General features: G+C 34.6%; 5 protein-coding genes across 6 annotated transcripts; 2 read left to right on the forward strand and 3 right to left on the reverse strand.

Annotated features, from left to right (window-relative positions):
- Nucleotides 1-635: 635 nt before the first annotated feature.
- LOC132108360 (sialoadhesin-like) lies at nucleotides 636-3,783 on the reverse strand. Its single transcript, XM_059515063.1, has 8 exons — nucleotides 3,654-3,783; nucleotides 2,843-3,223; nucleotides 2,464-2,751; nucleotides 2,232-2,364; nucleotides 2,077-2,124; nucleotides 1,998-2,024; nucleotides 1,861-1,923; nucleotides 636-1,449 (listed from the first exon to the last, which is right to left on the reverse strand). The coding sequence occupies exons 1-8, from the start codon at nucleotides 3,703-3,705 to the stop codon at nucleotides 1,335-1,337; spliced, it is 1,107 nt and encodes a 368-aa protein (XP_059371046.1). The 5' UTR covers nucleotides 3,706-3,783; the 3' UTR covers nucleotides 636-1,334.
- Nucleotides 3,784-9,813: 6,030 nt separating this feature from the next.
- LOC132107765 (B-cell receptor CD22-like) lies at nucleotides 9,814-14,677 on the forward strand. Its single transcript, XM_059513960.1, has 7 exons — nucleotides 9,814-10,042; nucleotides 10,146-10,559; nucleotides 11,215-11,538; nucleotides 11,650-11,907; nucleotides 12,046-12,309; nucleotides 12,849-13,118; nucleotides 13,382-14,677. Exons 1-7 carry the CDS (start codon nucleotides 10,006-10,008, stop codon nucleotides 13,684-13,686), a joined length of 1,872 nt encoding a protein of 623 aa, XP_059369943.1. The 5' UTR covers nucleotides 9,814-10,005; the 3' UTR covers nucleotides 13,687-14,677.
- Nucleotides 14,678-15,072: 395 nt separating this feature from the next.
- Nucleotides 15,073-33,307, reverse strand: LOC132107770 (sialoadhesin-like). Its single transcript, XM_059513966.1, has 9 exons — nucleotides 32,814-33,307; nucleotides 19,128-19,168; nucleotides 17,596-17,976; nucleotides 17,223-17,510; nucleotides 16,829-17,122; nucleotides 16,468-16,576; nucleotides 15,857-15,925; nucleotides 15,706-15,724; nucleotides 15,073-15,580 (listed from the first exon to the last, which is right to left on the reverse strand). The coding sequence occupies exons 2-9, from the start codon at nucleotides 19,162-19,164 to the stop codon at nucleotides 15,518-15,520; spliced, it is 1,260 nt and encodes a 419-aa protein (XP_059369949.1). The 5' UTR covers nucleotides 19,165-19,168; nucleotides 32,814-33,307; the 3' UTR covers nucleotides 15,073-15,517.
- A 4,315-nt stretch (nucleotides 33,308-37,622) lies between these two features.
- On the forward strand, nucleotides 37,623-44,588 carry LOC132108361 (uncharacterized). Its single transcript, XM_059515065.1, has 8 exons — nucleotides 37,623-37,940; nucleotides 38,779-38,903; nucleotides 39,832-40,215; nucleotides 40,314-40,530; nucleotides 40,692-40,918; nucleotides 41,025-41,172; nucleotides 43,718-43,827; nucleotides 44,215-44,588. The coding sequence occupies exons 1-8, from the start codon at nucleotides 37,835-37,837 to the stop codon at nucleotides 44,521-44,523; spliced, it is 1,626 nt and encodes a 541-aa protein (XP_059371048.1). The 5' UTR covers nucleotides 37,623-37,834; the 3' UTR covers nucleotides 44,524-44,588.
- Nucleotides 44,589-48,943: 4,355 nt separating this feature from the next.
- On the reverse strand, nucleotides 48,944-58,335 carry LOC132107763 (uncharacterized). Of its 2 annotated transcripts, XM_059513957.1 has the most exons (20): nucleotides 58,051-58,335; nucleotides 57,349-57,726; nucleotides 56,724-57,011; nucleotides 56,349-56,642; nucleotides 55,647-56,024; nucleotides 55,022-55,309; nucleotides 54,646-54,939; nucleotides 54,341-54,376; nucleotides 53,883-54,224; nucleotides 53,493-53,786; nucleotides 53,266-53,377; nucleotides 52,478-52,525; nucleotides 52,356-52,382; nucleotides 51,469-51,531; nucleotides 51,348-51,396; nucleotides 50,703-50,725; nucleotides 50,570-50,614; nucleotides 50,251-50,319; nucleotides 49,640-49,658; nucleotides 48,944-49,542 (listed from the first exon to the last, which is right to left on the reverse strand). In XM_059513957.1, the coding sequence occupies exons 1-20, from the start codon at nucleotides 58,322-58,324 to the stop codon at nucleotides 49,501-49,503; spliced, it is 3,363 nt and encodes a 1,120-aa protein (XP_059369940.1). In that variant the 5' UTR covers nucleotides 58,325-58,335; the 3' UTR covers nucleotides 48,944-49,500. The 2 variants fall into 2 exon arrangements, with proteins under 2 accessions (XP_059369940.1, XP_059369941.1); XM_059513958.1 differs by lacking the exons at nucleotides 52,356-52,382; nucleotides 52,478-52,525.
- Nucleotides 58,336-72,089: the final 13,754 nt, after the last annotated feature.

The raw sequence follows: 72,089 nt of genomic DNA on the forward strand, positions 1-72,089 counted from the left end.
GTAGTACTTCACCCTGGGTCACCATATCAGTATCTCCACGTCACTTCCCTACGGGTAGTTCCCTAGAACTAGAAACTAGAGGATGCATTCCGATGTTCCCTTGAAAGGGAGCCACTTAATATTTGTCCCAAATTATTGTTAAAGTACATAATCACTTCATCCTGGGCTGGAAGACTGAGTAGTAATGTGCATCTTTCAGCACAACATTTGTCTTTCTGTCTGTGTGCTTTATATAGAGAGCTAATAATTGCCATATATTACGCTTTCTTTAAAAAAGAAGGCATTAACTTGTTCCCCTCCTTAGCACTCAGTCTTTCAATATATTTACAAACTGCAAATGCTCATAAACACAGAATCATAGTCAATAAAAAATAACATGAATTTTTGGGGAAGAAAACATTATTTTTACGATCTGTCTGGAATAGCAGTGAATACAATTGATATATGTGGTGTCTCTTTTCTTTAAGTCAATTCTTGTGCATGCATGCAGAATTGGTCTGTCTCTGACTGCAACAGAAAGTTACTGACATTATTGACACCTACCACACACTTTGGTCTGTTAATGTCTGGGATTAATGCAAATTAGTTAAGGTTGCTAAACAGCAAGTATAACAATATAACATAGATGACTCATCCTGCAGTACAGATTTTTTTTTTCGTCAAATGCTGTAGTCTAGAATGGGAATGTCCCTCCAATTCGTGCAAATAAATCAACAAGGTGCTAAAATGGAAAACACATACTGATCTGTTTTAATGCTTTATTTATGTTTATATTCTCACACAGGTATGCTGGAAAACATTGGCAATGGCAGAGTAGAGCAGAGATAACAATATTGATGTGAAATAAATGCAAGTCAACAACAAACTCAGTACAAGCATAATGACTAAGAAAAACAGACTGATTATTTCTGAAAGTGTTCAATCTGATGTATGTATTTATATTGACAATTTAAAAACACTGTATTGAACTATGTGTTGTTCATTATCATCAGATGTTTCCATACATGTTAAGTTCATCCATGTTGGTGTATTCAGCATCAGAATCATCTACCTTAATATATTTTAATAAAATACAAGGATGCAAAGGTCAGCCAATAACATACTTCATGATAGCATTTGAAATCATAAAATCAGAATATGTTTTTGACTGTTTAATAATTGTATACTCACTGAGTAGGACTTTGGCTCACTGCAGTGCATGGTGAAATATAATAAAAAAACATTTTTCTTTTTTAAATCAAATAAATATCTGCCTTAATTATGTCAACTGTTATGTTATATCATTTTTGAAGTGGTAGAAAAACATAAACGATGAAATTAATGATTGAATATAATCATATTTTCCTGCGTAACAAATGTGGTTCAAATGCACTTGTACTGTACCTCTTTGGTGACGGCATACGAGGTTTGGAGAAAGGCTTGTTTTCGGTCATCGTACATGTATTGGTTCTGTGAAGAGAAAAGTTTTATTTTTTCAAATACGCCTTTAATAGGCCTTATTAAGACTCAAAAATCAAATCTGTGTTGTCATAGTAGAATGTGTTAGTGAAATTTTTGATAGTAAATATCTTAATGTGTAAAGTCAACTATTAGTAAACTATTTGTTGTTTGATTATCATGATTGTAGTGTTACTGCTTTGATGCCAACATTCAACATTATTATTATATTTTTTTTTTTTTTTTTTTGCACCGCCAAGAATCAGCCACTCTTGAATTAATCATCATTTTTAACAAATCAGTAAAAGGACTGATTCTATGTAACAAGATACCACTTGTTAGTGCATTAGGGTAATTTGACAACTAACAGAGTAAACTAACAGTAAAGCCGTCTTATATTTTACCTTACTATGTTGTTCTTACCTAATTTTACTCCTGTTTTCCCTGTTACTCCAACCTGCTCTTCCCTCAGACCTACTGAAGTGCCTGGTGGAAAAATAAAAAAAATTAGATTTGAGACTGAATATAATCAGACAAATGAGAGATAAGAAAATTCCAACCTTGAAAATCTATTCCAACGTGATCTCCTACATCATCATAAAGAGAATTAATGAATGAAGAGGTTAATGTCATACATACCTCTCCTCAAACGGTGTTAATGACCCTTGCATATCATTAACAGGCTGTCTACAATTAGTAATGACAATGTGAGAAGCTAAAATAACTCATTACATAGAAATATTTAATTCTAAACTTTCAATTTATGAAGTTAGCCTAAAGTAACAAACAGTTACCGTTGTCGTTTCCTGTAAACGATGAATGCAGTAATTGCGCAAGTGAGGAGAAACACAAGTGATGGAGCTAGAATGTAAAACCCAATAGTCTTCAGTCCAATGCTTGCAGAGTCTGCATCTTTATGGACACGGGCTAAAACATTTAGACAATATTATTAGCGCAAAATTGAAATGATAATAATGAACCAAAAGGCCCATGACTTAAAAAATCCACTATGCATAAATCACTTACACTGTGCATTTTTGTCTTTTGTAACTGTCACTGTTATGCCACCATGATATGTTACAGAACACTCAATGGTTGAGCCTTCTGTCTTTACAACACTTGTGCGTGTCAGAGTGATTTTCCACAAGCCATTTTTAAAAAGCTCATTGTCTATATGATCAGATCCTTCTATTCCATTCAGAGTGATGGTTGGTTTGCTGTATGGACACGTGTGGAAAGTTGAACATACTACTGTGATGGTTTCACCTGTTCTTTCACCTCCATAAATATTGATGCTGGGCTGCTGTGGACTTGCTACAAATAGCAGAAATGTCACAATTAGGCAACACACTCTCATAACTAGATAGGGAGTCAAGCAAATTTGGAGAACAAAGTATTTATGTACCATCAACTAGAATTGTAGAAGTGACATCATAAAATGCGTAGGTGCTCTTTCCAACATTTTCAGGGTCAATCCATGTGTACAATTTCTCTCCGTGATGGGATGGTTTCAGGTTTTTGATCAGCAGACTGCAATCCCAACTTGAGTTTCCATATAAATCAGTATATCCTTTAAATTTCTCAATAACATCATTTGGATTCAGTGGATCGTAAACTAAAGGATAACCTCTAGAGACGTACTGATACCACACAATTCTGTTTGGGTTTTCAGGTGGGTATGATGTGTAGCTGAAAGAACATGGTATGACCAGACAGGAACCTTTGAGACCGTGAATTTCCTTTGGCATTCTCACTTCCCAACCCAAAGCATCATACAGCAGAACAACTGTTGGACGAATGTTGGAAAACATTAATGGCAGAGTATTTAAGCTGTCTTATTTATATTCAGCTTTATAGTTTTATTACTACTGCTATTATTATTAGAATAATATTACTGTATGAAAAATAGCAAATTAAAAAATTTCAGTACATTTGCTAGTATTAGTATTAGTAACTGTTGTCAACATTGTTTCAAGGGTGTAATTATTAACAATGAATTCTTAATTCTGGTCAACAGTCATTTAAATAGTTTATATTTCTTTCTGAAGTGTTATTCACTTGCATGCCCATATGTTTTTGGAAATATTGGAATTTTGCTGCACTTTTACGCATGTAGCATTTATCATTCATCATTTTTAAAGTAATGATTTAATTTGATTGGATGAATAAATGTATGGCAGCAGAGATGCAAATATTAAAGAAAACAGAGACTGTACCTTGAAAAATTAAACGAAGTAACAAATCTCCTGTCATATTCCCGATTGCCATTTTATAAGAAACAGATTGTTAATAGCAGCCAATATAGCTTTCTAACAAGCACGTCTTAAGAATGGAAATGTCCTTTAGGGAACTGGTATACCAGTTAAATTGCAAGGTTTTTTGTACTTTCTGTCTGTCTTTGGTTTTCGTCAGCTGTTCCCTGTAACCAACAGAAACTATACAGAGAAGTGAAAGTGGCTTCAACATAAACGAGATTAATCATGTCTATTCTTTAAATTTAACATAGCCTATAATTTCCTTGTTTTCTACCATTCTTGGTCCTCTGCTCAAACAAATGCTTTGGTTAAGAATCTAGTATCAAGCCAATTCCAAAACTTTTATATTTGGTCCATATCTTAAACTTTCAAAGGTTATGGATATCTGAAGATGGCTAATTCATGAGTACTTGAATAAGCTTGCTTCTATAGGTTTCTACATAAGGGAAAGTGAATATACATCCATATTTGTCTTGGGGGATCTGAATGCTGATATATCAGATATTAATTCACTTTTTGGTCAACACTTGACACAATTTTGCAAAGATAACAAGGATATTTTGTCCACTAAGGAATTACTGCCAGCTGATAGCTATACACATGTTAGTGAAGCATGGCATACTATATCCTGGTTGGACCACTGCATATCTACAGCTGATGCACATGATTGTACAACCCGAATAACGGAAAAGTTGGGACGTTTTTTTAATTTTAATAAAATGAAAACTAAAAGACTTTCAAATCACATGAGCCAATATTTTATTCACAATAGAACATAGATAACATAGCAAATGTTTAAACTGAGAAAGTTTACAATTTTATGCACAAAATGAGCTCATTTCAATTTTGATTTCTGCTACAGGTCTCAAAATAGTTGGGACGGGGCATGTTTACCATTGTGTAGCATCTCCTTTTCTTTTCAAAACAGTTTGAAGACGTCTGGGCATTGAGGCTATGAGTTGCTGGATGGAGTTTTGCTGTTGGAATTTGGTCCCATTCTTGCCTTATATAGATTTCCAGCTGCTGAAGAGTTCGTGGTCGTCTTTGACGTATTTTTCGTTTAATGATGCGCCAAATGTTCTCTATAGGTGAAAGATCTGGACTGCAGGCAGGCCAGGTTAGCACCCGGACTCTTCTACGACGAAGCCATGCTGTTGTTATAGCTGCAGTATGTGGTTTTGCATTGTCCTGCTGAAATAAACAAGGCCTTCCCTGAAATAGACGTTATTTGGAGGGAAGCATATGTTGCTCTAAAACCTTTATATACCTTTCAGCATTCACAGAGCCTTCCAAAACATGCAAGCTGCCCATACCGTATGCACTTATGCACCCCCATACCATCAGAGATGCTGGCTTTTGAACTGAACGCTGATAACATGCTGGAAGGTCTCCCTCCTCTTTAGCCCGGAGGACACGGCGTCCGTGATTTCCAACAAGAATGTCAAATTTGGACTCGTCTGACCATAAAACACTATTCCACTTTGAAATAGTCCATTTTAAATGAGCCTTGGCCCACAGGACACGACGGCGCTTCTGGACCATGTTCACATATGGCTTCCTTTTTGCATGATAGAGCTTTAGTTGGCATCTGCTGATGGCACGGCGGATTGTGTTTACCGACAGTGGTTTCTGAAAGTATTCCTGGGCCCATTTAGTAATGTCATTGACACAATCATGGCGATGAGTGATGCAGTGTCGTCTGAGAGCCCGAAGAGCACGGGCATCCAATAAAGGTCTCCGGCCTTGTCCCTTACGCACAGAGATTTCTCCAGTTTCTCTGAATCTTTTGATGATGTTATGCACTGTAGATGATGAGATTTGCAAAGCATTTGCAATTTGACGTTGAGGAACATTGTTTTTAAAGTTTTCCACAATTTTTTTACGCAGTCTTTCACAGATTGGAGAGCCTCTGCCCATCTTTACTTCTGAGAGACTCTGCTTCTCTAAGACAAAGCTTTTATAGCTAATCATGTTACAGACCTGATATCAATTAACTTAATTAATCACTAGATGTTCTCCCAGCTGAATCTTTTCAAACTGCTTGCTTTTTTAGCCATTTGTTGCCCCCGTGCCAACTTTTTTGAGACCTGTAGCAGGCATTAAATTTTAAATGAGCTAATTAAGTGGATAAAAGTGTAAAATCTCTCAGTTTAAACATTTGCTACGTTATCTATGTTCTATTGTGAATAAAATATTGGCTCATGTGATTTGAAATTCCTTTAGTTTTCATTTTATTAAAATTTAAAAAACGTCCCAACTTTTCCGGAATTCGGGTTGTATAAAGGAGGCTGAGATCCTATATGGTCTGGCCAGCAGACCATATTCCTGTCTCTATGTTCAAAAATGTTAAGGGTTCATCTTCAGTTCTCTCTTCACAGCAGTTCAGTTAGTGCACTGTTTGAGTACATGAATTACTCCGGGATATTGGTTTGTTTGAACTCAGAGGGAGTGTCAGCCACATTAAAAAAGTTAACAGCTTAAGTCATTTGTGGATTAATGTGTATTGGAGACGCGAACCGTTTAAAACGATTCAGTTTGATTTGGTGAACTCAAAAAGATCCGGTTACATCAAATGATTAGTTCGCGAACTGGATATCACAAACTGCTTTGATTTGAACTCTCTCAATGATAATGATAAATTAAGTCGTAGTTTTTGCTATTTTGCTATTATCGATGCTTCAAAATATTCTAACTGACCCTCTGATGTCACATGGACTACTTTGATGATGTTTTTCTTACCTTTCTGGACATGGACAGTATAACGTACACACAGCTTCAATGGAGGGACTGAGAGCTCTCGGACTAAATCTAAAATATCTTAAACTGTGTTCCGAAGATATCACGGGTTTGGAACGACATGAGGGTGAGTTATTAATGACATAATTTGGATTTTTGGGTGAACTATCCCTTTAAGCACTTTGGTAGGACACTGGCTACTTTAAATTTGCTATATAAATAAAGCTGACATTGACATAATATAATTCATACCAAGCTACTGCATGTGGCATTAATAATTTAAATGTTATTCTTATTGTTCTTAAAATGTAGAGCTATAATGTGCTGTATTTCTCATTATTTTACAGGTAAAAGTCTGACCTTTACCAAAAGGATGACCCAGATTGGGTGCCATCTGTTGGACTGACAGGTCACCACGGAGGTTCACCTCAGTCAACCAAAGAAACAGGAAACTCAAGCTACAAGCGCCGCATGAACCGAACCCAGCAGAGACTGAAGGATGAAGCTAGGGCTGCTGCTGCTGCTGAGACTGATGATGACCCCACCGCAAGTTATGTCAGCGATAATTTTTGATGCACAGGGACTCAAACTGAATTGACTGGTGATGCCATTGAGACTATGACCACTAAACTTCAAAGTCTTAGAACTGAAAACATTCAGTTGAGCTCTGATGTTGCACATGTGTCCACTTCCTATGACCATAGTGCCTGTGTTGATAAGGATGAAAAGGTTTTATTTTTCACATACCAGATACTGTTAATACTCTTCACATTCCTTAGTCCCTACCTCCCTGTGAGGAAGTCACTTGATAAGTTTAAGCAGTTGATGGTGACATTGAAGCGTATTATGCTTAATGTTACCACAACCTTCCTGTCATATGCATTCAACATGTCAATAGCCACTGCTTCAAGGATAGTCACTGATGTCATTGATGTCATGTTTATTCACATGAAGCCACTTATCATATGGCCAGATCAATTGCAAAAAAAAAAACATGCCAATGCAATTCAGGAAACATTTTGGGGGAAAAATGTGCTGTTATTATTGACTGTTTTGAGGTTTTCATAGAACGTCCATCTAACCTTATAGCCAGAGCAGAAATATGGTCTTCCTACAAGCACCATAACACTGTTAAATGCTTGATTGGTATTACAAACCAGGGCACTGTCTCCTACATTTCAAATGCATGGGGAGGGAGAGTAAGTGACAAATACATAACTGAAAACTCTTGCTTTTTCTGACAACATACTTCCTGGTGATCTAGTTCTTGCTGACTGTGGCTTTAATATTCAGGCCACTTTAGGTTGTAGAATGGCTCATGTACAAATTCCAGCCTTCACTCGTGGAAAGTCACAGTTAGCTCCTGTTGACTTAGAACCCACAAGGAAAATTGCCAACATCAGGATTCATGTTGAGTGTTTGATTTGTTGTGTGCGCCAGAAATACACCATTTTGGGCGGAATATTGCCAATAGATTTCGTGATGTGCAAAGATAGTGATGGGTATTGTACCATAGATAAGATTGCACTTGTCTGTTGTGCTCTGGTGAACTTTTGTCCATCAGTAGTTGATTTTGACTAAAGTATATTTTTATATGCACTTTGCCAATAAAAATATAAATTAACCCATGTCTGGACTTGTCTATATAGCCTATAAATGATTGTTTATTTACAGTCATTAGGTCATTGTTATTGTTTTGTTGTGGACGACAACACACAGCATATCACTATCATCAGAAAACAGATTTATTAAAGGAAAAACACACTTTTATCAGAACACTTATAATAAACTATACATTATAATATAGGGCAAGAAGAGGGAGCTAACTCGTAGGGATCTGCACCGCCAATAAATCATAATTTCTCGAAATATCGTGCCTTTTCTTGTGGTCCAAATCCTTCCCTATATGCATTTGCATCTTGGACAGGTTTTGATGAGGTTTTCGGTTGTTTAGACATGGGTACATTCACTTAAAGTATCCAATGTGCACTGTACTCCATTCAGTTTTTTACACGAAGTGCCTCCACAATGGCCATGCATCTGGGTTACCGCCCAGAACGAGAAGTCGGTGAAACTGTTATTTGTGTTTGCGCACGTGATATCAGGAAGTAATGTACGTTATATTAAGGTTGCTTTGTTCTTATTTTCAAGTGTATTTGAGTACTGTGTAAAGCGCTATATAAATATAAGTATTATTTTTATTATTATTATTATAAGGTGCTGAGAGCTGCAGAGAGGGTGATCCGCAGAGCTTAGGGTTAGGGTTAGGGTTAGGGTTAGGGTTAGGTTTTGGTTTCGGCTTCTTCAACTCTCTGTATAGTTTTAGACCCCACCTCTACACCTCAACCATCTCAACCATGCTACTTTGCAATTGAGCTTTAGCACCTGCCTGGCTATTAATTCACCTTTCCACTCCTGTAAGTCCACTATTTCTGCACGAAAAGGAGGGATGATTTCATCTCTTCACTGGTGTTTAAATATCTTTCGATCATTTTTTTCAATATCTCTCTTTTTGTGTATGATGATGATCTCTTGAAGCTTTTTAATGAGAAATCACTTGTAGATTTCCTTTATGCTGGACTATTTGTTGGTATCTGACCATTAATTAATTATTTTTAAACTACAGCATTCTTTCCATTTCCTTAGAAGTAGAAATCATCTTAGAAATGATTTGTAGGCCTAAATTCAATGTGGTTTGGTCATTCAGCAAATTGTTAGATTACAGTATATATACATTATACATGGTCATAAACACATCCTGAACATCTCTCATGTTTACTTTTCCTAGCTGCACCATTAGTCTGCTGATAGCAGCACATTAGACACCTCCATTAGAGGGGGTTTCATTTTCTGAACTAAACCACTGCCACAGGAAGTGAGCTTCAAACTTAGATGCCAGTATTGACATATCTCTTCATCTCTACCAGGAAAGTGCGCTTTTAGTTTCTTTTATGTCGTAAATGTTACTATGCAAATATGAAAAGTTAGAAATACACTTGGGTGAAGTTTTTCTTTTGTTTCTCGGTTTTAACATTTTTAGGACAACCACTGAGAACAAAAGATTCAAGTTCAAGGTAAAACATTTTTATATTTCTTTATTTTTATTTTACTATGGTAAAAAATACATTTGGTTGTTGTCAGATTACTAACCTAATCAGTTAAGCATAAAAAGCACTATGCTTCTTCAAACAATACTTTTTTGGCATGTGATTATGTCATCATAGCGTGAAAATGTTGTTTGAGAAACATTTATGGTGTCATCAGCAAATTCTAATTCACTCAAAGTCTGTAACTGTTTAAGGACAATATAGTAGTCATTTACTGCAGCAATAAATGAGTTGCATCATGGGGCAGTAGGCCTGATTTGTTTGCTACAATAAATGCAGATTGAATAAAATATGGTGACAAAATATATAATAATTAAAACACACAAAACACAGAAAAACAATTAGAAGTAATTACCAAATTGAAACTTTCGGCATGCAAGGATGAAAAAAATAAAATAAATAAAAATAAAAAAGGAAGGAGAAACAAACTGAACAGAATAACTGTATTTATTTCATTAGCAGCAGACAGAATGATGATTCCTGAAGGGATTCCTCTGCTTCTGCTTGGTATGAAATGTCTATATTATATACTGAATGCAGATTTTTATAAATTATTGTCCTAATTTATCGATATAAACTGAAAGTGTGACTGATGTTGTTTTTCCTGCAGTTCTTCTTATGGGCTCCTTCACCGGCTCAAACAATGAACTAATAAAAGTGCCTGAGGAAACAGAACAAATTGATGAAGGATCATGTGTGACCATCCACTGTTCTTACAAAAAATCAGAGGAGAAAACATATACTCTCTTATGGTTTAAAGATCCAAAATTTAATGGAATATCAAAAATGTTTGACGGGACTATTTTATACAGTAACACAGAAGAACGTCCCGAGTCGGCAGGTTACTCCAGCAGAGTGAAATACATCACTGATGAAACATCACAAGAAAACCAAAGAAACTGGATCAAATGTGATTTAAGAATCACCGATCTTCAAACAAAAGATAGTGGGAACTACAGTTTTAGATTTATTGTTTCCAGCAACATGAAATATATGAGTACAGCTATGAATCTCAAAGTTACAGGTGAGAAATGATTATTGAATGGGATTAATCTTACTGAAAAAATAAAATCTGTCTTCATTTATTCACCCTCAAGTCTAAACATATTGCTTCCTTTTTTCCATGGAACACAAAACAGATGTTTATTAGTTCTTGTTGCTGTTTTGCAAACAATGAAATTGAATGTGAAAAATGGCTCCAAAAACCCAGACTGTTTGAAGCCATCATGAAGATGCCACTGGTTCTTATGCATTTTATAAATAGCCAAATGTAATGCACTCCTCTGAGTTTTCTTTGTCTCCATGTCAAACATTGAATTTGTTTAATGCACAGCTATTTGTGGATTATCCTGCTTAGGGGCATTGGTCACAATTGCAGATGAAACAACAAAACTGCTGATTTTTATTTCCAATTCTGACTTTTTTCTTGCAAATACGACACACAATTTGGACTTTTCTTCGTAGTACTGTGAGTTTATATTTTGAAAAACTCTTCTCATAATTCCTTTTTTTTTCAGAACTCGTGCATGAAAAAAGTCATAATTGTGAGGTAAAAAGTCACAATTATCTATTTTTATTCTGTGACAGAAATAAGCTTTCATAGAGAATCTGTTTTTTTTTTTTTTTGAGCAAAGGTTCTGCCTTACTTTTTTCACTCCTTATTCTTCTCCTGATTCCAGGCAATCCTTGTAAGGTGCACATTGAATCATCAAAGCTGAAGAATCCAGTCAGTGAGTCAGACAAATTCACTGTTCGCTGTTCCACATTTGGTTCCTGTGATTTTCATCCTGAGTGGCTCGTCCATACATCAGGACAAAAGCAAGAATGGACGTCCTCCTCGTCGACTGATATGATTATAGAGACTGAAGAAGATAAAGAAGGCAGAAAGATCACCAAATTGAAGCTTAGTGTTAAATGGAAGGATGACAGAAGGATTCTGTCTTGTCGTCCAGCGAAGAGTGAGGACAGCTGCCAGATCAGGAATATCACACTGTTTGTGGAATGTGAGTGTGTATATCATGTGTTTATGAACAAATACTGTATATTTAGTGTATACAGTCACTGACTGAGCAGTATTCACTCCAGCTGCCCACTTCATCTCGTTTCTTCTCTAGATGCACCTAAAGAGGTAAAAGCAACAGTGAGCTCTGAGGATGTGAAGGAGGGAGATTCTGTCACTCTCTCCTGCACCAGCAGAGGTCAGCCTGATGTCAGCTTCTCATGGTTCAAAAAAGAGAGAATAGAGAAGTCTCAACAAATGTCTGACTTGAAACTAAATAATGTGAAACCAAAAGACAGTGGAGAATATTACTGTGAAGCTGAAAACAAGCATGGGGCAGAGGAATCAAATATCATTAAAATTGATGTGAAGTGTGAGTATAATGTTTTATATAAATAGATACCTTTGAAGAAACTCACAAAGGTTTTGAACTTCAGTACTCCATCTGTTATAATTTAATTTAAATTTTAAAATGTACTAAATATGCATTTCTTGTGCCTGCATTTTTCAGATGGTCCAAAAGGTGTCAAAGTGCAACCTGTTAACATTAAAGATCTCAAAGAGGGAGATGAACTGACACTCAAGTGTTTAGTCCAGAGAGGTAACCCAGCAGTCTATCAGTTCATGTGGTACAAAAATTCCCAAGACCAGAGTGAAACCAGCGAGACATTCATCATCAGTAAAGTTACTGAAGAGGACAGAGGATCTTACCATTGCCAGGCCGATAACGGGATCAGAACAGCAACATCAGATATCCTCGAAGTATCTGTAAAGTGTAAGTATTTCTGTATAATATTTGTAGTATGTCTTTATATATCTGCACCTCCAACAAACTAATAAAGGGATTTGGTTATTGTTTATAATGAAACATCTGCTAAATATTAAATCAAACTCTTAACAGTCAGCTAATAAATTTATGATAGTTAGTATTACTTCATGTCATTTAGAAAGCTTTTGCAAAATTAACTAATTTAAATTCTAATTATCAAAAGCATATTAGATTATAAATCTCTTCACATAAATGTTACAATTAGCCTACATATTTCTAAAATAAAAACATGAATATTTTATTATATTATACAAATGCAAAGCAGAAAGTTGAGGGAAAACAAGAAACTAAATAAAATAAATAAATACAATTGTATTTCATAAGTAATAATCTTTTATTATTATTACTATCATTATTTAAATAAAGTTTCAAGGACTTTTGAGAAACATGAGATGCTTTAATTTTACTTGAAAGTGACCAAACTGATATACTTTAAGCATTAATTTTCCTAAATAATTTGAGTTTCATTTTCTTATATATCATAGATGCACCGAAAAATGTGACTGTAAGTGTTAAAGGAGAACAAACATTTGGGAGTGAGCTGACCCTTACATGTGAGGCTCGCGCCGATCCTGCTCCATCCTCATATGAGTGGAAGAAAGACTTCAATGGACAGTTAAAGACAATTGAACAGAAACATGAACAGAGACTACACTTTCTTTCTCTGGAAATCTCTGACTCTGGTCAGTACGCCTGTATTGCTCAAAACTCTATTGGAAAAACAGAATCTCCATTAGCAGAGATCAAGGTGAAACGTGAGTATTACTTACTAGTTATTTGACACACCTTAGATTTTAGTGACAAAATAAATAAATGCTTTTTGTCTTTTCTGACAGATATAAGATTGTCCAATGTTGTGTGATTGGTTTAACTAGTCTAATGAATGACTTGTCATGATAGCTGGGTTAATATCACACTGTCCAAATTTGTCGTTGTATAAAAATAAATCAAATAGTCAATGCATTCCATTTACCAGATATTATGAATATATTCATGTCCTTTTGCCTGTTTTCTATAGATGTTCCAATCATAAAAATTGTCCATAACATGACAACATTAAGTCAGTGGAATTGGGAGTTTCCAGTCTCTCTGACCTGCAGTGCAGATGCATATCCTCCTGCCACGGACTACAACTGGTACAGAGAGGAGGACAACGTGACCGTACTGTCAGAACATCAGAACTTCACTGTTCAGCCTCAGAACCCAGGAATGTATTACTGTACAGCAGCCAATGATATCGGAGAATCACGATCCGAAAACATCATGTTATTTATTGGCAGTGAGTATGAAATAACACATTTTAAATATGTATGTTCCAAATGACTCAAACTGGAATCAATTATTAGCTGCATTAAGCTAGAATTTCTTCCACCAGACTTTAGACATTACCCTATTTCTACAACTGCCTCTTTGGCATAACCATGATAACCAAGCAATTTTTTTTGTCAACTAATATTTTAATGATATCTGTCAGGGTGTAGGATAGTTTTCTGCATATCACTCCATGAAACCTTTATGAAAGAATAAAAATGCCATGGTATGTTGAAAGATTTTTAGGAAACATGCTAAGTTCACATAGGCCTACTTGTTTCTCTGGAAAACAATGCTACAGCCAGTTATTCTACTTTGAAGCATGTGATCCTGCCTGTTTACATTTACAGTAAAGACTCCAGGTCGCCAGTTGGTGGAAAACACCTTTTTCTAATATTTTGAAATTGTACTGCAATACCTACATCAACCACTAGCTGTCAATATTTCATACTGCGCATAAAGGTACAATTATACATGAGCACATTGTAAATGCATGATTAAAGCCAAATGCTTCCACAATTTGTATTTTTTTAAGTGGTTAACTGGGTAAATTTATGAATTATGAAATAAAAACAATGTCTTGATCTATTGAACACATAGTCCATATAATATAAGTCTGTATAATGTTGTTTGAAAGGGAAAATATTATATAAATAATGATTCTATAAGTGTGCCTTCTACTCCTTCACTTTTTAGTTTTACAGTGAGTTAATGTTGCATTAATATATAGTACTATTGATTAAAAAATAATTAATATTGTAAAATACTATTTCGTTATGTATCAAAGAACCATATATTTGCGTGATCAATTCTTGAGTAGATAATTTAAAAAAAACATTGTCTGAAAATGTATTTTAACTACATTGTGTGAAATGCAACAACATTGCTATGCATTTTTTGTTTGTTTGTTTGTTTTTGTTTGTTTGTTTCATTAAACGTTTGTCTTTGGGACTGCTGAACTGCCAATCTGAGAACATTTAAATGCTTGCATAAAACTGTGAATAAAAATAAAAAATAAATAAAAAGTCTCCTGTGCTCAGTGATTTAAAGAAGGAATTGCACCACAAGTTTGTTATAATATGACAATAATTGTTCACATATAAAATAATTTAATATAAAACTTTAATTGGACACAAAAATATAATTGAATCATATAATCATGTACAAAAATAGCATAAAAGAAGAAAATAACAATCTGCATAGTTTACAGATGTGACACTGGACCACAAAACAAGGCATAAGGGTCTTTAATTGAAAGATTAAATAATTTTATTTTTATTTATTTTTTCATTATCTGAAAGTTTTCAGCTTAAGGACAATATTTAGCCATGATACAACTATTTGAAAATTTATAATCTGATGTTAAAAAAATAAATAAAACATTCCAAAATGTTGCGAAAATCGCCTTTGAAGTTGTCAATTTAAAAATAATAATAAAATATACATAATTGAAATGTAAAAAATATCTTCATGAAACATGATCTTTATTCAATATCCGAATTATTTTTTGCATGAAAGAAAAATCAATAATTTGGACTCATACAATGTATTGTTGGCTATTGCTACAATATAGCCGTGCAACTTAAGACTGCTTTTGTGGCCCAGGGTTACATACTGTATATAATTCAGAGTGATACTTCAGATACTTCAGAAGGATTTTATATTCCAAAGATAAATGCATGTATTATAAAAAGTATGTTACATATTGTGTTAGAAGGCATAATATCCTGATGCTACATAATATGCATGACAAATGTTTTATTATTAACAAACTCTGACATTTTTGGTCTTCTTATAAACACTATAGTGAAACGCATTTTGGTTTTGACGTGTAGCTTTTTCATCAGACATTTTCATAGATGTTGCCTACTTCCTCCTTGATGTAATCAGCTTCATAATCATAATCCTTATGGAATATTTATGAAATGAAAGTACAAAGCCAGACACCCGTAATTTTAGTAAGTAATATGTTATAAAGAATCTATTTTCAGAGTGTAACACAGTAATAGCAGAAATAAACAATATACTCACTGAGTGGGATTTTGGATCACTGAGGTGCATGAGGGAAAATACACATTTATGTGTTTATTTCGTTACCAGGTAAATTTTGTTAATTTTGAAAAATTTAAAATACTTAAAATCCACTTATTAGAGACTTATATGTGGTTCAAAGTTGCTGTACCTCTTTGGTGAGGGCATTTGAGGTTTGGAGAAAGTTTTCTTTCCTGACTCTGGACTTGCATCTTTTGACCTGGGGACATATGTTGTGTGTAAGAAAAAGAAGCTGATGCTGTAAGTTTTAATAATGCCTTTAACCTTTTGTTTAATATCTACTTTATTTCCTGTGTGATTTAACCTCAAGTTTAATGAGTTTAATTCCTGACATTTTCAATATCTTTTAAATAACTTTTACATTTAGTTACAGATAATTAAAGATCACATAATCAAATATCAAAGACAGCGAATGCATAAAAAATATAGTGTAATTAGATAAGCATTGCTTGCTTTATGTCATCCAGTTAACTTCTACACAGCCACATATGTTAAGTGGTATGGCAACTTGTATTAGACATCTCCTTTGTTCTCAGAATATACAACTAGCTTTTGTTGAAGTGTGAAGTTATAAATAGATAATTTATAACAACGAAAACAGATAGTAAGAGACAAGTCTTTGAATATCATCATCTCATTTCATTTACAACAAATTTATCAAAATCAGCAGTATTTTAGTTTATGAACAATGAAGTTAAATTGGGGAATACCTGTCTTAAAGAGACATAAACAAACAGTTACCTTTGTCTCTTCTTGAATATGACTACAACAAGGATACAAGCCAGAAGGAACACAAGTGACGGTGTTAAGATGTAAAGACCAGTAATCTTGAGTCCAATGAGCACTGGGTCTGCATCATGGTGAAAGAGGAATAACAGAATTTATATCATTATTTTTTAGGACACAACTGATATTAAAACTAATAAAATAACTGATCTAAAAGGCAAGGCAATAGTGTAAGTATGAGCTACAGGAAAAAAAAAAAACAAAGCACATTCTTCATTTTGGATTGGATTCACAAGATTTGGAGCACAAGAAAATCAGTATGATACCATATAAATTATGATATATTGGTGGGACAAAATGCTAATAAATTACTCACTTTGCACATTTAAGACAACAGATGCCGTAATGTCTCTTCCAGAAAATTTAGCTGTACATATCAATTTCTTGCCATGGTCTTCTCTTGCCCCCAGAAAGGTTATGCTAGAATAGCTGATCTGATCTAAAGCAGAAAGTGATTTGTTCCACTCCGTGACCTGCATGTTCTCATAGTTCCATGTGATGTTTGGATTCTCATTCTGGCAGGAATGGTAGACGCTACAAGTGAAGTTCTTTGCGATGCCCTCGGTGACATCTGCCAGTTCAGGCTCAATCGATATGTTATGATGGACACCTGAAATTGAATTGAAATCTTGAAATAGGTCCAGCTGTGGCATTTAAACTGAACTTACAGTTAATATCACACAAAGCAGTTCATGTTTGTTTTTACTCACATTTAGCACTTCTATCTATTGTAGCTGTCACAGTTATTCCACCATAATGTTTTACTGAACACTCAATAATCGAATGTACTGTCTTTACGACACCTGTGCGTGTCAGAGTGCTTTTCCACAGGCCATCTTTAATATGCTCATTGTCTATTTGATTAGATCCTTCTATACCGTTCAGAGTGATGGTTGGTTTACTGTATGGACACGTGTGGAAAGTTGAACATACTACTGTGATGGCGTCACCTGTCTTGTCACCTCCAAAAACTTTGATGCTGGGTTGCTGTGGAATTGCTACAAATACCAGAAATGTCAGAATTAAGCAACACACTCTCACAACTAGATCACGCGTTAAAGAAAGAAAAGAGTATTTACATACCATTGACAAGGATTGTAGAAGTGACATCATAAAATTTGTAGGTGCTATACCCAATGTTTTCAGGGTCGATCCATGCATATAATTTTTCTCCATGGTGGGACAGTTCCAGGTTTTTGATCAGCAGAGTGCAATCCCTACTTGAGTTACTATATAAATCAGTTTTTCCTCTGAACTTCTTAATGACGTTGTTTTCATGCCAAGGATCGTAAACTAAAGGATAACCTCTAGAGACCCACTGATACCACACAACTCTATGTGGGTTTTCAGGTGGGTTTGATGTGTAGCTGAAAGAACATGGTATGACCAAACAGGAACCTTGGAGACCATGAATATCTTTCGGCATACTCACTTCCCATCCCAAAGCATCATAGAGCAGAACAACTGTGGGACAAAATTTGGAGTCATTACATGTTCATTTAGGCTGAAAATTTTAGCATTTAATTTGTCCCATGTTTTTTCTGTTAATTCAGCACACTATAATACACTAAACTTTGTAGATTTAATAAATGTCAATAGTAGATTCAGGTAATGCGACTGCTGTAAACATTTAGTTGGAAGCTGTTTGGCTTTTTTATATGTTTGTTAAATCTTATCATTGCTGATTTGGTGTATAGTATGTGAAATTTATTAAATTATTCATAAAATGTAATGGGCATGAGTCAATCATAATTTTATTCTGTGATTAGAAATAACGTTCTTTCCATACTGTCCAAAAAAAAAAAAAAAAGAAAGAAACAGCATCTATATTGAAATAGAGTCTAGATATAATGAAATTCAATGATGTGGCAGTTGTTTTTTAGTCAAAGTACTTGTCAATTATACAGAATTTTTATTTAGTCTGTCTAGTCTTCATTGGTAGGTGATCTGGATGTTGTAGTTTTTAGAGAGCCTCCATCTTGATCTGTAGTCCTTTACCACCGGCAACTTGAGACGACATAAAATTCCTACCCTTAACTTAACTCACCCTCGAAATGCCACACAGACACACAATTTACACTGTAAAGGCTAATGTTTCTGCACAATAATGTGTTTCACTTTTTTATCTTGTGAGAGTAAGGCATATAGTAGGTATTTTTTGACTGCTGTGAATAAAGTGTGTATAAAATTGTAGCCTATTATTTTTTTATATATGATTTTGGTACTGTATTATCATTTACTGAGCAGCCTAATGTGGAAACTTTGGTAACACTTTAACCAAATTAACTATTAACTACGAAATTTCTCACAATAAATTCTTAATTTGCTGCTTATTAATAGTTAGTAAGGTAGTTGTTAGGTTTAGGTATTGGGTAGGATTAGGGATGTAGAATAAGGTTAAGTAGAATAAGGCATTAATATGTTCTTAATTATCACTAATACATGTCTAATAATCTAGTACCGGTAAAATGCATGCTAATAAGCAAATAATAGGTGTTACCTATTCTAAAGTGTTACCGAAACTTCTGTTAAATTATATTAATAAACACATAGAAACATTTACTGTGACAGAACATGCCCAAAACATACCTAAAAGAGGACAACAGATAATATACCTTGGAAAAGTAAATGAAGTAGAAGTGGTGCTTTCATGTTCCTGGGTCAATACAGAAACAAAAATCAAAGTTAAATGTCAGTAATGGGTGAACTTCCAGCCTAACAGTTTATCACTTCAATTGTAGTTTTGACAATAATTTATTTCATAATAATGATGTAATAATAACACATTATTTTTCATTCCTACCTTCTCAGTTTTCCTCTGCAGAGAAAAGGATAATAACCTTTTACCAAGAGCAGCAAAATATGAGAAGTGAGAGATAGGAGAAGCATATTTTTCAGATAGGATGAAAAAAATATTTCTTAATCTTGTCATAGGTCATCACATCAAGTCGCTTGTGCTGTGACACCACAGTCAAAAATTTTATTTCCTGACATGAACGCCACAATTCTTGACTCTGACAAATGATTTTAATATCTTTATAATACAGAAGTGGAACATTTAAAAACAATGTTTAAAAACACCAAACTGAACTTAAAGGGTTAGTTCACGCAAAAATCTAAATTATGTCATTAATAACTCACCCTCATGTCGTTCCAAACCCCTGAGACCTCCATTTATCTTCGGAACACAGTTTAAAGGCAGGGTAGGTAAAAAATGTATAAAAAAACTTTTTTCCAAATTTGTTTAAACTTTATTTATATATCAATACATAATTAAAATGTAAGTACTCTGAAAAAGAAAGTATAAAAATCGAGTGTCTGTAGACCTCTCACGACTGTTTTAAAGACAGCTCATTATTTCCATTCACTCCACCCCCTCCCTTCTGGGCTCCTTCCAAAGCCTCTACTACGGCTCGCTAAGTAATGTTATGTTAGCTATATTACGCAGCTACGTGTGCTAATGACACATGCTTCATGAAAAAATAAACAAAAAAAATATGTATGATCAAAATACAAAAAGAAAGATTTACCTGTCCAGCAGAAATAAAGCCATCAAGGAGTCACTTTTCAGCCCCTTGAGTTCCCTCAGTTCTCGCTATCGCTGGAAAGCCACGCCGATATTAACTCACGTTTTATTTCTTTGTTTATCCAAAGACTTTTTGTTCATTGCCTTTTCTTGTACTGTTACTGTCTTCCTTTTTTTGCCTGGTTTGCCTTCACTAACTGCATAGGCCGGTACTGTGAATTTTGCTTGCTGTTTCTCTGCCATTGTTTTGGTATTCCTAGGATCCGTGCCTCTTGAACTCCTCAAATCAAACGTGCGCGCGCAAGTGGGCAGGTCATGTGTGGCAAAAGGGTGGTTGCCATGGTTGCGAGAGAGTGACAGTCGCCTAAGCCAATCCTATGTTTCGTCCCGAAATGGAAATAATGAGCTGTGTTTAATACAGATTAAACGGTCTAGAGTCACTCGATTTTTATACTCTTTTTATCAGAGTACTTACATTTGAATTATGCATTGATATATATAGAAAGTTTAAACAAATTTGGAAGAAAGTTGTTTATAAATTTATTACCTACCCTGCCTTTAAGATATTTTAGATTTAGTCAAAGATTCAGATTCAGTTCAGATTCAGTCCCTCCATTGAAGCTGTGTGTACGGTATACTGTCCATGTCCAGAAAGGTAAGAAAAACATCATCAAAGTAGTCCATGTAACATCAGAGGGTCAGTTAGAATTTGTTGAAGCATCGAAAATACATTTTGGTCCAAAAATAGCAAAAACTACGACTTTTTTCATCATTGTCTTCTCTTCCGTGTCTGTTGTGAGACAGTTCAAAACAAAGCAGTTTGTGATATCTGGTTTGTGAACGAATCATTCGATGTAACCGGATCTTTTTGAACCAGTTCACCAAATCGAACTGAATCGTTTTAAATGGTTTGCGTCTCCAATACGCATTAATCCACAAATGGCTTAAGCTGTTAACGTTTTTAATGTGGCTGACACTCCCTCTGAGTTCAAACAAACCAATATCCCGGAGTAATTCATTTACTCAAACAGTACACTGACTGAACTGCTGTGAAGAGAGAACCGAAGATGAACACCGAGCCAGATAATGAACGATAGATTGACTCGTTCATTGAATGAGTATACCATACACACAGTTTCAATGGAGGGACTGAGAGCTCTCGGACTAAATCTAAAATATCTTAAACTGTGTTCCGAAGATAAACGGAGATCTCACAGGTTTGGAATGACATGAGGGTGAGTTATTAATGACATAATTTAGATTTTTGGGTCTTTCCCAGGGTCCTCCATGTAAATTACCCTTTATTCCCTTGGGGTTGTAAAACAATGCAAATTCCAATTGTTAGTTCCTGTCTCCATCTCAGGGGATGTTTGTCTTGGTCTGAGTTATTTAAACAATTGCAGCAAGAGGATCAGCGTGATTTCTGTAGCCAGAAAGCCCGTAGTGTGTTGTGTGTCTCTTCACTTCATACTATGTATTTTCTAAGGTCAGGTATGCATATTTTACTTTTAGATTAATCTTTAAGAATTTGATGTTTTGTATTGATATGATTTGAAGTGTTTCAATTGGATATGTAATTGGCAGAATACATATTTACCTGACTGATAATAAATTGTTACATTTGATTTTATTCTGTTTTACTCTGTAATTATTGACTGTAGTAGATTACGTTGAATCCTTGTTAGAGACATGAGCAACCAGAATGAACAAGTTAATATAGACTAAATATTTAACTTATGATTTTATTCATGCGCGTAATTTGCACGGGGGTTACAGGGGTCATGACCCCCCCAAAAATCAGATCCAGCTAATATAACCCCCCCAATATCATCACATAATTCAGATTAAAATAGATATGAAATATTCAGAATGAATACTTTTGTTCATTTTCTTTATTAATTTCATTTGCAAGCAAGAAAGATAGTATCATATTTTAAATAATCTGTAATGTACCCCCCGCCCACCGCACCGATTTGGTATTACCAAAGTCTCTGGTATTACCCAACCCGCTTTCTGTACCAAGTTTGTTCACTATTTTGCACAGTCGATGGGATGAATGGTTGGAGAAAGCTGACGGAAAGATGAAAAGGACACTGAAAGGCAGCCAGACAACGATTTTTCATTGTTTGTCGACACCAGCCAAAAAAAAAGAAAAAAGAAAAAAAAAAGAAAAACGAAAAATCCTGACCAAACGGAGGTACCCTTAAGTTAGCTGTTAAGTTAGCTCAGCGTTTCTCAAAGTGTGGGGAATAGAAACATGACAAACAGGTTTTGTGCCCATCTTTTTAATTCCTTTATTTATTGACCATACACTCAAAACAAAGACACATTTAAATGTAAGCCTTGACGTTACTTAACCTCTTCACACGTAAGTTTAAAAGTATTTCAAGGCTACCGTTATTGATCGTAGTATTGCTTTATGGTTCCCATGGAGACGCGCCATTCATTGCTTGTCACACCGTAGCCACAATAGTGCTGAATGACTGATGAACTGCTTTTATTTCCTTTTTTATTCAAAATTTCACAAATGTGTTAGCTATAGCAGGATATATCTGATATTCCGATTGTCAAATATGTGCAAGTGGATGTGTTTTGTTGTTCAAACACCTTTATAACGATCGCATTACTTGAGCTGTATGCGCAACGTATTTTAGGTATCTATCTTATTAAAATACCTAAAAAAATACGTACATTATTAGGAATTTACCACCTCTGGTTCAATTTGAGATTATTTTTATTTTTGTTTGTTTTTTTGTTGTTCTTTTTGCATGGATTTTGCAAAGTGTCAAAATGAATCAAAGCACAACTAGGTTAATGTTAGTCCACACTTGTATTGATGTTATCAGAGGCTAAATGCAAACACAATTATTATTATTTTTTAATCTAATTTTGAGTCTTATTTCATGCAAAGTGATAATATAATTGCACTTTCATTTTCTTTATTTGAAAATTTTTAATGCTGTTATTTGATGTTAAGTTTTTAAAATGTGATGTTAATAAAATACATTTTAACAGTTAAACTTAAAGCCTAGTTTATTAACATTTTGTTGGGGTGATTGGGGACAGGTGGGGCTCGAAACCCTTTCCTACCTCTGAAGTGGGGAATGGCAGAAAAGTTTGAGAAACACTGAGTTAGCTGATGATTTGTTTTGTTGACTGGAGTTGGCTGGCTAGATGTTCGTTTGCCAGTGTCCTATGAGGTAAAGCCAGAGGGTGCCAGGGACTGTGTAGAACCAATGTCACTGAATTGTAACTGCTGTTTGCTCCAATACAGTCACCCGTTTTGGGGGGGGATTGCATAATTAAATTATGCAAATTAGCATGTTACCTTTTACACAAGAAAATAATACAACAAATTAATAAATAAATAAATATGCCGCGAGTTTAACCCCCCCAATGGTAGACCCAAAGTTACGCTCTTGATTTTATTATTATATAGACTTATTATTATTATTATTATTAAAGTACAAGTTAAAAGTAGAAACCTACGGAGCCCCTAAGGGACCGTGGTGGTGGGAAAAATCAGAGTGAATGAAAAAATTTGGGGTGGGAGGAAAAAATATTTTTCAGATATTAGTGTTTCCTTGCAAAACTTTTGCGTTCTTTCACAAAACCATTGAGTTCGGACAAACACTTACATTTACATTTATTCATTTTGCATATGCTTTTATCCAAAGCAACTTACAATTAGGGAACACATGAGTTGATTCTTCAATCTTTATTTTGTAAAGTTAACAGGAAGTGTTTGTCCGAACTTAAGTGTTGTTGTTGTTTTTTTGTTTGTTTTTTTCACTTCATTTAGGAAGTGAAATAAGTGGAAGGTTTCAAGTTAGGGACATGGTAAATCTTCATATTATTCCAATAACTCAAGACTCATTGCGGTTTATTTATTTTTAGATTTATATTTATTTATTTTTTATATATATTTTTTAAATGTAATATATGGGGACGCCAGCACAACGTTAACAGTCAGTAATAAAAAATAAATAAATAATAATAATAAAAAAAAGACATGGTTTAAAACAGCGCGGGCAAGTTATTCCTGACAGAATGCAATTTTGTAACACAAACGTAGTGATCATCTTTAAGACAGATGCAAAGAAAGAGAAAATACTGTACCATACAGAACAAAATCATTGAAATACTGAAAGAAAACCATAATTATGTAATTAGGGCGGGGTGAATGTATTTCTGAGGAGAACTGACTGTCTTCAGAAAAGTTTCGATGGCATTTTATAGTGGGAAGTTGTGGCCTAATGTTTAGAGAGTTGGAATTGCAATTGAAAGGTTGTGAGTTCGAGTCTCGGGCCAGCAGGAATTGTAGGTTGGGGGAGTGCGTCTACAGTTCTCTCTCCACCTTCACGACTGAGGTGCCCTTGAGCAAGGCACCGAACCCCCAACACTTGTGTGTGTGTGTTCGGATGGGTTAAAAGCAGAGCATGAATTCTGAGTATGGGTCACCATACTTGGCTGTATGTCACGTCACTTTTATTTTTCCTCTTACCGTCGTTAAATACACATTAAAGGAGTGTTATTGAGTGCAGCTCTGGTTGCAGCAACAATTCAGGAAATGCTAACGTTAGTGTTTTTTTCAGCACCACCTGCTGTCAGTGGTTGAATCTGCATTTTCATCAGAATCAGAAAGAGCTTTATTTCCAAGTGTTTACACACAAAATAAATTTTGTCAGGAGATTCCTGTACAGGAAGTACAAACATAGTGCAGACACACATATAATTAAGGTATTAAAACTAATAAGAAGAAATAGTAATCATAAAATATTCTTTCACTCAACATCTGATGTTTTAGTTTTGTGCACTTGCTTTATGTTGCCTATATTTTCGTTTGTTTGTTCAAGGTTAGTTTGGCCAGTAAAGGAGCAAAATAAACATTTAATAAATGTAAAAAAAAGAAAAAAAAAAAGAAAAAAAAAAAAGAATAAAACTATATAAATTGCCAACGAGGATGGGAATCGTCTCATTTGAGTGTAAAATAAATAAAATCCTGTTCAGTGCATCCTTAACTGGAATAGTTAGACCTACCTGAAAGACCTGAAAAAGCATGGTTCATTTCAGTTTTATCTTTGAACTATTGTACCTATTTTTGCAAAATGGTTATTATTTATTATAATACAATGTTACAGTCAACAATGAAAACAATAAGTCTTATTTATTGATTGATTGATTGATTGATTGATTGATTGATTGATTGATTGATTGTGGCAAGTCCTGTGAAAATTTTGCCAGGCCAAGTAAAAAATAAAAAATAAACCACTGACAAATTTCCTTAGTGCTAAGGCCTGTTAATACGATCAAAATCAGTGTCTTAACACTTGTACACAGATCTGTAGAACACATAGGTTACATAATGATATGTTAAAAATAAAAACTTAAAATATGTACTTGAAAAGGGGTGACTTTGAATAGCATAACTGTAAAATTGTGAGGAAGAGCTGAGCAGGTCTTGCACATGTATTTCCTGGTCTGAATGTGACTTCCTGCTTAACCAGGAAGTAATGGATACCAAAAAAGGTAGAAATATATGTATGTAAAAGGAGAATGCATGTGTGTGAAAGCAAAACCAAAATGAATGTATGTGTACGGAGATTGTAAGTGTGTGAAAGCAAGAATATATGTATGTGAAAAGAGAATGTAAGTTAGGGTGACCAAACGTCCTGTTTTCCATGCACATTTACCTATGAGAAGAAATTCCGCACTTACTTTCCCGATCGGGATAAGTGGGAGGGTGCATGCACCATGTGCAGTACAACTTCAAAGACACTTCTTGCAAAGACTTTCATGCTTATTTGTTAAGCAACAAAAAACTGCTGAGAAAGATCAGCTCTACAGCAAAATATAGATGGGCAAACAAGGAGGATGAGGAAGAAAAACAGGATAAAGACGAAAATGAGGATGAGAAAGGAAAGTAAAGATATAGATATTTTTTGTTAGTTAGTTTTTGAGACCTTTTTTTTTTATTCCTAATATAGCAGAGGTATTTTTCAGTTATTTATAATTTATTTATTAATTTTTCTAATACAGAAGAGACATTACTTCTATAATTATTTCATTCGTTAATGAAAAACATGTTTAAATGAAAAACAAAAGGAGGCAGTGATATTTGATATTCTTTTTAATTTTATTGTAAATATACAGTGAGGAAAATAGCAGTAGTCATGGCGTGCTGGCTGATGTTATCAAGTACGCTGCTGTTTGCAGAATTACCGGATTTGCGTCGTCGCAGACATCACACTCCAGAGTCGAATGCGCAGAGTCTGAATTACCAAGGAAGCTAGTCCAAAATCAGCGTACTTTGTATTGAGAACAGTGTTGCCAGGCGTACGATAATTATCGTATTTGTACGATAATTTTTACCTCTGTACGATGTACGATCAATAATGGAAAAAATCCCGTAATGTACGATAATTTCAGAATTTTATGAAAATTTAAATAATAGTAGTTGCAGTCATAGGGCTTCTTTACTCACACAAGAAATCGGCTCATTACAGACAATCTAAATGCGTTCGTGTGCACCTGAGGGTGTGTTAAGAATGCAGGAAAGTGCCCTGCTTTAAAGCCAACGGGCACTATTTGCGGTCCATGACAGCAAGAACCCCTTCAACGTCTGGCAACACGCAGGATTCCGATGACAGCTGCTCAAATGTGGAGTTAACTGCCCCACGCAACAACAGCTAAATTCCTTCATCACTGAACGTGACAAAGCAAGTGTTAAAAATCATTTTAATATGTTTTAATATGCGGCGCGATGCAGACAGTCACTGAAAATAATGGGATAGTATTTTGTCTCTCTGCTTCCGTCCAACAATACGCCTTCTTATCTATTGTGGTAATTTGCAGGTTGTGTCAAAATGTTGTTGGTTTAAAATAGATAAATAACTCTTTTGACTCGTGTACGATAATTTTCTTCCAAATACGATAATTTTGAACTTCTGGTACGATACTTGGACATTTCCAATCTGGCAATACTGATTGAGAAACGCGCGCAGACCTACGTCACCAGTCTATTTGCCTAATCTTCCCAGTACTTTAGACCATGGTGGAAACACAGAAAGCAACAGGTCTGGGGGTTCCTGGGAAAAAAAGTTCGGTGGAAACGCGGCATTAGATTAGCAAAGACATCATTACTGATGATGCTGTTCGTCAAGGCCACAAACTCATTTAACCTGTCCAAAACCAAATGGCTTCTGAGTTAAAGGAAATCTGTACCGTACTTGCTGCGCAAGTGTCAAAATGTCCTCCACAATTTCACAGATTATTTCCATTTTTCATAACATTCCGCAAAATTGTCTATTAATAATTGTGTATTACCGTCGATTGTGGGTGACGTCACTTCCAAATACAAACACGCCCAATAAAATGGCCCCACCCCTGTCAATTGATTGACAGGTTTCAGTGTAGACGTGTAGACAATTTTTGTGATTTACACTCCTTGTGAAGGGTGTCAATGATTGTCTTCTGGACAACTGTCAGATTAGCAGTCTTCCTCATGATTGTGTAGCCTAGTGAACCAAACTGAGAGAGAATTTTTAAGGCTCAGGAAACCTTTGCAGGTGATTTGAGTTGGTTAGCTGATTGGCATGTCACCATATTCTAATTTGTTGAGATTTGGTGTTGTGAATTGGTGGGTTTTTCTTAAATGTGAACCAAAATCATCACAATCAAAAGAGCCAAAGACTTAAACTACTTCAGTCTGTGTGCATTGAATTTATTTAATTCACAATTCCACAATCACAATTTCAAAACGTTTCCACAACATTCTAATTTGAGATGCACCTGTATAACAATAAAACAATGTTTGTTACAATGTTTCAAGATAACAAAGAAAGAACATTCTTTCGGCCACATTAGGAGAACGTTATAGGAACATCACTGAGGCCTGAGATAGTGTATTATTGTTATTATTATTATTTTATCAAACTTTCTTGTAATGTGACATAATAACAAATCTAGAACATTTTACCTGGAAAATTTTAGGGATGTTTTGAGGATGTTGTTGAGGTACCCAGTTATACAATATTGTCAATAATACATTTTCATCGTCTTCATATTCTAATTTGTTGAGATCGTGAATTGGTGGGTTTTTGTTAAATGTGAACCAAAATCATCAAAATTAAAAGAACCAGACTTAAACTACTTCAGTCTGTGTACAACTAATTTATTTTAATACACGAGTTTCACAATTTGTGTTGAATTACTAAAATAAATGAACTTTTCCTCGACATTCTAATTTATTGAGAAGCACTTGTATATTGGTTGTTCATAGGGGTGGGCAATATGGAAAAAGAAATATTTTTTTTTAGAAATATCACAATTTTATCACAATTCTTTGTCATGTTGGTTTTACTATTTTGCAAGTTGTCTGAGAATTACATCCAAACAAATTTCCCTATTCTAAAGACAAAGCCTTTCAAGGTAACAGAAAAAAAAGAATGGCAGATATTTAGGCCAAAGAGGACGAGGATAACATTTTTTGTTATTTTTTAATAACAAGGATAAAAGAATGACAAAGATATAAATTACAACTACACATGACATACAAATAAAACAAACAGTGCTTTATTTTCAGGTGCAATATGTGCATTTAGCAGGACCATTCAAAAAGTTAAATGAACAAATATAAAAATAAAATACTATATGAACCGATTCCTAAAGCAACTGTATTAAATAGACTGTCAAGTAAATAACCGTGTCAAGGTCCATAAAAGTTATGAAAGGTGTCTTCAGAATACTCCATCTGCCATCAGACGTGCAATCTGAGTTATATGAAGTGACAAGAATACTTTTTGTAAGCAAAGAAAACAAAAATAATGACTTTATTCAACAGTCTCCTCTGTGTCACCCCATATCACCATATGCTCTTTTGTGTCCTCTGTGCCACAAGGATGCGCTGTTTCTACTTGTATTTAACTTCACCCAAAAATGAAAATTCAGTCATTAATTACTCATCCTAATTTCGTTCCAAACCCGTAACTTCATTCATCTTCAGAACACATGCGGAGGCAAAGAATTGTTGAAGAAAGTGGTTTATTTTATTTGTTTGTGCACAAAAAGTATTCTCTTAGCTTCGTAAATTTATGATTGAACCTCTGGACCATTTTAACGATGTCCTTACTATGGTTGTGCGCCTTGACTGTGGTGGTAGTACCGTTGCTGTCTATGGTCAGAGAGTTCTCGGCTTTCATTGGTGGCCTTGGGTTAAAAGGAATCTTTTTTTTTATTTATTTATTTATTTTTTTACATTCAGCGCAAACAGCTGCTTGTGCTGCCTGACAGTTTCATGAACTGTTTCATGAAGAGACTTTCATGGAAAAATTTAATGTGTAAAGCCACTCAAAGAAATTCACAGGTAAAAATTAAATATGTTTAGTTTATTTCTAACATGATGTATTTAAGTAACATACAATGACAAGGGAGTGATTTTGCTGAATATTTCTACGAGTGCAAATATTACCTTGATTTTAGTTCAACAAACAAGAAAATTTTAGACACAGTATTGACTGTTTTGTTCTTCTACTGGTGGTTTAGTGTATTTTAAAAAATTATTTTTCCTCTGCATATCTTTTTTTTCTTTTTTATAGGCCTATTAAAAATGTATTGCAGTTGTAATTTAGCACTGTACATTTAATTTGATTGGTAACAACCCTATAGTGCATTTTTATTTATTTTTTTGTTAACTAATAATTTAACTTTAAAGATGATGCATACATTTTAATAAGGTAAAAAAAAAATATTGGCCTTTATTAAAGTAAATAAAATCCTGGAGTAAATATATATTTTTAAAAAAAGTTAAAGTCTCGGCTCAAGGTTCGGGCTTTTCAAGCCAATGTCAAGTGGTTTATTAATGTATAATTGATAACGTAGATGTGTTTTAAATTTATTGAAGCAGTATATATATATACTCATAAGGTGTCATATGCATACTTTCAATAAATTAGTCTTTTCATAGTTTGTGAAGATTAATTAGGCTGGCTAGTTCAGAAAGTTTTCAATATTGTGATCTTAAGATGTAATATTTATTTGTATTCTTTCTGTTTACACTGTTGTATGCTCCTCTGTTATAGGCCATGAGGAAGAACTCTATCATGCACACAGTGAATAGAGCTCAGCGCTGCTAACTGGGAGAATAGCTGGAAAACTGGAGGAGGAGAACATTTGAACATACAGACAACTGTATTATTTTTCTGCAAGAACCACAACACGCAAAGATGATGAGCACTCTCAGCAAACAACAGTCAGACGCTTAATTATACACTGTACTTTACTAAGTTCTACAACATGTGATGCTGAGTTAGATTTTGATATAATTTTTTTTAGGTTAATAAAATGATATGTTTTAAGAATGCAATAGCTAAGAATTAAAAAAAAAATGTGTTTTTTTAAGAATGTTAGGGAATTATGTTATAACAATGTTATCACTAAACATTTTTAGAATGTTTTTATAGAATGTTAAACTATATTTAGAGAGAACATTCTAGGAACAAAAATAAAAACTACCCGGTAAAACATTGTAAGAATGTTGCAGCATACTGTTTTAACAATGTTGTCAAGAAACAATTTTAGAATGATTTTAGAGAATGTTATCATATCTTATAGGAAAATGTTCTGGGAACAAAAATAAAACTACCTGATAAAAACTATATAAGAATGTTACAGTATACTGTTTTAACAATGTTGTCACTAAATAATTTTAAAATGTTTTTAGAGAATGTTATTCTATCTTATAGGAAAATGTTCTGGCAACAAACCTTTTAAGAATGTTACGGAATACTGTTTTAACAATGTTATCACTAAACATTTTTAGAATGTTTTAAGAGAATGTTATCCTTACTTCTGAGAGAATGTTCTGGGAACAAAAACAAAACTACCCACAAAAACTTTGTAATAATGTTATGGATAGATGTTCTAACAATGTAATCACTAAACCTTTATAGAATGTTTTTAGAGAATGTTATCCTAATTAAGAGAACATTCTGGGAATTAAAATAAAACTTCCTGCTAAAAACTTTGTAAGAATGTTAGGGCATTGGTTCCCTAACATTGGTTCCCTAGAGTTCACAGGGGGGGGCGCAGGAGCGGATATGCTTTGAGGTGAATAAAGATGCATAAAATGTTCAACTAATAATTTTATCTAAAAATATTTTTTCAAAGTTTTAAAAAAATCATATACTAACAATGCCAATTTCAATTACAATTTCGTTATTTCAAATGTAGGCGCGTTGCGCGTGGTAAGCGTGCTCATAATGTAAGAGACGCCGACGCGACCACAACAGTGCCCAACATCAAATGGCAAACATAATGCAAGCGGAACGAAACTGCGCATTATTGTGTGGTTGACGGACCGTTTATCAGTTTGGACCAGTGCAGCGCGAGCCGATCGTGATCATGCGATGCTGTTACTACACAGCGCTAATAAGAGATCCAGTAAAGAAAGCATTTGAATTTGCCACAGAAGTAATAACATCGCTGCGAGATCTAGAGAGAAACATTCACATTTCTCCGTTATAAACGGATCAAACAGCGCGTGGAAACCAGGAAGAAACATTGTGCCGTGAATGAACTATCCAGTGTTCAGATCTGCAACATTCACCATGGATTTACTGTAGTAACACTAACCGAACCATGAAAGTTTGGCAGGAATAGTAGGCAATAATGCCTTCAAGTAACATTACGTAGGTTTTATTTTGACATTATTGACAATATGACAATACAATTGCTGCCCTCAAATGTTAATCTGAAATAAAATAAACCTTGGTTTATAACTACTACAATTTCATTTTTTCCAAGAAGCTGTTTTGTTTTATATGCTCATAAGAAGAATCAATTATAGCTCCAGAATTACTCAAAGTAAAAAATATCACACTTTATTATGTTAGTTTTAATATAAAAAAAAAGAAATCAATGAAATTTCTCTGGCATTTCTTTCTTTTTGCTGTATCAAAAATGTACCGAACCGTACCGTGACACAAGTGTATCGTATCGAACCGAACTGTGAATTTTGTGAACCGTTACACCCCTATATATATATATATATATATATATATATATATATATATATATATATATATATATATATATTAGTGCTGGGAAAAAAATTTATTGCATCCAAAATAAAAGTTTGTGTTTGCATAATATATGTGTGTGAACTGTGTATAATTATTTTGTATATAAATACACGCATATGCATGTATTAATAAAATAATTTTTTTGCATGTATATACATTTATACATAATTTATATTATATATAAATATAAATAATTTATATATAAATAAATAAAAATATTAAATATATACATGCATATGTGTGTATTTATATATACAAAATAATTATAAACAGTACACACATATATATTATGCAAAAACAAACTTTTATTTTGGATGCGATTCATTTTTTCCCAGCACTAATATATATATATATATATATATATATGGGGGGGGGTCACGGATTTTTAAATATGTACATGGGGGGGTGGGGGGGGGGGGGCCAAGGAAAAAGGTTGGGAACCACTGTCCTTAGGGAATGATGTTCTAACAATGTTATCACTAAACATTTTCAGAATGGTTTTAGAGAATGTTATCCTAATTTTTGAGAGAACGTTCTAGGAACTAAAATAAAACTACCCGCTAAAAACTTTGCTAGAACAATGAATGGTAATATTCTTATAACATTTTTAGAACAAAACAATTCTAGCTGGGTAGGCTACTAATGACCTGCTATGTTTTAATTGTTCCTAAAACTTATAAATGTAGCCTACTCACCTTGATTTGCAGTGACAGTCCTTCGTATTTCATAGATCTTGTTGCAATAGTAAACTGCGCTGAGATTACAATGCCTGAGATGCGCGCAGAAGTTGATGGAAATCTATCGCCAGATCCTCAGTCCTCATGTGCATTTACATTCACTTTTTTAACAAATGCGCGAATACATTCGGCTCTGTGTTGACATCTTCCTTGGTGTAACAATCAATTCTGAACGACGCGCTTGATACACCTCCTATTCCACGGGCTCCACACACAACTACTCCCCACGGACACGGACACAATGAATAGCTTTCATTCCTCCCTCACCGGCGGCTGGTATCCGTTACACCGGCGCCTCGGCAGGACACGTCTTTGAGTTCGGCTTTGTCGATTCCGTTGCGTCCCTCTTATTTGCACGTAATGTATTGGACAATGGAAAAAAGTTGACAAACATCGACAGTCAAATCAGTCTGAGCTGAATGCCTATGTATATCGACCTGGTTATATAAACATATCACTAAATAATATACATTTTGCGTGCGAACCTACTTCAGACTTGCGTCCGTCAAAAGAAAGTTTGTTTTTCAGGGCGATTTTCTAAATAAATAAACAAATAAAATCTGTTTTTAGTAGGCTATATGAGGTGTATGTATCCTTTTCAAACAGTTCAGTAACCAAAGAAATCTATCTAAAGATGTTGCTGGCATTACAAATTACATGTAACATATAAAAACAAAAAAGTAACAATTTGAATTAAACATGAAATTTTAGAAAGACTGAAATAGTTTTTGTTGTAAATACTCTTCTTACTTTCAACCATGACTATACTAAGTTAAAAAAATATATATGAATCATTATTATTCTAATATTATTATACTATATATATTTAACATTGATGAAATATCAAACTTTGGTCAAATAATTGCTCCTTACCTTCTCCATACAGACTGTGAGTTGTGAGGGCTGAGAAAAACAACTCAAGTCACTTTCTGGCACTTCATCACATTGGGCGTCTCCACACGTGGAAAATCTTTGCTTGGAACACAGGTTTCTGCCAGAGTTCAGTGAGTATTCAGCATTACATAAGACAGAGAAGAACAATATGCACATGTTGGCTTATAGTGTACTGCAAAAACAGAAATCTAAGAAAGTAAAACAATCTTATTTCTAGAAAATACATCTTGTTTTTTGCCATAAAAGACCAAGATTCTTATAAAATACAATGCATACTAGTTCATTAATCTTAATTTAAGAAAATTGGTCTTATTCTGTCTTGATAAGTAAATTTTAACTCATTTTGAGGTAGATTTTACCAGAAACAAGTGACAGCTATAAAGTGCGAGTTTTGGTGGATTTTCAATTAGATTGTTGTGCTAATTTTAAGAATAATACCACTCCTAAAAATTCTATTTTCAAGAAAATTAAGAAAGTTCAAATATATATATATTTTTTCTATCTGTTCATGTATTTGAAAATTCAATTAAGACAAATTGCTTGTGTGAACAAAAACACTTGGTCAAAAAGTGGTTTAAATCTGATTTACTATATTTCATTGTATGCAGAACAATCACATTTACAAAGTAACACAGATTTATTTAACCCTGGGGCTGTCAAAACAATGTCGATGAACTCAACTTGTATTGAACGCAGATTATTCCAAAATATCCCAATGGTAAATTAAAGAATTATTTTATTTGAAATTGTTAGACATCCAAAATAATTCAAAACGTATTCAATTTAGAACACACCCATAAATTCTCACACACTTGAGGCTTTATGTAATTCAATCACATCTCTGAGGTAATATTTCACAGGGACGTATGTAATGTCCCTGTGACTTAAAATGTAATACGGTGTGAAGTCTATAAGGTTGTCTGCATTTACTAGTTCAGTTGCCTCTGCCAGGTTGGGAACCTCAATTTTATAAGACATGTAGTCTCTGTCAAAACAGACTGTACTGTACATCTGACATTCAAAACAATACAAAGATGAATTAATGACAAATATGTTCCTCACAAGTCCAAATTCCGGTAGACTACTACCATTTGCCATACACACTACTAATGTTTTTTCACTAATGTATTTGTTTCCATTTAAAGTAATCCACTTAACAGACACTGCATGTTTTATCTGATCAACTCCAAAGTAGTCCCTTACTTTTCCTTTTAAATACGGCATGTTTTTTACTTCTGATACTGGTCCCAATACACATTCACTGAAAAAAATCGGGTGGTTGGAATGGTTTACATTCTGACAGCATTCAAACATTTGGTTGTGCTTAATTAAGGACTTACAGACATTTTTAAAATTTACTTTTGAAACCCATTTTTTAAAAAAACAATGTTTGGATTCGAACCTCATGCACATGTGACGGAGCATTGGTCCCAACAGTTTAATCTGGGATGGAGCATGAATCAAGTAATGCTGTTTAGGTGTAATGTTGTTCTCTGAGAAAAGGTCCTTAAAATGTTTAAGATGCTGTTCAATAAGTACTTTCAACTTATCAGTAGTCTCAAGGCTAATAACAGGTGAAAACAAAATTTGAACAATCTCCAGAAGCTCAAGAATGAAGGAAAAATATGCAGTACCTTTAATCACATCCAATAGAAAGGGCACTATTTTGAGCAAAACAAGCATTTGACCTGATGACTGCTTCAGTTTGTTGTCATTGGAAGCTAACGTACTGTACGCAATAGGGCTAGGCCTATCTCTAGTATCTTGTGGAGAGTATGGGAATCCAATTATATCAGCATTGAAAGCATCAAGGTCCAGTTGTCCCAAAAGAACCAATTGTTTCAGGATACACTTAATTTCCAAGGGAGCAATGCCCTCAAGAATTACATGCATTATATCTTGAGGAGTTTGATGGATTAAATTAAAGGCAGGAAAATCCATTACTTTGCTCCTTCGGTTTATTCCATATGTAGTTTTAAGGCTGTTTCTGAGATATTCAGTACTGGCTTTCTCAATGTCACTACACTGTCGAATATGTCTTTCCAGTGTTCTTTGCTCAAAGTTTTCATCATTAAAAAACATTTGCATGTCTTCAAAAGAACATTCACAATGTCGGCATTTACTGTATGCAAAGCCCACACCCTCTTTAAATCCACATAACTCATGTTGAGCTAAAGTATCTCCACATACAGACACCACTGCTCCATATATCTCACGTTCACCACATGGAAGATGAATCTTCACGCCATTATATAGCTTTACCAAGTCCTCATGCAATCTTGCCAATATGGCATCAACTCCACATTCTGAGAGTTCACTTTGCTTTGCAATAGCAAGAAGGCGGATTGAAGCTAATTTTGACCTGTACTTTGGATTAATGTTTCCCAAAGTGTAGTAAAACATGAGCAACTTATTCTTTGAAGCATGAGACCCAAGTGGATTGCAAATTTCGATTTCATCCGAATAAAGGATTATCTGTAAAGCAGAGGGTCTAGAAGAAAATAAAGGGTGTGAAAGCATTATTTCGCCATCTATGATGTCATAAAAATATCCACTGCTGCATTTCTGAGATCCACCATTTATCATGGCAAAGATTCTTGGATGAGACATTAATTGTTCTAAACTCTTTATCAGGGGTATATAATGGAAACATTTGTTTTTTATTGTGAGGTCTCTTTGTTTTTTTCTTTTCTGACGACATACTGCTAATCCGACTGAAACCTCTTCTGCTTCCACAAAATTGAATTTTTCTTTTATGACACTGTCCTGTCTATATGATGTTGAAACTGCAGCAAATGGATCTTTAAAGGAGTCAAAGAGTCCCAAAGCTTCTCGCTGAAGTTCACTTCCTGCATGTCTGCTGAATACTGTTTCTAGCTGACTCCTCAAGCTGTTCAGTAACTGAGCTTGATACTCCTGAACCTCAGCCACAACATCATGAAAGTGAAGTGACATTCAGCCAAGTATGGTGACCCATACTCAGAATTTGTGCTCTGCATTTAACCCATCCGAAGTGCACACACACAGAGCAGTGAACACACACACTGTGAGCACACACCCGGAGCAGTGGGCAGCCATTTATGCTGCGGCGCCCGGGGAGCAGTTGGGGGTTCGATGCCTTGCTCAAGGGCACCTAAGTCGTGGTATTGAAGGTGGAGAGAGAACTGTACATGCACTCCCCCCACCTACAATTCCTGCCGGCCCGGGACTCGAACTCACAACCCTTCGATTGGGAGTCCGACTCTCTAACCATTAGGCCACGACTTCCCACTGAAACCTGATGCTGAAATGCACCTGATGCACACCACTCTGAAAAAAATAAAAACAAAACATTAATTAGGAGGGAAATACATGTTACAGCGTTACAAACATCACTGAATGAGAACATTGATAGATCATTAATGTGACTTAGGAACAAAGTTTTTGCTAAGTTTTATAGGAGCAAATACTAATTTTAGAGGTGTACTTTTGAGGTTGTGAGGTAAAATTTGGAAATATTAAAAAAATATATGGTTTTGATAGACATCTCGTATGCTCAAAGCCAGCATTTATTTGATCAAAAATACAGAAAAAAATTTATATTGTGAAATATTACAATTTAAAACATCTGTTTTCTATGTGATTCTCTGTTAAAGTGTAATTTATTTCTGTGATGTGCAACTGTATTTTCAGCATCATTACTCCAGTCTTCAGTGTCACATGATCTTCAGAAATCATGAAAATATGCTGATTTTATACTCAGTTATTATCAATGTTGGAAACAGTTGTAATGCTTAATATCTTGTGATAATGTAAACCTTTAATAATATTTTCAATATTTTTCAAATCATTTTCTCCGGTAAAATCAAAGCAAGCTTTCGTAGCTAACGTACCTCAAATTAAACAGAAGAGACCTTGAGTTTAAAACTAATGTCAAATCTATCTTTCAACAGTAACCAATTAACTACATTAAAGCCGGAATAACTACTATAACGTTCTTAACGTGCCAAATTAAAAACGTACAACACAGGAAATAAGAAAAACGCGCGAGAGTGCATTTGCAACAGAGCGTCGATCCTGTGACGTATTAACGTTTTGTAATACGCATGCGCAATCATCGCGCCAAAGTGCAGCAAGGAAACGAAGGCACTTCCTCCCGCCAGTTTCTCACGATGGACGGACTCGATGAAGTTGCGATTTGTACTCTAAAAGGTTAGTAATTTATATTTTTTTTTTGGAAAGTCAGTTAATTCTATTGGTCATTCTGTGTATTTGAAGTTGAATTGTAATCTTAAATGATTCCTACCGGAACCAGCGCTCCTGTAACTGAATGAAATTAACTGATCATTCAGTCTTTTTCTCAGTCTTTTTGTCTGAAATTTCAGCCTGTCCCTTGTTGCTTTCCATCTCTTTAGTTGTACTAGTTAGTACAAATTAAGTTATACTTAATTTATTAAAAGCGGCCTATATCCAAATATGACCTCAATTTTTTTGTGACGTCACCCTGAGGCAAATTCAAGTAAACTATCACTTCTGTTGTTTTATCGTTAACACTTTATAATAAATTAGTATTCAGTGACAATAGTCAACTGTTTTACAACATTTGTTTTGCAGCACTTATTGATCCTCGTGTTACATGGACTATTATATATATTTTTTTAAATGTGCATACCACAACATTGGTTATTTCATAATGAACATACAATGAACATTTTTGCAACCATTTACCAATACTTTTAAATGCTCTAAAACTGTTTATTGCTTTTTCATGATACCTAATGCATTTACTGATGCTGACAAAAATAACCTTTTTGTCAAGTGTTGAATATTTTATCATTATTGCCTGTTTATTTAACTTAATTAATAAGCCATTTCATAGATTTATATTTCTGCCATGTTAGGACCATGTTATAAAACAGAAATGTCTCTATTTCTCTTATTAAATATCTATAATCAAGTGAATGCATTTTCACAATATCTGAAAAAGTTATGCATACAAAGTATAATGCACCTGACCTATGCTAACTAACGTATTTACATGTGTTCTAAGCTGCTAACATTGGGGAAGACATTTTACCAACTCTCTCACGGGATGATATCCGAGATCTCTTTCCTGGTCCTGAGCACTTCCTGCGACGCAGAGCCATTTGGCATATTGTTCATAAGGAAGAACAGGTAATTTTACTTAAACCCTTAACTGTCACCCCATTTTTGAGAATAAACATGATTCCAATCCAAACTTAAATGTTTATAATACAAGAATGCTTTGAAAAACAGACCTAAATTTGGTCTGCTTAATATTGCTGATGAAAAGTATGAAAAACTTATGAAAGTTTAAATTTACTGTAAATCAAGTGTACTGTACTTAGCATTTATTTTATATAAAATGTATATTTTATCAAATATATTTAACACTAAAATTGCTATCAAATTAAAGCAATATGTCTATCCAAGTTGCGTTTTCAAGTTGATGTAAAAAAAAAAAAAAAAAAGCCGCTGGGTGTCACCGACATTGTTAAATTTTTTAAATAGAAACAATTTCCAATTTTACTATTAATAAACTGTTCTATTATTTTTAAATTACTATTACAAATTTATAAAGGTCTGTCCAAATATCAAAACAGTTGGCAAATATTGAACCGTGAGACTCAGACTTTTGCAACATTATTTGTTTTTTCAAGATTTGACTATAAAGTAGCTAAACTAAATATTGTAATTTGTAACATGACATCACCCGCTAGGGTAGGAGCTCACTAAAAGAAATGAATGTACCATTTCCATGGTAACACCACATCGATTTCAAATGGTTTTCATAGGTCGAACCTAATTGTGGTGTTGATTAATAAAATATGTGATATGAAAAAAGGCAATATATAAGAAGAGTGCCAAGTGTCCCACCAGTGGGATGGTGACAGTTAAGGTTAAAATATTTGTTTTTTGGATATTTTTTACCTGTTATCGGTAATTACATTTTCAGCACAGAGGATTTATATGTAAGTTTGTGTGGTTAAAGATTAACACTTATACATTCAAGTGAGACCCTCTGGAATAAAATTATAAATTTCTTTTCTGAATTGATTAATGTATACATTTTGTATTTTAGGGGCACACCATTCCTGTTGAACCCCAAGGTTCATCAGCTGATGATGAACATAATGGAAGTCCAAAAAGAGATGACCCCAGCACTTCAAAGTTTTTGAAGTTACCCAGCCCAGAATACGTTCTCTTCACTGATAGTGAACTACAACATGTGAGACGTGCATACTTCGAGCAGCAACGTCTTGGAAAAGAGGGTGAAGTCACCTTATCAAAGGAGCTCTTCTGCCGACTCATCCGAAATACCATGACAAATATGATATCTATTGCAAGAGCCTCTTCAGATGACTACAAATATCCCACTAAACATGAAGTTATTGCCATGGCAAAGCGGTTAGTACAGTACTACCCTATGATAAAAGATAAGTCAACTGGATCGAGTCATGAGTGGGTGAGAGACTTCATTTGCTTGAATATTTATAGTCAAAACATGTTTTCCTGCTAACATTGTTTCAAAACTATTCATTGATGCTTTTTTCTTTTTTACAGGACACTGTTGCCAAAAAGCTCTTGAAGCGACTTTCAAATATCCGAAGTCCTGTGAAGGCCAAACACCCTCCCTCCAAGAGAGCACGTCTGAATGAAGTACCGTCTGCTGCAGTGGCAAGTGACTATGATGCTGATTCCAGTGCATCAACAGTTCATCTATCACCACCTTCAAGATCAAGCACCCCACAGCAAGAAAATGACAGCATTGATGAAGCATGTATGTACATTAACATTTACAAGAAAATTCACAAGTATAGTATTTGCAGTAAGTAATAACATAGTATTTGGTAATATATGTAAGCCTAATTCTGCTTTATTAATTTTTATGTGGCATGGCATACATTCTTGTTCTAATTATATTGAATGCCTGAATTATAGCCGACGGTCCAGACAACAGCCTTGACAGCCAGAAAACACAGGCACGACATTACAGGACTCTGCAAGAAATGTACAAAGCAAAGAAGCCAAACAAAGCTGCTGTAACTCATCTATTAGACCTGGAGTTCCAGTCCAGAAGAAATTTCATTGACTCAAATGCTTTGAAGGAGCAAGACCGACCCACAAAAATTTTACAGGCATACCCGTGCTTCAAAGAACTGGACCATGTGGGTATACACACTGCAACATACTTTAGACTGAGTGACAAATGTCCCATTTCATCTGCCTAACTGCAGACATACAGATTTTTATAACTTTCAATATTTCACTCAGGTATTGGATGAACTGCGGAGAGTCATTGAGCCAAACAATAGCCAATACACTTCTGAGGTGAAAGGCAGGTGGGAGAACTTCTACTCCAAAGTTCAGTTTTATGGCGTCATGAAGAAAGTCATGAAGCCTCCAAGGACATTAAATGGAGGTAAAGATGTATTTCATCGATTGACCTACCTGATTTCAGTAACAATTTATAATAAGTATACAGTAATAAATTACTTACCCTTATAGTACTTATTGGTTTATATTTAATTCATAGTTATTATATTGTAGTCTCTACATTGGTAATACATTAATAGGCTATTTGCAATTAGTGAGTTCTTCAGTGGAATTAACACAGTTATTGTTGTTTAATTAGCTCATAAGTAATAACTTAGTTAATATTTATTATGCTTTGTTTACAACTTAAAGGGCTAGTTCACCCAAAAACGAAAATAGTTTAATTTATTACTCCCCAACTCATGTTGTTGTACACCCATAAGACCTTCATCTTCAAAACACAAATTAAGATATGTTTGATGAAATATGATGGCTCAGAAAGGCCTCTATTGCCAGCTGCAATGACACTGCACCTATCAAGATTCAGAAACAGTTCATGTGACTACAGGGGTTAAACTTTTTGTACTTTTTATAAGCTCTCAAGATCCATAAAGGTAATAAAGACCTGAATCACCCTGAATCATTGATACGAATCGTAAGTCTCCAAAGCAGAGTTTTGAAATCCTCCATCACTAGATATTGTTGGAAAGTAAACCACTCAACTCACATGAACTGTTTTAAATATGTCTTTAGTACCTTTATGGATCTTGAAAGGTTCAGTGTTATTGCTGGCTATAGAGGCCTCACTGAGCTATTGGATTTAATAATAAATATCTTAATTCGTGTTCCAAAGATGAAAAAAGGTCTTACGACATGAGTGTGAGAAATAAATGAAATCATTTTCATTTTTGGGTAAACTAACCCTTTAACCGTAAGGAGATCTCACTTTAGATTAGGTCACAGAAAATTGGAAAATGTCATTAATTAAGCGCTTTACACCAACCTTTTATAAATTAATTGCATAAGTATTAAGTGCTCCTTTAAAAACTTAAATACCCATTTTCTGTGATGGGTGGGTTTATGGGTAGAGTTAGTGTAGGGGGAGAGAATATACAGTTTGTACAGTATAAACAACATTACGCCTATTTTAAGGAACACTTAATATGAATGCAGTTAATGTCTAATAAAGGTTGGTTTAAAGCACTTAATGACATTTTTCCATTTTCCATGGCCTTTTCATGAATTTTGCTATGTATCCTAATCGTAGTTAACATGTGTTCTTTACTTCCATGAGCTCATTGTTTTTACCTTAAATTAATACATTGCTTAAATTAATACATTATTAGCTAACTATGATTTGTATATGTACATTTCTGAAATTACTAAAATTGGACAGCCATTTGATAACCGATCACTCTAAATTGTAATGTTGACATGCATTCTCTGTAAATCTGCTTTAAAACTATGTATTGTGAAAAGTGCTATACAAATAAATGTGAGTTGAACTTAATTAATCTATTTACTCCTAGTTAAAGGCAGGGTAGGTAAAAAAATGTATAAAAAACTTTTTTTCCAAATTTGTTTAAACTTTATATATCAATACATAATTAAAATGTAAGTACTCTGAAAAAGAAAGTATAAAAATCGAGTGACTGTAGACCTCTCACGACTGTTTTAAAGACAGATCATTATTTCCATTCACTCCACCCCCTCCCTTCTGGGCTCCTATAGATTATTTATCGTCTCTACTACGGCTCACTAAGTAATGTTATGTTAGCTATATTACGCAGCTACGTGTGCTAATGACACATGCTTCATGAAAAAAATATGTATGATCAAAATACAAAAAGAAAGATTTACCTGTCCAGCAGAAATAAAGCCATCAAGGAGTCACTTTTCAGCCCCTTGAGTTCCCTCAGTTCTCGCCATCGCTGGAAAGCCACGCCGATATTAACTCACGTTTTATTTCTTTGTTTATCCAAAGACTTTTTGTTCATTGCCTTTTCTTGTACTGTTACTGTCTTCCTTTTTTTGCCTGGTTTGCCTTCACTAACTGCATAGGCTGGTACTGTGAATTTTGCTTGCTGTTTCTCTGCCATTGTTTTGGTAGTATTCCTAGGATCCTGCCTGTTGAATTCCTCAAATCAAACGTGCGCGTGCAAGTGGGCAGGTCATGTGTGGCAAAAGGGTGGTTGCCATGGTTGCGAGAGAGTGACAGTCGTCTAAGCCAATCCTATGTTTCGTCCCGAAATGGAAATAATGAGCTGTGTTTAATACAGATTAAACGGTCTAGAGTCACTCGATTTTTATACTCTTTTTATCAGAGTACTTACATTTTAATTATGCATTGATATATATAGAAAGTTTAAACAAATTTGCAAGAAAGTTGTTTATACATGTATTACCTTCCCTGCCTTTAATTAACAATCCCTTTACTATGAGCTAATTAAACAATAATAACTAATTTCTGTGACAGTCTACTCACTATTTGTATATTAATATATGTATATTAACTACAAATTAACTATAAACTAATAGTTTGTAAATGATTTTGATGTACTTTATTCCTGTATAATAAAGTGTTAACCTAATTCTTAAGTGCATATCAATATCGATTTCCTCTTGTTTGTTTTTTTTTCTTGTTTTTTTAGTTGAACATGCCATTGCAGTTTTTACTGCCCTGCCACTGCTCTTCCCATCTGGCTCTGCAGCACCCAAGAAACTGGTCCCAATCAGTGAGGCTCTTTTCCACGTCCTCACGGTAAGTTTAACTTCAGTAGTGATAACTTAGCAGGTGCCTAAGATGCCTACACTCTCAATAAGAAAATGTCCTAATTGGGCTACTCAAAAATTGGCCATGAAAAAAAACAAACAAAAAAAAAACTCTACCCCACCTTTGGTAGAAAAAATACCCATAATAACCAGTCATTTAGAAGGGTGTAAATGTTGTTACGTGTAATTGAGCTTTATTCATATGTTTTATATTGGATGCATTTTTACCCAGGAAGAGCCTCAAACTTGAAACAGATGTTTCCTTTTCCTCATTAACCATGTCCACCCAACAACATATGAAACACAAACATTACTTACTTTGCTTTTTTGCTGTGTTTGTAGTCTAAATTCTGTATTTATTTATTTGGTTTTCTAGCCCTCTGAGGATCCTGATACCTACATCCACCGGCGTGTGCTTTCTAGTCCTGTCTTGCTGATTGGTGAGCAGAACTGCATTGTGGTTGTAGGTACAACTCCAGTTGTAACATTTGAGAAAGATTTGCTCCACGAGGGACCTCTCTACCTCCTGGCCTATTACTACGCATTTCACCTGACGTATCCCAAGTGTATTGCCACACTCTTGTCTGTGTTACAAACACAAGTACTTGGAGATGTCATCCATGAGCAGGATGCAACCTCCTCGTACAAGAAGGCCATTCATGAATGGAAAATGTTTGTTGAGTAATTTCTTTCCTAAGATGTTGTATGGCTAAGTCAGTGAGGGCTGCAGGTTTTTTTGGTTTGTTGTTGTTTTTCCCCTATTTCTTTTGCACTTGAATTGTGATATTTTTTTAGTTTCTCACACTTTTCAGTACTGTTTATTGAATTTGCCATAAATGCAATACATTCATTGAGTAATTGCTGTTTGAGGTTATAGTGAATGCAGCTTATAGACTGATGCATATCTCTTTGTGCAGAACATTTGCTGTTGATATGCTTGTTATTTTGTGTGTGTGTGTGTGTGTGTGTGTGTGTGTCAGTTGAATAGCCTTGAAATCGGTTCATCCTGCTTATATGCTCCATTTGTTTAAGAGGAGGTTATTTAATAAATGTTCAGCAAAACGTAAGTTTGTTTATTCATTTAGTACATTTTATGTTTCTTTATTGGGGTGTTTCAAGAATTTTTATCTATTTTCAGGTTATTGAGCATCTTTAAAAAATCAAAATAAGATAAATTTAAGGGTAAATATTCTAGTTTTAATGCAATCTGCATTAATATTACTTATTCAGTTCTTATAAAAAGTGAAAGTTGCATAATTATAAGCATGTTTGTCTAGTTATAAGACCTTATAGTATTTTTAGTGACTAGATTTGAGATAACATTTTCTAGTTTTAATGAAATCTGCCCTTAATGTACTTCTTATTCAGTGCTTATAAAAAGTGAAAGTTACATAATTATAAGCATGTTTGTCTAGTTATAAGACCTAACAGTATTTTTAGTGACTAGATTTAAGTACAATATTCTAGTTTTAATGCAATTTTCACTAAATGTATTCATTATTAGATTCTTATAGAAAGAAAATACTGCATAGCTTTAAGCATTTTTGTCTAGTTTTAAGATCCAATTGCATTTATTAGTGACTAGAAATTTATGCTATTTTCAAGAATTCTTATCAAGTCAATTTTGCTTACCCCATTGGCAGATTTTTTTGCTTGATTTTAGTACACTTTAACTGGATTTAAGCACATCTTGCTTGTTTCAAGGGGGGCGTTTTTTGCATTGAAATAAACTACAGAGGAGTGCAAAACGTACACGCAAAGTAGATGCAACATTTGTTGACCTGAGATTTGGTCCTGGTAAACTTGAATGGCGACAGAGCGAAAGCAAAACATGGAATTGCAATAACCACCGGATGACCATCCCTGACTAATAGAGGTTAACGCCTTGTAAAATCCTTCATGGCAAGGATGTTTTGATGTTCTACTTCTTCCTGCTAAACATTAATTCTATTCCACATCTCTGAATTTACATTTACATTTCCTCACATCAGCATTTTTATATAACTGTTCTTAAAATTTGCACACATATTAAGTGCCCTGCTGTAAACAGCTGACACGAAAACAAAAATGAGGTTGTGACTAAGAAGGGTTTGGACAGGAAACACAATGAGATCCCTAAGGGGAAACTTTTTTTTTTTTTTGAAGAAATCTCAATTCATTCACATGCTTGGGACCCTCAGCGGATTGATCTTTGTAGTGCTGTCATGACTCGCCTCCAAATTCTCATAGCTTTTTAGTAATGAATTCTTCAGCAGTCATTTTTATCCTGAGCTCAAGGACACATTTGGGAAGTTTAAAGAGTCTGATATTATCCAATGGGTCCAGGCCGCAACACAATGGTTCTCTGCTAAAATATTTATACACTATTTAAATGAGAGTCCATTTACTAGTGAGGGTCTTTTTCTGTTTCATTTCATTTTGTGTCTAAGCTCTAATGCAAAATGCTAAATCCTAAAACGTATTTGTGCTTCCAAATTAAGGTGTTGAGCCTATCCTACAGAGTGTCAAGAGTAGTTCTATGTAGTATGGGTAAACAAGAGCTTTGTGGTTGTGTTATACACTGTTATACTTTTTATTGTATTTTTATGGTATTTTTGTATTTACTGGCAGCCCTATTGCCAGTAAGTTACTGTAACTACCCCTTTACAGTAGTTAACCCCAATTTTTTTTACAGTATAATGCCCTTACCACAATTTCATTTTACAGTAAGATGGCCTTACCGCAATTTCATTTTACAGTAAAATAACCTTAACGCATCTTAATTTTACTACAATATTATATCAAAATTATATTAGTTTTACAGTATAATAATATCACAGTATTTTTACTGTCATTTATTTTACACTATTTAATAAAACTTTTGAATATGTTACATGAATTTCATTGAATTTAATAAATTCCAAAAAAATGACTCGAGTCCATGTACCACTGTATATTTTTGAATCACTGTCATGATTAAATACATCAATTACTTATTTATTGTGCTTTATACTGGAACATTAAAAAAAATAGAGAACTGAATTCATAACAACAAAGCATAGATCACTACAACATTGCAACAACAAAAAAATATGACAACAATCATCCTTTTTAAAACTTGTGCAACAGCATTTATTCCCAGTATAGTACTGTTTAAACAGTATTGTTTTTTCCTTGTCAGGGAACTCCATTAATTGTCTGAACATACAATCACATTAAAGTGTAACATTGTGGTCCTTCAAACTTAAACTTATTATTATATTTGTTTTTTTGTCAGTGTTTTAAATTATATATTTTTATTGGTGACAGCTCTTGATCCAAGGAATATCAGTGTGTATCAGTTACTATAACATTTGTATTGTTTGTAAATATTAGAGTAAAACAGGCTTTTGAGTCAATCTAGAAGTACTTTTGATCAATACAGGAGTATAAGCGAAATCAAAGTACATAAATGGCTGTCATCAAATTCTCAGAAATATTTTAATCCAATTAAATTGTATGGAAACTGGAATTAGAATAAGAGAATAAGAATAATTATGAATCTAACTGAATTGAATCAAGAACATAACTGAATAAAGAGCTTGTGAATCAAATGGAATTATGAAATCTCTATCAATCCCCAGCCCAACGTATGAGTGATCATACAAGTTATATATAATTTTATTTTTATTTTTAAGTTATTTATATTTCTGTTTATAATTCATTTTAAACAGTATTAAGATATCTTTGCACCAGATGTAAACAGTAAATAATTATTTTGTGTAAATACCCTTATGAAAATTAACCATGTTTTTATTATTATTATTTATTTATTTATTTATTTGTAGTAAAAGTTCTGTCACACTTTGTCTAAAGTAAAGGAGCAAGGAAACCAGAAATGCACAGAACGATCTTCTTTTAATTCAACAATCCATGGGAATACATGGGGCAGACAGGAGCACAGGAAACACATAGGTTGACGTACAACCTCCGAAAACCATCCACTGAAAGGACTAGGGCTTATGAACCCAGGATGACTGGGGAAACACAGGTGCATGGAATATCTAATTAATGGGGTAAGGAACACATGTGGAGGGAAAATACAACATAATGAGTCCAGGGGCATGACAAGTGCATTAGCCAAGGTATTTTTTTTTTTTTTTTTGGCTTATTATTTTGGATTATCATTTGTATAACCACATTTTTAATACAAATACCATGGTTAAACTAAGGTTGGTGTAGCAAGAACATTGTTAATTTGTGGTTACCATAGTTTAATAAACCATATTTTATTTTTATTTATTTTGGTTTAATTTGTATTAAAACTATGGTTCATTTCGTAAAGGGTAGTAGCAGACACTATTTGCACCTCAGTTGATAGAAGACCATTTATGAAACATGTAGCCTGACAACACATTTAGGCTAGTGTACATACAGATCTATACACATTAAAATTGTATACAGGTGCAGTTTATTTGGGGTTTGGTTCCTAAAGTACATTCTTATACCTACTTCTGACCTGCTAATCCATGTGTAATGTCCACGAATTAGTTCCCTCGAAGGGAGCCACTATTTTGAACTGTTAGCTGATCAATATGCGCCACATCCAATTTTACATAGTTCTTATATATCATTAGGCCTATGTATACCTTAGGCACTATATTTTCCACTTTAATAATATGTTTTTATCTAAAATGCATATGGGAATTGAGAAGATATTGGAAACAGGAAAAGACAAAACTCTGGTCAGTCCACCGTTCAAAAAGCAACAGGGACATTATCCAGCAAGTGCAACATGTTCCTGGTTCAACATCCATGTTAATCCTGGAAAAACATTCAACTCAACCAATCAGATCTGAGGGATAGGTTTACAGGAAATTTAAATTTTAGCCTTATAACCAGAGTTAGGTGTTTTTATACCCTTGTTATTCAACCATAATTTCCCTCTGATTTTAGGGATAAATTATGGGTAGGGTTAGGTTTAGGGGTAGGGATAGGGTTAGGTAAATATTTTTGGACAATAATGTTTATCCCGGAACATGTCTTACTTGGACATGAAAATGCAATGAAGTGCAATACATTCAAAATACAGGTGAAACACCTGTATAAAAAAAAGGAGAAATAAGAGAAATATAAATCCAGAAAAGTGATATAAACTTTAGTTTTTAATTCACACTTTTTCAGCATCGTCCCTATAGAGCAATACAGGATTCGTTCTTTCTTTCTTTTAATTCTCATCAGGTATTTAATTTATTATAGACTAAAAAAAATGTAATTTTATTTGCCCGGTCTGAACATTTCCTTGGTGTAGATTTCCAAGCAATTATTTTTGAGACACAAAAAATACTATGTTTGTGTAAATACTTAAGCCACAAGCCACATGTATGTTTCCTTATTTTCGAGGATAAGCTTAATTTAAGCAATGCATTTCACAAAAAAAAGAAAAAAAAAAAACATACAGATTAATGTGTGAAGCATAAAGGCATATTATAGTCAATACAAACTACAGAGTTAAAAAAAGACTACTTATGCATTTACAGTTCTTAAATGAAACACTTCCTTAAGCATAATGTGAAAAGATTCTTTGTTTTCATTATCTTTTAGTTATCTTTCTTTTATAAAACAATATTGAACAGGTGAACAGGATGGAGAAATGATGTAGACTCAAGAGAACTTGCACGGCCCTGATGATATAAAGTTTTCATCAGGCATTTCCATATATAAAATCAGCATTAGAATCATAACCCTTAAAGGAAAATATAAAGAGATACCAAGGTCAGTAATATTTTAGCTTTTTTCCCAGACATCTGCATATTTATATTTGTAGTGATAAATATACTCACACGGTAGGATTTTTGCTCACTGGGGTGCATGAGAAAAAATAAGAATGTATAAATCACATAGCATAAATATATGCATTTATATAGACCTTATTGTGCTTTTATTTAAAACCTAAGCCAAACAGCAAAAGAAAAGAACAAATAAAGTGCTTCTGAATTACAAAAATTATACAAATTGGTTTTCGGTCACACTTTATTTTAGGGCCAATTCTCACTATAAACTAACCATTAACTATGATTTTTTTTCCTTAATTAACTTCTAATTTGCTGCTTATTCATAGTTTATAAGGTAGTTGTTAAGTTTAGGGTATTGGGTAGGATTATGGAGGCCATGCATTATACATACTTTATAAGCACTAGTAAACAGCCAATATGTTAATAGTAGGCATGCTAATAAGCAACTAGTTATTAGTGAGAATTGAACCCTATACTAAAGTCTTACCTGGTTTTCCATTATAACAAACAATACTAAAGATCAGAAATCTTGAAGTGGCATGAGGACTTTTATTATGACACACTAGATTCAATAGGCTACTATTATTTTGCTGTGTAATTTGAGTACAATGAAATTAAACTTTGAGGGACTCATATGTCATTCAAATGCACTACTGTACCTCTTCGGTGATGGCATATGAGGTTTGGAGAAAGGCTTGTTTCCTGAAACTATACATGTGTTGTTTGCCCTGTGAAGAAAAAAGGTTCATCAGTGATGCGACTTTAGGAAATGTACATTTATTTAAATTATTTTAAATGCTAAAATAATAAATTACTTTGTCATATCTGTTTGATATGCAAAGATAACTATAATCAGCCATCCATTGAAAGTGTATTGTTATAATATTTGTATTATATAAATGTAAGGAAACATTAAATAATTATTTCATTATTAATATTTTTATTATTAATCGTTGTAGTATAAAATAAAGTACTGACTTGTATTCTGCTCTCAGATTTGCATTGGTTCTGGGTGATTGGTGTCTACAAAAAAAAAAAAAAAAAACGCGAATCTGTTATTTTATTTTTTATTAAATAATGAAACACATAACACAAGTGGAATACAGCTTACCTAGAAAATCGGCTCCAGATGCTCTGTCTGTTAATAGATTTAACATTAAAATAGTGAAGTAATGTTTAAAAAGTATGATAAAGTTTTTAACAATATTCATAATTTTATAATTATGCTTTCAACCTGCCTTTGTTCCGGCTTTGGCGGTCTTTCAGGAGCATGCCTGTTGATAACAATTGTACTGTAAGTGGATTGGAAACATAGACCAACTAATATGCAATGACAATTATAAGTAAGCAATATTGATCAGAATACTAATTACCTAGAAAATCGGTCTGTTAAAAGATGTGACCTTTTAAATAGTCATGTAATGTTTCTTTAACATTTGTGTAGTAATCCAAATAAAGCGCACAAAGGTTCACAAGGTGTTTTTATAAACACTGGAAACAAAGCAACACACCACACAGTAACTATAGATGAGACCGAACAATGAACAAAAGAAACCCAGGACTTAAATAGACAGACTAGACAATTAATAGGAATGGTACGTACAAATCAGAAACCAAAGCAACTAATAAGCAAAGGGAACACAGGCACAGGGAAAACAAGACAAAGGAAACAGAACTATATAGAACCTGTGACAGTTTAATCAATCAATAGTATGATTAATGTTTAGAACAATATTTGTAATCTTATGTATTCAACCTGCCTTTTTCCAGCCTTTGGTGGTCTTTCAGGAGCATTTCCAGTATACCTGTAGACAAAACTAATTAGTGGATTGGTAACAAGGATTAACACTAAATGTGGCTGGGCTTTTTTTACTTACCCGATATCACTCCTGTTTCCTCTGTTACTCCAAGCTACTCTTCCTTCAGGCATACTAAAACGACTTGTGGAGAAATTAAACATTTAGAACCAGATTTACTAAACGGACCAAAAATACGCATTATAGTGCAATTCCGTAAAAGCACAGGTGGGAGGGGAAAATTAGGCGGGTGATTTAGTAACAATGCGCACATTAAAGAACACAAACATAGCCATATCAATTCCATAATGACCAGCACAATCTGCCAAGAGCAGCCCAAATTACCGCCTGCTTTAAGACATGCATTTTTTGGGTGTTAAATATTGGTGCAAATACCACTAATTTGGAATTAGTGCTTTATATTTATCCCATCCAAAGTCCATAAACACAGCAGTGAACACACACACAATGAACACACACCCAGAGCAGTGGGCAGCCATTTTTTTTTGTTGCGATGCCCGGGGAGCAGTTGGGGGTTCGGTACCTTGCTCAAGAGCACCTCAGTCATGGTATTGAGGGTGGAGAGAGTGCTGTACATTCACTCCCCCCACCTACAATCCCTGCTGGTACGAGACTCAAATCTGCAACCTTTTGGGTTACGAGTCTGACTCTCTAACCATTAGGCTACGGCTTCCCCATAAATCACGTTGCATGATTCATTTTAATACTTTCCTCCCATAAATTTTGCATCTGAAATGTTAACTCCTACAAATGCATATTCAGTAAGGTCAGGAGCGAAAATAACTGTGTCTACGCCCTTTCAGCGCTAATTCTGCACTGCACATTTTTTGTAAATCCTGACGGTAGCCAAAAGACAGTTTGTGTCGGCGCAAGCTGTGAAGTCTGGCCCTTAGTGTCAAGACCAAATACAAAGATACAAAGATAGGTTTAGTAAAGAAAACCACAACCTTGAAAATCTGTTCCAAAACGATCTCCTACATCAGAGAATAGGGTTAGAATTGCTTTTAGATAATGAAAGTTTTTAACATGAATAACAATGAAATCTGATGAAATAATGTGTCATACATACCTCTGTTCAGAATGTGTATGTGACCCTTGCATATCATGACGAGGCTTTCTACAATTAAAAATGAGAATGTAGAACTGAAACATTGTAAGTGTTGACTGACAAAAACAGATAAGCATTAACAAAATCACTGCAGGTAAATTTAACTGAATGTTGTTTCGTCAAAATTTGTTGATATTATGCCAAACCTTTTTGAAACTTTTAAATGGGTAGTTGACACAAAAAAAATCTAAATTATGTCATTAATTACGCACCCTCGTGTCGTTCAAAACCCGTAAGACATCCGTTCATCTTCAGAACACAAATTAAGATATTTTTGAAGGAATTGGAGAGCTCTCTGACCCTCCCATAGACAGCAAGGGTACTACCACGATCAACATCCAGAAACGTAGCTAGTAGATTGGTAAAATAATCCATGTGACATCAGGCATTCAACCGTAATATTACATAGCTACGAGAATACTTTTTGTGTGCAAAAAGTCAGAATGCATCAAAAATATCTTAATTTGTGTTCTGAAGATGAATGTAGGTCTTAATTAATTAATGAACTGATTTTTAGGTGAACTAACCCTTTAAGTTAAAAAGCATTTTTTTTTTTAGATTTCTTGGCCATTTGCTGTGTCCATACTACTCCAGTACTCACAAAGACAACATTCAGAAAATTTTGTTTCAATACCTTAAACCATTTCTAAGATAAAATCACACTTTCTGTTTGGCATACACTTTGGGATACAGACCTCAAAAGTTGATAAAAATATTCATAAGAGTGAGAATAAGCCATACAAAGTTACCTGTGCCATCTCCTGCATATGAAGACTCCAGCAAGCACACAAATGAGGATGAACACCAGTGAGGGAACTATTGCATACAGTCCAACATCCTCCAATTTAAGCCTTTGCAATCCTATTATAATAGTATTTCAACAGGATTAATAGTTATATTTTATGTGGTTTCTATTTGAGCAGTCAAAACACAGGCAAATGCACAAGCCAATCTCATAACATCAGTCTATACTTACTTCGAATGCTGAGGAAGGCAGTATTTTCCTGTGTTTTACCGCCCCAAAATTTGGCAGTGCAGACAATTTCATCTTTCTCTTCATATCCAGTTGGAATAAAGGTCACAGCAGACACTGTTTCCCAGACGCCTCCACCCATGTGATTGTGGCTGATAGTTTCTTGGGCTGTTGGGACGCTCCAGATGATTTCAGGAGGGTGAGAAGAGCATGTGTGGTTGACTGAGCATTTGACAGCAACGCGTGTCCCGGGCTCGATGTTTTCAGGGAGGGATGACATTACAGGTTTGTCGGGGGCTTTTTACCACAAAAGACATTCAATTAGCTTTGGGATGAAGTACATTTTCAAAGGTATGTGAACCCAAGTGATTATATGTGGTTATATTTTCTCACCCCGCATAATAATGAACACACAGCTGTTGTTGAAGCGGTATCTCTCTTTTTCTCTTTCTGCTTGAAAACAGAATGGTCCATTGTCATGAGTTTGCACATTATCCATCTCCACAGTGCAGTTCTGCTCAACTGGGTTTCCGAGGAGCCTTGTGCGGCCTTTGAAGTTGTCTGAGACATCGACTGGGTCGGTGTGGAACATGTAGCCACCTTTTCTGGTGACCCATAGAACCCGAAGTTCAGTGGTATATTCCTCATCTGTCTTGAAACTGCATGGTATTACCACACATGAACGAGGCAAAGCAGTGATCTTGGGTATCACGTCTGCCACGTATAGGAAATAGGCTAAAATAATATATAATTAACCATTATTAACAATCTTAACATTTCATTGACAAAAAGCATATAGTGCAGTGCAATAATACAAATATGAGAGCAGCTACAAAAGGGAAAGCACATACTTTCATTCAGGATTTGATCCACTGGTTTTTGATATTCTGAAACAGAATTGGTAGGAAACATACAAATTCTATTTTGCATAACTTGACATTCACATAATTGCATAAAACGTAAGTTTATAACATGCATGGAACATCAACCACACTTTATTATGAAGACATTACAACAAACGAATAATTTGAAGGAATATTCACCAAAGATAGATTTTCAAATTAGTTATAAAGTTTACAAAAAACAACAATAGATAAAATACAACTGTAATCACTAGATCAAATTACATACATGATTCTCACAACAAGTTACTCACCTTGTACACGCAAAACAACATAAGTTTCAATATTTCCTCCAGAAAATGTTGCAGTGCATATCAGTCTCTTCCCGTGGTCTTCTTTTGCACCCAGAAAGGTAATGTTGGAAAATGCAATCTGAAACTGATTGGTATGCTTTTTGTTCCACGATGAGACCTGCATATTCTCATAGTTCCATGTAATGGTTGGATTCTCATTCTGGCAGGAATGGTAGATGGTACAAGTGAAGTTCTGTGCGACGCCCTCGGTGACATCTGCCAGTTCAGGCTCAATTGATATGTTATGATGAACACCTGGAATTGAAATTAAATCTTGTAATAACTTCTACTGTGATATTTAAAGTGAACTTACTGCAAACTATATTTGTTTACTCACATTTTGAACTCTTGACCTCGGTATCTGTCACTCTTATGTTACCATGATGTGTTACTGAGCACTCAATAGTCATGCTTTCTGTCTTTACAACACCTGTGCGTGTCAGAGTGATTTTCAACAGACCGTCTTTAACAGACTCTTCCTTTATTTCGTCAGATCCTTCTATACCGTTCAGAGTGATGTTTGGTCTGCTGTATGGACACGTGTGGACAGCTGAACATGCTACAATGATGGCATCACCTGTCCTTTCACCTCCGTAAACACTGATGCTGGGCTTCTGTGGAGTTGCTTTAATTGACAGAAACATTAGAATTAGTACATTATATAAAGTTTCACAAATTTAAACTGGCCCCAAAACTTATTTGGACAAAGCTAATGTGAGCCATTTTTGATATACAATATAATGCAAAGACCGGTATAAAATAATTGTCTTTTGGAGGCTAATGGCCTTGCCTTTTTTAAATGATATTTAAACAAATAAATTGGTTAGAAAGAAGTCAATTCGGGAGATTTTATTTGGGAGTATTTATTGCATCTATTGTTACTGGCCACACAATATTCTACTACAGCTGGACAATCAAGAATATTACAGAGGAGAAATATTATTTCAAGTACATTTGCATACCATCAACACGAACTGTACAGGTAGCATCATCAGTTTCATAGTTTTGCCACGCAATATTTTCAGGGTCAATCCTTGTGTATAATTTCTCTCCATTGTGAGACGATTCCAGGTTTTTGATCAGCAGACTGCAATCCAAATCTGATTCTCCATATAAATCAGTTTTTCCTCTGAACTTCTCAATGACATTGTCTGGATGCAAAGGATCATAAACTAAACTACCTTTAGAGTCCTGCTGATACCACACAACTCTACGTGGGTTTTTGGGTGGGTTTGATTTATAGTTGAAAGAACATGGAATGACCAGACAGGAACCTTTGAGGCCGTGAATATCTTTCGGCATACTCACTTCCCATCCCAAAGCATCATAGAGCAGAACACCTGTGGGACAAGAGTTGGAGAACATTTAATGATCGAGTGATAGAAAAAAAACTTTATATTTTCTACTTTCAAACACAGAACTAATTAAAAATCTATACTTAAACATCAGAATGGCTGGTTTGAAAGTAGAATAATGTGTTTTGTCAACCACAATAATACAGACATTACAACAAGCCACATTTTAATGGTAAATATTTTTAGAGTGTACATCAGTAGGAGTTTTCACATTTAAGTATAAAGTTCACAAAAAATAAATAAACTAGATAGGATACCTAATAATAGAGATATCACATACATCAGACATGATGCTAACAAATTACCCACGTTTTACATGTAAAATAACAGAAGCTGTAATGTCTCCTCCAGAAAATTTAGCAGTGCAAATCAGCTTCTTCCCATGATCTTCTTTTTTTGCAGCCAGAAAAGTAATGTTGGAGTAGCTGATCCAATTTAAACCCAAATGTCTTTTTTGCTTTCTTGTGATCTGCATGTTATTATAGTTCCATGTGATGGTTGGCTCTTGCTGGCAGGAATGGTAGACGCTACAAACAAAGTTCTTTCCGATGCCCACTGTAACATCTGCCAGTTCAGGCTCAATTGATACGTTATGATGAACACCTGAAATTGAATGAAAACTTGTAATAACTTCTACTGTGATATTTAAAGTGAACTTACTGCATAACATATTTGTTTACTCACATTTAGAACTCTTGACCTCTGTATCTGTCACTCTTATGTTACCATGATGTGTTACTGAGCACTCAATAGTGGTGCTTTCTGCCTTTACGACACCTGTGCGTGTCAGAGTGGTTTTCAACAGACCGTCTTTAATAGACTCATCCTTTATTTCGTCAGATCCTTCTATACCGTTCAGAGTGATGGTTGGTTTGCTGTATGGACACGTGTGGACAGTTGAACATACAACAGTGACTTTGTCACCTGTCCTTTCACCTCCATAAACACTGATGCTGGGCTTCTGTGGAGTCGCTTTAATTGACAGAAACATTAGAATTTGAACATTATATAAAGTTTCACACATTTACACTGGCCCCAAAAATTATTTGGACAAAGCTCATGCGAGCCATTTTTGATATACAATATAATGCAAAGACCGGTATAAAATAATTGTCTTTTGGGGGCAATTGGCCTTGCCTTTTTTAAATGATATTTAAACAAATAAATTGGTTAGAAAGAAGTCAATTCGGGAGATTTTATTTGGGAGTATTTATTGCATCTATTGTTACTGGCCACACAATATTCTACTACAGCTGGACAATCATGAATATTACAGAGGAGAAATATTATTTCAAGAACATTTGCATACCATCAACACGAACTGTACAGGTAGCATCATCAGTTTCATAGTTTTGCCATGCAATATTTTCAGGGTCAATCCTTGTGTATAATTTCTCTCCATTGTGAGACGATTCCAGGTTTTTGATCAGCAGACTGCAATCCAAATCTGACTTTCCATATAAATCAGTTTTTCCTCTGAACTTCTCAATGACATTGTCTGAATGCAAAGGATCATAAACTAAACTACCTTTAGAGTCCTGCTGATACCACACAACTCTACGTGGGTTTTTGGGTGGGTTTGATTTATAGTTGAAAGAACATGGAATGACCAGACAGGAACCTTTGAGGCCGTGAATATCTTTCGGCATACTCACTTCCCATCCCAAAGCATCATAGAGCAGAACACCTGTGGGACAAGAGTTGGAGAACATTTAATGATCGAGTGATAGAAAAAAAGCTTTATATTTTCTACTTTCAATCACAGAACTAATTAAAAATCTATACTTAAACATCAGAATGGCTGGTTTGAAAGTAGAATAATGTGTTTTGTCAACCACAATAATACAGACATTACAACAAGCCACATTTTAATGGTAAATATTTTTAGAGTGTACATCAATAGGAGTTTTTACATTTAAGTATAAAGTTCACAAAAAATAAATAAACTAGATAGGATACCTAATAATAGAGATATCACATACATCAGACATGATGCTAACAAATTACCCACGTTTTACATGTAAAATAACAGAAGCTGTAATGTCTCCTCCAGAAAATTTTGCAGTGCATATCAACTTCTTTCCATGATCTTCTTTTGCTGCAAGAAAGGCAATGTTGGAGTAGCTGATCTGATATAAACCTGAACCTGTTTTTTCCTTTCTTGTGATCTGCATGTTATTATAGTTCCATGTGATGGTTGGCTCTTGCTGGCAGGAATGGTAGACGCTACAAACAAAGTTCTTTGTGATGCCCACTGTAACATCTGTAAGTTCAGGCTCAATCATTATTTTTTGATGAACACCTGAAATTGAATTGAAATCTTGTAATTAGTTTCACTGTGACATTTAAAGTGAACCTACAGCTAATATCAAAGCAGTTCATATTTGTGTTTACTCACATTTTGAAATCTTGACCTTTGTAGCTCTCATAGTTATTCCACCATAATGTGTTATTGAACACTCAATAGTCATGCTTTCTGCCTTTAAGACACCTTTGTGTGTCAGAGTGGTTTTCCACAGGCCATTTTTAATATGCTCATCCCTGGTTTGATCAGATCCTTTTATACCGTATAGATTGATGGATGGTTTTCTGTATGGACACGTGTGGAAAGTTGAACATTCTACTGTGATGGCGTCACCCATCCTTTCACCTCCATAAATACTGATGCTGGGCTGCTGTGGACTTGCTATAATGGACAAAAACATATTTTTTTTTTTTTTACATAATATTCTGTTTAAATTTATTAAAGTATTTGAACCTTTAGAAATATTTGAATTTCACTGTATTAGATATAAAAGCAACAGGCATCTGCAAACAAATAATGTTTTTCTTTTCTTTTTTCATACTTTTAAATCAACTGGTCTCAACTCCAATTTTCATAGATGTTTTATGTCAGTTCCTTCTGTCACAACAGAATAACAACCTTACATCATGTACTTCATTTTAACATAAAAAAAAGTTTCACAGAATTTGAGAGCCAGAAAGTATTTTAGACTTTTTGTCTTCATTTTGAAAAAAATATGTATAGCTTTATAACATTATAAAACATTATAACTGAAACTTGTTTTTTTCTTTTTCTTTTTGCGGCAAATCGTCTTGCCTAGTTAGAAGAAAGTCAATTTAGGAGAAGCGTTTGATTATGTCTATTGTTACCGACCAACCAATATTTCACTACTGTTGTACAATCAAAGATATAGTATACAGAATATAATTCCAAGAAGACTTACATACCATCGACAAAAATTGTAGAGGTGACATCATAAAATGCGTAGGTGCTCTTTCCAACATTTTCAGGGTCAATCCATGTGTATAATTTCTCTCCATGGTGGGACTGTTGCAGGTTTTTAATCACCAGACTGCAATCCCAACTATGGAGACTTCTATATAAATCAGTTTTCCATCTGAACTTCCAAATAACCTCATTTGATTTCCTTGGATCGTAAACTAAAGGATAACCTCTAGAGACGTACTGATACCACACAATTCTGTTTGGGTTTACAGGTGGGTATGATGTGTAGTAGAAAGAACATGGTATAACAAGACAGGAACCTCTGAGACCGTGAATTTCCTTTGGCATTCTCACTTCCCATCCCAAAGCATCATACAGCAGAACAACTGTTGGAAAAATTTGAAGAACATTAGGTGGTAGTTTTTCAAATAAAAGGGCTAATTTTGTTCTCAGTTAAAGTGGCACCACAAGGTTGTGCTGTTTTCTTTCAAATCAAAGTGTAAATATATGCATAAAAATGTATCCGTGTGGTGCCACTGACCCAGAAGACTGTACGCTGCCTGTGTTCAACTTATAATCTCCAAAATGGCGCTATGCTGATTTGGAGAGACACAGAGGAGACAATTTGTTGAATAAAGTTTTTTTTTTTCATGTACAAAAAATATTCTGGTCGCTTCATAATGTTACGGTTGAACCACTGATGGCAGATGAACTATTCTGACAACATCTTTCGTTCTTTTCTGGATTTTGACAGTGTAAGTTGGCAGTCTTTGGGACAGTCTTAAACCTCCCGGTTTTCATCCAAAATATCTTAAATTGTGTTCCGAAGATGAATGAAGCTTTTATGGGTTTGGAACGACATAGGGGTAAGTGATTAATGAGAAAATAAGTAATCAAAAATTTATGCAAATAATATAAATAATAAATTTGAAAAGTCATCATAGTTAAAAGAAATATAAATATCTCATCTCTCATCAACACATTGCTCCAAAAATGGAAGACTATGGGCCCTATTTTAATGATCTAAATGCAAAGTGTAAAGCACACAGCGCAGGTCTAATCAGGGCGTGTCTAAATCCACTTTTGCTATTTTATTGACGGAAAAAACTGTTGGTGTGCCCGGGCACATGGTCTAAATGAGTTGTCCCTATTCTCTTAATGAGTAATGGTTGTTTTTTGTTTCACTCTGCAGCTCCTCAAGAATGCATGTATTTCGGCATCATCATATAAAGTTGGTAAATTATGTGATGTTTTTACATGCATTTTTGCTTTGGATGGAGACAGACCTGTTAGTTATGTCATATCATATGGCACATTCAGAAGGTGTGGCCCACTTGAAATCAGTGGTATTGATTGGCTTTACTTCTACAGGTGAGTGATACAAATATCATTTGACACATTAACTTACCTTCCCTATTGCTCAAATGGATGAATCTGATATTGGTTGATATTGGTTAATTTGCACTAATCGTTTTAAATGTAAATTAATTTTTGGTTAAGAATTCCTTGTCCAAAAGCTCTAAAATGCATGACCTGAAATTTAGCTATAGACTTTATGGTGTAACCATTAGATACAGTAAAATGAACAAGAAGCAGCACAAGAAAAGCAAACAACTCTTAAAAGACTATAAATGACCTGACCTAGAAAAACCTGCAGAGTTCAGAAAATTAAATAGAAGAGAAGAGGAGAAGAGAAGAGAAGAGAAGAGAAGAGAAGAGAAGAGAAGAGAAGAGAAGAGAAAAACTATTATGCAGTACACCCTTATCAAATGCACATAATGATGAAGAGAACCAGAAAAAAGTTTCAATACCTTGTAAGAGCAAATTAACTAACAGAGTTCCCACCATGTTCATAGGTTTGCCCTTAAAAGAAATAAAAAAAAAATAGTTGTTTTATGTGCACAATATTAATTATAATAATAATAACATTTCAAATTGAAGTAGAGAAAAAAATTTCAGTAATTTCTTATCAAGTTGACCATTAAATCAGTAAAACAGGGCTAAAACTCATGACTTGAAACTTTAAGTTGTCATTAAATTAAATTCTAAATGATCAAATCTTTGTCATGTTAAATCAGATACAATATACCATCATCTTTGTTCATTCTTACCTTCTTAATACAATTTCAGGTCGGCTGGATGAAAAAGGCCTATATACCATGTACTTCAAAATGCAAGAACCTGAGAGCAAAAGACAAAAATGCTGTTGGGTTGTGAAAGAGATTCTATAAGAGGAAGTGTGAGCTTTACCCACACTCTTAATAAAACATAGGGGAGTAAAAGAGTCAGAAGGATGTATAATTTTCTTCAAAATAAGCCTATTTTTTCAGTCTCTAGCCCATCCCACTGCCATTCTAACTAATGTTTAATCCTTTTGAGTTTAAAAAACTCAAAAATGATGTGCTTGATAAAGCATAACGAACCCTATGCAAATTTGAAAAAGAGGAAGAAAATGTATATATATATATTTTTTAACTAGTTGTTATAATGATTTGCTATAGTATCCTAAAATCAAGCCTCTAAAATACATTCTGGTACCTTTTGGCATTTAGAAATTTTTGTCACCTGTCAGTGACACTGATTTATATTCTAGGGGTATCAGATAAATTGAACTGCATTCTGTTTCCCAAAAGCATCATCTACAAGTGCTCTGCAGACTGCAGTAGTTGTACTAAAGTTCACTAAAGAGTGAAAAATTGCATAACAAGGAAATACATGTACAGCCACCAATGCAAAACTACACTAATATTCTACTTACATTTATTTAAATAAAAATTTATAATGAATTTAAAAAGCAGTAAAAAAAAAAAAGACAGCAAATACCTTTCAGTAATCTAATAAAAAGTACAATATAATGCTTTGGAATGTTGTGAAGTTTATTTATTTATTTGGAATTTTATTTTATTTTTTTTTTAAGAAAAACAGTCTGATCAAGTACAGACACTTGAAAAGTATATTTAAAGTGGAGTAAAATACTTAATTACTGTCCACCTTGGGACTCTCATAGTACCCCCCAGGGGAAGTCAACAACAGCTGTTTGGTTTCTAACATTCTTTATAGTATCGTCCTTTGTGTTCGACAGAAGAAACATACTCTCATACAGGTTTGGAAAAACTTAGGAGTCAATAAATGATGACAGAATATTAATTTTGGGGTGAACAATACCTTTACTGTTAATTTAAATAAGCAATAATTAAATAAGATATAGGAGTAACTGAACTGAATAACTCAGATTTTTTATGAGGAAAATACTCTGTGTCAGACCGCCACAATTATAACACATTATGGTAAACTAAAACTGCTCAATAATATATATTTCCCCCTCTTTGTGCATTCCACTTATATCGCTGACATTCATCCCTTAGATATAATATTTTGGAATGATCTGCATTTTAGTATAAATTAGTGAATATGACAGATCTGAATTTATTTTAAATTTATTTACTGTTTCAATTTTTGTACTTAATTCTTGTATTGTGATGTGGGAACGCTCTACTCCAACAAAACCACCTAAATAAAAAAGAGGAACAGAGAAATGTAAATAATGCAGGTTGACATTGTATTTTTCTTTCTACTGATGAATGTTTAACAACCACCACCCACAGTACAACTGCACTGATGAGTATTCATTTATATATTTGGTCTTATAAGCTGCCTTGTTTTCAAATATGACAAAATATTTACAAAAATTAATACTATGCTCATAATACAATAAAACACACTAGAAATATTCCACTGATTCTTCAGACATGAGTTTTGAAATGTCGAATGTGAAATAAATACCATATAATACCACAATTCATCTTTAAATAATTTAATTAATTAACTTAATTTAATTTATCCAAAATTTAAAAACAATGCACTTTGGAAAAGTAAACTTAAGCGGTCATACTTGAGTTTTTCTATTTTAAAAAAAGGTAGCACATGCATAATTCAAGCAATGCAGTTCACCAAAAAAAAAAATAAAATAAAATATATATATATATATATATATATATATATATATATATATATATATGTATTTATATAAATGAGAACATAAAAAACATAAAACATGTCAAAAGTCAATCATTATATATATATATATATATATATATATTGTTTGTTTGTTTTTTAAATTCAGAATTTGTTTTAGCTTAGTTTTTTTTCCTTCTCTGTTTTAAAGTGTTGTCATATATAACACGGATTTGAACAGAGTAGCAGGATGGGGAAATGTGGTCTGGACTCAAACCACACCATCTATCAAAGCACATGCACAGAAGATAATATTTTTTTCCAAACATTGCAAATAGGGCTGTGCATAGTCACGACATGATGCATATCATGATACAGAGGCCACGATACGACACGTTTCGGGATAGAGTACTGCACTGAATTTCACCTCAGCAGAATTTAGTAGCCTAAAACAGCTGTTTATTAAACACTGCATACTACAGTGCCATTATGAAGGGCCTCTATAACTGTACCACAGTACAGTTCAGGTAATGGCATATGTTTCATGTTTACAATTGGCACTCCTTACCAGGTACAACATGGTTGGGAACCACTGATCTAACGCACACATGCATAGTCACTCACAGATCACATTTCAGCCGCACACAGACGTTCAGAAATTTTTTTTTTTACCACTGCCCTCCACTGCCTTATTCCATTGGTGGAATAAACAAATCTTGAGGGCATGGATGCAGCTGTGTTGCCAGATCCAGCGATTGGACTTGGGGTGTGGGAAGTTGCAAATTAGGGTCAGCGATATACTTATCTGCAAAGCGTTAGCACTCGTTAGCTTGTCATTAGCGTTTTCATTCGAACCTATCGCTGTTTTTCTTTTCTCCTCTCCTCTCTCTCGCTCCAGTTCTTTCACAAGTTCATCAAACAACCGCAGTAAGAATATTTCATCAAGCACGGTGAGTAATGGCTTCTCCTGTCATTGTTACCTGCACCTCTTGCCACATGTACAGTTTATCTATCTCTGTCGCTGATGAGGGATTCACATGTGATTAATGCAGGGAAATAGTAAGGCTGACGATTTCAGAATTAGAGACACGCATCCAAACTTTAATTGAGGACAGTAAGAATGTTAGGGCTCTAGATACGGCTTTGGATGCGTCTAGCTCAGGGATTCCTGTACATTGTTCGGTTCCGGAAACAGAGCCCCTGCAGCAGGGCAACTGGGTGACGGTGAGGCAGCGTAGTCGTGGGTCAAAACACCGCTCTTCTGTTCCGATCAAAACATTAAACAGGTTCTCCCCACTCAGTGATGCACCCACTGAGAAACCTGATGAAAGTGCTCTAGTTATTGGTGATTCTATTGTACGGAACGTGAATATAGAGACACCAGCCACCATAGTCAAATGTTTACCGGGAGCCAGAGCGCCTGACATCTTGGCAAATTTAAAAGTGCTGGCTAATGCTAAACGTAAATACAGTAAGATTGTTATTCATGCCGGCGCTAATGATGTTCGACTTCGCCAGTCAGAGATCACTAAAAATAACATTAAAAAGGTGTGTGAACTTGCAAGCACGATGTCAGACACTATAACTCTGGTCCCCTCCCTGCTTACCGTGGTGATGAGATGCATAGCAGATTGTCATCACTCAATGCCTGGATGTCTAAGTGGTGCCCACAGAATAACATAGTTTTCATAGACAATTGGACGAGCTTTTAGGGCAGACCTGACCTGTTTAAAAGAGATGGTATTCATCCCTCCTGGGGTGGCGCCACTCTTCTCTCTAGAAATATGGCAAATAGTCTTAGTGTTTATACTTGACTAACTGGGGCCCAGGTCAGGAAGCAGACAGACTGGCTAAACCGACCGTCTGCTAGCTGCCTCCCGTCACAGAGGTCAGTTAATTCTCAGCACATAGAGACTTTTTTACCTAGATATCACACTATAGAGACTGTGTCTGTTCCCCGAACTAGAAAATACTAAAAAACGTCCAAACCAAGTTAAGATTAACAATTTAATTGAGGTTCAACAAATAAAAAACAGAAGAAATATGGATAAACAAATGATAAAGCTTGGCTTATTGAATATCAGATCCCTTTCTACGAAAACACTTTTTGTAAATAATATGATCACTGATCATAATATAGATATACTCTGTTTGACAGAAACCTGGCTAAAACCTGATGATTAAATTATTTTAAATGAGTCCACCCCCCAGGATCACTGTTATAAACAGTGTAAATGAGCCGCATCTAAAAGGCAAAGGTGGAGGTGTTGCTTCAATTTATAACAACGTTTTCAGGATTTCTTAGAGTGCAGGCTTCAAGTATAACTCGTTTGAAGTAATAGTGCTTCATATAACATTATCCAGAGAAACAAATGTTAATGATAAATCCCCTGTTATGTTTGTACTGGCTACTGTATACAGGCCACCAGAGCACCATACAGACTATATTAAAGAGTTTGGTGATTTTACATCCGAGTTAGTTCTGGCTGCAGATAAAGTTTTAATAGTTGGTGATTTTAATATCCATGTTGATAATGAAACAGATGCATTGGGATCAGCATTTATAGACATTCTGAACTCTATTGGTGTTAGACAACATGTTTCAGGACCTACTCATTGTCGAAATCATACTCTAGATTTAATACTGTCACATGGAATTGATGCTGATGGTGTTGAAATTATTCAGCCAAGTGATGATATCTCAGATCATTATTTAGTTTTGTGCAAACTTCATATAGCCAAAATTGTAAATTCTACTTCTTGTTACAAGTATGGAAGAACCATCACTTCTACCTCAAAAGACTGCTTTTTAAGTTATCTTCCTGATGTAACCAAATTCCTGAGCATATCCAAAACCACTTGATGATGTAACAGAAACTTTGGACTCTCTCTTTTCTAGCACTTTAAATAAAGTTGCTCCTTTACGCTTAAGGAAGGTTAAGGAAAACAGTTTGACACCATGGTATAATGAGCATACTCGCACCCTAAAGAGAGCAGCCCGAAAAATGGAGCGCAGCTGGAGGAAAACAAAATTAGAGGCATTTCGTATTGCTTTGCGGGAAAGTAACATATCCTACAGAAAAGCATTAAAAACTGCTAGATCCGATTACTTTTCTTCTCTTTTAGAAGAAAACAAACATAACCCCAGGTATCTATTCAATACAGTGGCTAAATTAACAAAAAGTAAAGCCTCAACAAGTGTTGACATTTCCCAACACCACAGCAGTAATGACTTTATTAACTACTTTACTTCTAAAATCAATACTATTAGAGATACAATTGCAACCATTCAGCCGTCAGCTACAGTATCACTTCAGACAGTGCACTATAGACCCCCTGAGGAACAGTTCCACTCATTCTCTACCATAGGAGAGGAAGAATTGTATAAACTTGTTAAATAATCTAAACCAACAACATGTATGTTAGACCCTATACCATCTAAGCTCCTAAAAGAGGTGCTTCCAGAAGTCATAGATCCTCTTCTGACTATTATTAATTCCTCATTGTCATTAGGATATGTCCCCAAAACCTTCAAACTGGCTGTTATTAAGCCTCTCATCAAAAAACCACAACTTGACCCCAAAGAACTAGTTAATTATAGACCAATCTCGAATCTCCCTTTTCTGTCCAAGATACTAGAAAAGGTGGTATCCACACAATTATATTCCTTCTTAGAGAAAAATGGTATATGTGAGGATTTCCAGTCAGGATTTAGACCGTATCATAGTACTGAGACTGCTCTCCTTAGAGTTACAAATGATCTGCTCTTATCATCTGATCGTGGGTGTATCTCTCTATTAGTTTTATTGGATCTTAGTGCTGCGTTTGACACAATTGACCACAACATTCTTTTGCATAGACTTGAACACTTTGTTGGCATCAGTGGAAGTACATTAGCATGGTTTGAATCGTACTTGTATGACCGCCATCAGTTCGTAGCAGTGAATGAAGATGTATCATATCGATCACAAGTGCAGTATGGAGTACCTCAAGGCTCAGTACTAGGGCCGCTACTCTTCACGCTTTATATGTTACCCTTGGGAGATATCATCAGGAAACATGGTGTAAGCTTTCACTGTTATGCTGATGATACTCAGCTCTATATTTCTTCGCGGCTCGGTGAAACACACCAATTTGAAAAACTAATGGATTGCATAGTTGATATAAAAAACTGGATGACGAGTAATTTCTTACTGCTAAATTCTGAAAAAACAGAGGTGTTAATTATAGGACCTAAAAACTCCGCTTGTAATAACCTAGAACACTGTCTAAGACTTGATGGTTGCTCTGTCAATTCTTCATCATCAGTTAGGAACCTAGGTGTGGTATTTGATTGCAATTTTTTCTTAGAAAGCCACGTTTCTAGCATTTGTAAAACTGCATTTTTCCATCTCAAAAATATATCTAAATTACGGCCTATGCTCTCAATGTCAAATGCAGAAATGTTAATCCATGCATTTATGACCTCAAGGTTAGATTATTGTAATGCTTTATTGGGTGGTTGTTCTGCACGCTTAGTAAACAAACTACAGCTAGTCCAAAATGCAGCAGCAAGAGTTCTTACTAGAACCAGGAAGTATGACCATATTAACCTAGTCCTGTCAACACTGCACTGGCTCCCTATCAAACATCGTATAGATTTTAAAATATTGCTTATTACTTATAAAGCCCTGAATGGTTTAGCACCTCAGTATTTGAATGAGCTCCTTTTACATTATAATCCTCTACGTCCGCTACGTTCTCAAAACTCAGGCAATTTGATAATACCTAGAATATCAAAATCAACTGCGGGTGAGAGATCCTTTTCCTATTTGGCGCCTAAACTCTGGAATAATCTACCTAACATTGTTCGGGAGGCAGACACACTCTTGCAGTTTAAATCTAGATTAAAGACCCATCTCTTTAACCTGGCATACACATAACATACTAATATGCTTTTAATATCCAAATCCGTTAAATGATTTTTAGGCTGCATTAATTAGGTAAACCGGAACCAGAACCACTTCCCATAACACCCTATGTACTTGCTACATCATTAGAAGAATGGCATCTACGCTAATATTTGTCTGTTTCTCTATTGTTCCGAGGTCACCGTGGCCACCAGATCCAGTCTGTGTCCAGATCAGAGGGTCACTGCAGTCACCCGCATCCAGTACGTATCCAGACCAGATGGTGGATCAGCACCTAGAAAGGACCTCTCCATCCCTGAAAGACAGCGGAGACCAGGACAACTAGAGCCCCAGATACAGATCCCCTGTAAAGACCTTGTCTCAGAGGAGCACCAGGACAAGACCACAGGAAACAGATGATTCTTCTGCACAATCTGACTTTGTTGCAGCCTGGAATTGAACTACTGGTTTCGTCTGGTCAGAGGAGAACTGGCCCCCCAACTTAGCCTGGTTTCTCCCAAGGTTTTTTTCTCCAATCTGTCACCGATGGAGTTTCGGTTCCTTGCCGCTGTCGCCTCTGGCTTGCTTAGTTGGGGACACTTCATCTACAGCGATATCGTTGACTTGATTGCAAATAAATGCACAGACACTATTTAACTGAACAGAGATGACATAACTGAATCCAATGATGAACTGCCTTTAACTATCATTTTGCATTATTGACACTGTTTTCCTAATGAATGTTGTTCAGTTGCTTTGACGCAATGTATTTTGTTTAAAACGCTATATAAATAAAGGTGACTTTGACTTTGACTTATCTTATCTGCAAAAGATATACTTATCTAATCTGCATCTTATCTTATCTTGGTCGGTTTTTGCAGGGTGGGATGTCTGGAAGCGGTATGTTAGGATCAAAAAGGAAATCTGCATTTTGGCAGCTTGGTTTCAATAAAAGCATTATTTAACTAACTACAGGATGTTTAATTGTACACTGCCCTTGTATATGTCAAAAGGTCAAGGGAAATTTGATTTCTCAGTTCATGACCCCTTTAACTTTCAGCTTAAGTTCAGTGAAACGTGTCCTGTTTCTCACATATTAAAAAGGTATGTGAGCAATATATATAGTAGTATATATTCTACTGCTTCTGTCATGATGATTTATGACTTTGACCTTTTGACAGGTTGAACTTCCGGTGACCTTATGATGGATGGGTTGAACTTCCGGAATGAGTTCATGGGTTAACCTATGACCGTTTCCCACGCATCGATCATGTGGTTTTGACAGAAAGTTTTACCCTATTGACCTAGTTAGTTCTAAATTATATATTTTGACGGCTAGTTTAAACGGTAAAGGAAACACTCCCCACGCATCGATCATGTGGTTTTGACAAAGTTTTACCCTATTGCCCTAGTTAGTTCTAAATCATGGTTTTAGGAAACCCTCCCCTACACTGTTTGAAGTTTGTGTCAGTTAGGTTGTTTGAAGTTTGTGCCAGTTATACGGTTATGCGTGTATGTGTGTCTGTGTGTGTGTGTGTCTCCCCTCCCATTACATTCCTGAGCAGTGTATAAATGGGATCGGTGTGTTCTACGTTTGTATATAAAACATTCTATAATTTATATGATATAATTAATTATCATGCTAAGGTTGAAAAACATTTCAGTTATTTCACATTCATATATAAAACATTATATAATTTATATAATATAATAATTATCATGCTAAGGTTGAAAACATTTCAGTTACTTCATATATGTGACATTCAGTTATTTCACATTTATATATAAAACATTCTATAATTTATATAATATTTATATAATTTATATAATATAATTAATTTTCATGCTAAAGTTGAAAAACATTCTGTTCCTTTAAAAAGGTTATAAAAAGCTTACTAAAACCAATTGTTTTAGTTTTAGATCAAAATTACATAAAACATTGTATCCTTTATGTTCTATGCTTTATATAATTTATATAATATAAATTATATAATCTAAAACAATTAAACTATGGTTGTCAAAAAATTATATCCTTTAAAATTATATAATGGAATGCTTACACAATATATCTTACTAAAAAGAATAAAATAAAAATAACACATGTTTGTAAGTCTAGACGGTCTCTGACTTCAGTGATCAAGACATCAGGGACTGAAATTATAATCCTAAAAGTTTAAAAATGTTTTACATTTAATACATTATTAAAAGTTGTAATAGAGTTGTTAAATTATTAAAAGTGGTAAAACAAAAACACTGTTTTTTCTGAATGACCTCACACTGTCTCAAAAAGTAAAGGAGCCGCGTGCGCGTGTCTGTGTCCGTCTATGCGCGCCCCCTCTCCGTCTGAGCTCTGACCCCCTCCTTTGCATACCAGAGTACGGTGAAATCTCACACTAACAAAAGTTGAAAACATGCCTTTAAAAGTATAATATAAATATCTTATTAATCCAATTGTTTTAGTTTTAGATGAATAAAAGTATAAATGAAATGCTTACTGAAACCAATTATTTTAGATAAACAAAATAATAAATAAAATTGTCTTACCTTATTTTAGAGAGAGTTGAAGAAGTAGCTCCTAACACATCATTGTCCATTGATGTCCACAAAAATGCAATGTATGAATGGATTCAAATTTTTTTTACACAACTGAATTCATATAGTCATTCCTGAATGTCTCTCAAAGCACCGTCTCAAAACATAGGGAGGCGCGCGGTATGTGTGTCAAAAAGTAAAACACACGTGTCTGTGTGTGTGTGTGTGTGTGTGTGTGTGTGTCTGTACGCGCCCCTTCACATGTGAGCTCTGACATATGAAACAGGACCCCACTCCACATTCCTGAGCACGGTGAAAGTGAGATTAATATACATATAACATCATATACAATAATTTAATATAATATCTTACTAAAAAATCTACTGAAATGCTTGTAAAAAGAATAAAACTCATCTTACGTGTTTAGAAACTTACAACTCTTGAACTTACATGTTCAAGCTCTTAAGAGACATAAATCACAAAGTGGTTCTCTCTCACACCAGCGTCTCTGACTCAGAGGACTGTATTCAGTGATGGAATGAGACATTGTGTTAGGGCTAAAATTACTTCAAAGTAAAATCTTAAAAGGTTAAATGATATCTTTTAAAAATAAAATTTAAATAAATTATTAAAAGTCTTAATAAAAACAAATATTCTACAACGATGGTCTGTGGAAAAATTAGACTTGAACTTAAAGTATATTTTTTTATTTATCATATCATTCAATAAATAAATAATTTAATAAAATGTAAAAAAGTTTTAGCTAAATAAAAACACCTTACATTTCCAGACAGGCGAAGTAGTTCATTATGCAACAATCCAAAAAAAAAAAAGCAAATAGCCCCAGACCCTTCAGTGATAAACTACAGTGTGAACTGAAGCTTCAGGATATAGGGCAACAGACCAGGGGTCTCATTTATAAAACTATGCGTAGGATCTTTACTAAAAGTTTACGTGCGCCCAAAAGCCAAAAATGGCGTACGCCAAAAAATATTCCGATTTATAAAACCGTGCGTACGCACACCTGTAAGCAATGTTCCCTTTATAAATCACAGATCACCCGCAGATGTGCGTACGTGAACCAGCCTCATATCCCGCCCTGTACACGCCCATTTTTAACCATAAATAGTCAATGCAAATCACCTCATGATTGCTGATCAGCATGTAAATGAGAGTGGAATCCCATATATACCTGGAAAACTGGCATGCGACCCGCCAATTAATTAATCCAAGAAAGTGAAAACGTGCATTTCTGTTAGCCTAATTTTAATAATGGCGACAGGTGAGAAAAGAGGAAAAAAACGTAATTTCTCAGATACTGAGATTGAAACACTTGTAGGGGAGGTGGAGGCTCGGAAAACTGTGTTATTTGGTGGCCACAGCAGTGGGGTCACTAATAAAAAGAAGCAGTGCGAGTGGCAAAGTATTGCTTCTGCCGTCAATTGT

This window comes from Carassius carassius, chromosome 28, assembly GCF_963082965.1.
Source record: "Carassius carassius chromosome 28, fCarCar2.1, whole genome shotgun sequence".
NCBI lineage: Eukaryota > Metazoa > Chordata > Actinopteri > Cypriniformes > Cyprinidae > Carassius > Carassius carassius.

Excerpts from the sequence above, each read along its gene's own strand:
- LOC132108360 (XM_059515063.1), bottom strand. The coding sequence starts at position 3,705 with ATGGCAATCGGGAATATGACAGGAGATTTGTTACTTCGTTTAATTTTT. Across the intron at positions 2,125-2,231 it reads GTTTACAGGAAACGACAACG|ACAGCCTGTTAATGATATGC; the intron begins GTAACTGTTTGT and ends TACTAATTGTAG. Across the intron at positions 1,450-1,860 it reads GAAAACAGGAGTAAAATTAG|AACCAATACATGTACGATGA; the intron begins GTAAGAACAACA and ends TTCTCTTCACAG.
- LOC132107765 (XM_059513960.1), top strand. The coding sequence starts at position 10,006 with ATGATGATTCCTGAAGGGATTCCTCTGCTTCTGCTTG. Across the intron at positions 11,539-11,649 it reads TATCACACTGTTTGTGGAAT|ATGCACCTAAAGAGGTAAAA; the intron begins GTGAGTGTGTAT and ends TTTCTTCTCTAG. Across the intron at positions 11,908-12,045 it reads CATTAAAATTGATGTGAAGT|ATGGTCCAAAAGGTGTCAAA; the intron begins GTGAGTATAATG and ends TGCATTTTTCAG.
- LOC132107770 (XM_059513966.1), bottom strand. The coding sequence starts at position 19,164 with ATGAAAGCACCACTTCTACTTCATTTACTTTTCCAAG. Across the intron at positions 17,977-19,127 it reads ACTTCATTTACTTTTCCAAG|TTGTTCTGCTCTATGATGCT; the intron begins GTATATTATCTG and ends TTTGTCCCACAG. Across the intron at positions 15,926-16,467 it reads ATATTCAAGAAGAGACAAAG|GTCAAAAGATGCAAGTCCAG; the intron begins GTAACTGTTTGT and ends ATATGTCCCCAG.
- LOC132108361 (XM_059515065.1), top strand. The coding sequence starts at position 37,835 with ATGCGCAATCATCGCGCCAAAGTGCAGCAAGGAAACGAAGGCACTTCC. Across the intron at positions 40,531-40,691 it reads TGACAGCATTGATGAAGCAT|CCGACGGTCCAGACAACAGC; the intron begins GTATGTACATTA and ends CCTGAATTATAG. Across the intron at positions 40,919-41,024 it reads GCTTCAAAGAACTGGACCAT|GTATTGGATGAACTGCGGAG; the intron begins GTGGGTATACAC and ends TATTTCACTCAG.
- LOC132107763 (XM_059513957.1), bottom strand. The coding sequence starts at position 58,324 with ATGATTGAGCCTGAACTTACAGATGTTACAGTGGGCATCACAAAGAAC. Across the intron at positions 57,727-58,050 it reads TGTTATTTTACATGTAAAAC|GTGTTCTGCTCTATGATGCT; the intron begins GTGGGTAATTTG and ends CTTGTCCCACAG. Across the intron at positions 54,940-55,021 it reads CGAGGTCAAGAGTTCAAAAT|GTGTTCATCATAACATATCA; the intron begins GTGAGTAAACAA and ends TTTCAATTCCAG.